Genomic DNA, 72,089 nt, shown 5'->3' with positions numbered 1-72,089 from the left:
TAATTTCTCTTGAAGCCAGCCGTCATGTTGTGAGAAAGCCCAAGACTGATGGAGAGGCTATGTATAGATATTCCAACAAAAGCCTCAGCTAGGCCCTTGGCTGACAGCCAGCATCAACTGCCAGACACTAGAGTGAGCAAGCCTTTGGATGATTCCAGCCCCAGCTTAGGCTTCAGACATTATGGAGCATAAATAATTCATCCCTGTTGTACTCTATCTGAATTCCTGGCCCTCAGAAACCAGAAGATGTAATAAGTGGTGATTGTTGCATTGAGCCACAGAGTTTTGGAGTGATTGGTTTCATCAATAGATAACTAATACTGACACTAATGAAATCCACAACACAAATGAAGGTAAAATAATGACTATGACAAGTTGTAAAATGAAGGTATCTGGAGTAGTGATGGTATATAATTAGGGGATGAATTTATTTCTCACAATAAATCCACAAAAATTCAGGGATTCTGGAATGGCTTATGGCTGTGATATGCTGAGTGAGTGGGCACTAACTAGAGTTCATAAATAAAATGACTTTGTTAGAGATTACGGAAAGGTAGCAATGAGTATGGACTTAGACAAATCTCCCATGTGGGTAGCCCCACTCTGCCACATTAGCTATGTGACCTGGGAAAAGTAACCTCTCTGATCCTTTTTTCTTACACGAAAAATAGATGTTTGGGAGGATTAAATGAGATGATACGTTGTTAAATACTTAGCATAGGGCCTGGCTCAATAACTATTAGTTATTGTTACTATCATGAAATACATGGGGTGATACCAATAACATGGCCCCAAATTATCTCTACCTCGAAATGTGCCACTTAACCCATAGACATTAGAGATGAAGATAGTAAGTCTTTTGAAGTCTTTCTTGTGAATATATCCATGAGGTTCAAGCATCTTCCTTTCACATTTTCTAATTCCTAATTAATTCTCGAAGTCACTTGTAGAAAGTAATCACAGAATCAAGAATTTCAGTGGCTACTAAACAGCTAACGGATGGGGTTTCCGTTTATTTATTTATTTCAAGTAATTCATGGGATTTGATGGTAGTAATTCAGAGGATGTCTTCATTGCTAGAGAGGCAGGATGGCCATGTCATTCTTTGCATGACTGTTTAACAGATGATAAATTTTTCTACATGCTGTTAGCTATTTTAAAAAACAAGTTAAGCAGGGTTCAAAGCAAAAATGATCTAAAATAAAGATGGAAAAAAAAAGACTCTTTTTCTTCCATTAAAGTTATTGCATGTTCGTGGTCTGAGAAGCTCCTCTGGAGCCAGCAGGTTAATAAACAGCTTCAAGCAACCATGGCTTGCTACTGATAGCCAGAGAGGACACTGTGAATCAGATTCATCCGATATGTACATCTTCAGTTGTACTTCATTGAATGACTTGAGATGTGCACAAAAAGTGAGGTTGACATCTACTAAGAAACAAGCATGCATTTGGAGCTTTGCATTCTCACTTGTCATTCCGCTCCTTCAAGGACGTTAGCAAAGAATTGTCATCAGAGGACACTTATAAAATAAAGAACACCTTTCTGAGCTTTAGTGTATAGTTTTATCTGTATCTTATCTGCCTCTCTGTCCCTAGCGTCTTACAAGAGGCACTCGATAAATGCATGTTGAATTGAATTGAACTACCGGGTCAGAAAGTAGATGCCAAACCTTCAGAAGAATCCCCTGCAGAGCCTTGAGCATAAAGAAGTGATGTTTCTCCTTTAAGCCCAATAAAAGCTACACCACACCGGTTGCTATACTTTTCTCACTCTCTCCAGGCATTTTGCCTCCTACTACTATACGGTAGGACATGTGAGATCAGTGCAAAATCTCTGCAGCACGATGGCTGATTTCAGACCTCAGTTTTGCCACTTTTCTAGCAACATTACCTTGGACAAGATCACTTACCGTCTCTCTGCCGTAGCACTTCATTTGCAAAGTGGAGTGTAGCAGTGCCTACCTGTCAGGATTACTGTGAGGAATCAATCTACAAGCATATGAAAAGTAAATAGAGTGAAGCTAGCACACAATAAGCAGTTAATAAATGTTAATGGTAATGACAGACATCCAACCTGGTATTGTCCGGGGCATGCAACTAGGGCCAGGTTCTAATTCCTCCCCTTTGCTAAACTGGTGAGGGAGCCACACTGACGCTGCAGTAGAGAATGCCCTTGGCACTCACATGCTCTGAGAAGGATGGCTGGAGAGCCATCAAGGCTCTAGAAGTTTTGGTGGGTGGAGAATCACCTAGATGATCCTTAGAAACTCTGCTGTGAACAAAAACACAGTTTTAGTTTCTTTCTTTCTTTCTTTCTTTCTTTCTTTCTTTCTTTCTTTCTTTCTTTCTTTCTTTCTTTCTTTCTTTCTTTCTTTCTTTCTTTCTTTTTTTTCTTTCTCTCTGATTTTCCTTCTTTATTTGACAGAGAGAGAGCCAGATACACGAGCAGGGTGAGAGGCGGAGGGAGAAGCAGACTCCCCATGAGGCAGGGAGCAGATGAGGGGCTCAATCCCAGAACCCTGGGATCATGACCTGAGCCGAAAGCAGTGCTTAACCTCCTTAAGCGACTGTGCCCCCCTAGGTGTCCCCAGTCTTATTTTATTTCATGGGCAGTTATTTTCCTGCCAGTTTGGTTTCAATTAACGTCAAACATGTACCAAAATATGAACAAGTCCTTGAGTTTTCTTAGCAAACTAGGCAGTTCCCCCAAATCATCACTAACCACCTCATTTTGTACATTTTAAAATATGCGCTATAAAGGTTTGAAATGCTGCCACCTAGAGACAGTTATTTCCTAAAGCTAACCAAGGCAGTGATCTTGAAAGGCCACTAAAATTGAACTTGGCCATGCATTCACAATGCCATTTTAAAATTCTATATTATATGTTGGCTAACTGAACATAATAAAAAAATTAAATTAAATTAAATTAAAAAATAAAATTCTATAATGTAAATTGTTTACTTACCTAATTTATATAAGACAAACAGGATCAAGTAAAAGGGGAAAGTAATTTAACGTAGAAATAAACAGCATCCTCTATAACTAATATTTTTAAACCAGTTGTCACTCACAGGCAATGTACTACTTTTGTTTTTATGACTGGAATAATCATTTAGAACAGAATGGGAATGTCTAGGAGTTCGAACTTCTTGCCTTCTGGCCCACCACCCATGCGTGGGGGTCAAAGTCCTACCTGCTGTGCCCTGATAAACCACACACTTCGGGGGAACAGAGAGCAGATGGTGTATACCTCGGCCATTTCCTAAAGCCTCATCTACAGGCTTTGTGTATCTCTCTGCAGGTCTCTCTGTGCACACACCTTTGGGTAAACCATTTTTAGTGTTCAAGGATTGAAATTACACAGCAGAGGACAGGATATAAGCAGCTAGTTAGGTTTTGTGGTTATAATTAGAAATTCCATGAGGATCAGAAGAAAATCGAGGAAAAGTATTTTCATCCCACAAGAAAGAATGTTTTGTTAATCCTATCCATTATGCACAGGGGGAAAGAAATCCAACCATAAATATATTGAAGTTTTCCATGACCAATGACCAAGGCTTCCTTTTCAGCCTTCAAATCTCTTTTGCTGACATGACATTTTCATAATTTGTTGCTCTTTGATTCTTATTAGGCAAACTTTATTATTATTTTTTTATACTGTTTTCATCAATAACCCCTCCCTACACTCTGGTCTACTTTGCATTCATCTACACACGTCAGGAGTAGAATCATTCCACAATCACCTGCAACTGTCCAGCCTACAATGAGAATGGAATGAGGCAAAGTCATGGTGATATCAGATATATATTTTAGGTCATTTGGTAGAAAGTTGTCACATTTAGGAAAAAATATAAAGAATTTTAACTCCCAAACAGTGTCCTAGCTACAATCCAACAGATACTTAGAAGTCTAAAATGAATAAAAGCTAGCATTCCTTTCCTTAGACATTGGGTCAAGTGGCAATCCAATTTCCCAATTATCCTCGAGAAGAGGCATGATCACTACAACCCCCTATTTATATATAACGTGTTCAGAGATGAGACATAAACTCGGGTCTCCATGTTCACAACAGGATAGGATTTTTTCAAGTTTTTATTTTCATTCCAGTTGGCTAACATACAGTGTTATATTAGTTTCAGGCATACGATAATAGTGATTCAATAATTTCATACATCACTTGGTGCTCATCACGACAAGGGCATTCTTTAATCCCCATCACCTATTTAACCCATCCCCCCACCCACCTCCCCTCTGATAACCTTATCAGTTACAGGATAGAATTTGATTGCATGTATCTAAATGCAACCACAATAAAATTATAGATTTCAATTAGGGACGGGCATGGTACTAATACTGTATCACATTTGTTCTGGAAGGCTAGACCAAGAACAAGAAAAATGTAAGAAAAAGAAGTTCCTCTAATTTTTTTCTCCCTATCTTATCATGATTTTGCTCTGCTACAGTCAAACTCAGGACTATTCCACTCTTTTGAAGAGAATACAAAACAGGTTCTGATTCCTCTGCCAGCTCCTTACTAAATTGAGTATTTGAGGCTATTTTATACTATCTGTTATAAGTAAGGCTTTTAAATGCCTTTTGTTAATATGCTACTTCAAATAAATAGACAAAATATATGAGAAAAGGATTTATAAGTCACATGAAATTGCAAAAAGAGAAAAAACAAAGAAGCACAGCAAAGCATTCCTGAGATCAGAAACCCAGACATACACTAACACAAATGCAAGTGAAAATAGCCAGAAATAGAGCCATGCCAAACTAAGACATCTCTACAAACTAAGACATCTCATCAAACAAAGCCACTGTGAGATGCAGATAAAAGTCAACATGTGAATAATTGCATATCCATCCCTCGTATTTATATGTGGGGTTCTTCCATTTCATGCAAACTAAAAATTTATTCGTGTGAAATCTCAGAACAGGAGGATGGAGGACAAAATAACCCTTTTCCATCTCTGCATGGCTACCCTCTCCACACTCCTTAAAGGTTAATGGAGAATAATTATCCTGGAATTTTCCCAAGGTGGAAATGGCCTGGCCAAGGTTTTGTCCAGATTCTAATGAGCAGGATACTTTTTTGCAAGAAAATTTTCCCTGATTTCTTTTAGTAGTTCGTCTAAAGTTAGGTGTTATGTGAGACCAGGAAAATAATTCAAAAGCTACATCTTAATAATTACTATACTTTGTTCTACATATAAAATTACTTTGAAGCATACAATAATTCATTCATTTAAAAAAGTCAGTAATTCTGACCATCTATAATGTACCCAAATTGCATCAAGCTTGTAGAATTCTGGATAACATTAAATGATCTCTGCATTCACCAAATCTTAATAACAGGTATGATTCAAAGCTATATATATATATATATATATATATATATATATATATATATGCCAAAATGAAAAGAAATCAGAATTAAATGGTTTCCTAACATCTTCCATACATCATCCATAATAGTACTATATAAATCATATCCAGGCCAATTATTACCAAATTTTCCCTGAAATGATCTAACAGGTAGTGTCATTGCATCATCAAATTGCAGAGTCTTCTGCCATACTCTTGCCAGGGCCCCCTTTGACATAGACAGCTTTCTTGATATACCGGGGTGACATAAGCAAAGCAGAGAATAATTCATAGGGAATGTCATCAACTGACACCCAGTAGCATCATGGGTGCAGATGATACAATACCACAAGAAAAGCCCAAAAGAATAAGTTTTTCTCTAAAGTTTTTTTCACATTAAAATATCTTCTCCAATTCCTTCCCAATTCAGCCTATGACCCAATCTCCAGCATTTCATAATAAATAAAGCTGTTATCAAGAAAAGTAGAAGAAAAGAGCTTTTGATATTTCTTTCTAAGAGTTCCATCTGATGTACTTATCTGGTAATGTACCATATTGCCAATTAGCACTCTAAAGTCTCCATATTCATTCAGGTGCTCTAAATATTTTGGTACTTGAGTTACAAAAATCTTCCACAGCAAATAAGTAAAGATAAAAATGTGCCTCCACTTTATCACAAAGAAGGTTGAAATAAGCCTGAAACCAAAATGAAATACAAAATGAAAACCTCTATGGAGGCATTATTAATTCATTTTTATTAATAAAAAATTGCATTTCTATAGAAAGCTTCTATGCCCTGCAAACAAAGAAGAGATAATACAGTCACAGCAGTGACAGACTTTTAAATTCTGAGCCCTTCTCCTTGGGACCGAGGGCAGTTCATCTAAATTGAGTTCTAGGCTATTAGAAGACATAACTGTATGATTACTAAAAGATCATAACTAAAGTCACATAAATTTCCTTGAGCTAAAATTCACAGATATTCAACAATGTGTAATGTTGTCATTGGAATGGTTCCACAATTAACAATATTAACATTTTCTTATCTGCTTTATAAAGGTGGACTAGAGTAAATGTACTTATTCTTTTCTCACATGTAACCCTGCTTTACTCAAATCTTCCTCTGACTATACTCAAGTCAAAATAAGAGGAATCTTCTTGCCTCTAACCCTAGGTTAATTTTCATACTCACTCCACCATATTATATTTCTTCTCAACCATAGCCCATGGCTTCCTGGTGATAGTCAAAATAACCAGCATCCACTGCTTCCCTGAGGAGTTTTGCCTAGACTGCCTTTCCTGTCTTAGGCCCTGGTGCATGGCCACTCAAATCCTCTGCTGTAGTTGGGCCAGTTCAAGCACAACCACCCACTAGCACACAGCATTGGTCCTCAATTTTCTTCACTTGGAACGAGCTTTCATCTTTTTCTCCCTCAGTCGGAACCCTACTCTTGACTTCAGGGTCAGGGACAGTCTCATGTTCTCTCTGAAGCTGTCCCTAACCAGCCAGTCTCACAGTCGTCTATAATTCTCAGGGAATCATATTGCATTTATTGTCTTTGCCAGTCAGTTAATATTTGTCATATTTCTTATATTTTTAATTAACTACTTGAATATTTATATAGCTCTCCCCACACATATATTTAAATTTAGTAAGAAATAGAGACATTTTTTTATTATTGTTTTTGCCTTTAATTGTCATCCCTCAGTGTACTGCACATAGCAGGTGTTCAACAAATTCTTAATTTACTCAAATAAACTCAAAGAGCAACATAAGGGATTCATGCTACATATAAAACATTCATTTTCAGAGAAAACTGCTAAGAATTGCTCTAAGTTGCCAAGAGGAATCTTATCCCCTGGGTGTCATTAAAAATAGGTACACACTAACACTACATTGTGCTGGATGGTATAAAGGAAAGTAATAACTCTGGAAAGGAATAACCAAGGGTGTATTGGCCCCAGTTCTCCTGTTTTATTATTCTTTAGGTATTTCAATGCCTTCCAGACGGTAAACATCCAAAAGAAAGAGATAATTTAGTACCTGGGTGGGTGCTTTAGTCTCCAGTGGATGCAGGGAAGGAAGTAAACCATTAGTGATAGTGAGCCCTATTTGTGGCTCTAAAGTTAGGCCTGATAAATCTGTGAAAGTTCTAACATATAAAATATAGCAATATCACTTCATATCAAGTAGTTTTGACAATACATACTTTCTACATTAGCCAGAATCTACTACCAACCCATGTCTCCATTTCATCCTTCAATTTCATCTCTCCTGTCATCAACTCTGCCTTTGGATTGGTCTGCTAGACCACTTACATTTAATGCAATTATGAATATATTGTTACTTGAGAATATATTGAATATATTGTTACTTGGTTTCTATTTGTCCCGTTTTTTGATTCTCAGTTCCTCCTTTCCTGACTTTCTTGGGGGATAGGAGGAGTTACCGAATAGTTTTCAGTATTTCATTTTAATGCATATATTGACTTTTTAGCTATATCTGTTTGTATCATTTTGGGTGGTTATCCTACAGATTAACACCACAGTCTATTTAGACTTAATGGTATATTAATTCATGTAAAATTAACAATCTTGTAAGAGTAAAATTCCACTTAACTAGTTCCTATTATTTTGCTATTGTTTTTATATATTTTACTTGTGTTATAAATGTCATGAACCTCAATCAGTTATCTTATGGAGAGAATAGGAGTAGAAAAAAAGAGTAATATTTTATATTTACCTACATATTTGCCATTTCTTGATCTTTTCTTCTTCCCAGTAGATCCAGTTTTCATCAGATGTTATTTCTGTCTGGCATGAAGACGAGCCTTGACTATTTCTTAAAAGTACAGGCCTAATGAGAACTAATTCTCTGAACTTTCGTTTATCTGAAAATATTTGTATTTTTGCCCTCATGTTTTGAGTATCTTCTTTGGATATAAACTCTAGCTCAACAATTATTTTATTTTTCTTTCAGTATTTTGGAGATGCCATTCTATTGTCTTCAGTCTTCCCATGTTTCTAATGAGAAGGCAGCTAACATTCATATCACCATTCCTGTGTACAACGTGACAGAAATCCGTGTTAGCTTCCCAACACTTTGACTATGATGTGCCCAAAGTGCAGCTCCTCTTTTTATATTTACCCTTTTTGGAAAATGCTGAGCTTCCTGGATCTGTCAGATGATGTTTTTCACTTAATTTGAGCCATTGTTTCTTCAAATATTTTTCTTCCCCATTCTGCGTTTCCTTTTTTTTCTGAAATTCAAACTAGTCATATGTTACATCACTCGATATCCCGTAGGCCACTGGAGCTATGTTAATTCTTTCTCCAATCTTGGTTTTCCTTCTCTTCTTCAGATGAGATCATCTTTATTGACCTATCTTTTAGTTACTGCCTCTCTTCTGCTTCCTTCAATCTTCTGTTAAGCCCATTCTGTGAATCTTTATCATTTCAGAAACTGTACTTTTCAGTTCTAAAATTTCTAGTTTTTTTATAGATTTTCATTCTTTAGTATTACAGGAGTTCCTCAAAAAAAAATAACCGCTAATTGACTCATGAGCTGGACCCAAGCAGTCAGAGGCTCCTCATTCCCTTCCCTGTCCTTGAAAGGTACATTCCAACCACTGTTCCCATTCTAGGAGCCATTGCAAGGACACAGACTTGCAAGAGGAATGTGTTGTTGAAACTATCTGGACTGAATATGATTGAACCCCACTGAGGCTTCTATATAAACTTTAGATTCTGGTGGGTGGGTATGGAGATCTACTCGTCTTGCAGATGCCCAAGACAAGCCTCATATGTAAGTTCCTTTGCTTATTAAAACTACCATCTACCAACCTGGAGTGGTTTATTTGGTCTCTGCTTGCCTTATGTGTATGGGGGCCAGTTTTGAATTTCACTCTGAGAACTCCCTGGGTTGTGAACCAACATTTACTGAGATTTCTCATCTGTTCACTCTTTATATCTGTTGTTCCCCTTAGGTCATTTAACATATTTACAAAATCAAGCTTAAAGTCTTTGTATGCTAATTTTCACATCTGAATCATTTGCTTTTTTGTCTTGATTATGGGCCATGTTCTTTTTTTTTTTTTTTTTTTGCATGTCTAAAAATCTGGGTTGTATTTTAGATACTGTGTTTCATTATAGAAACGCTGGAATCTATCATTTTCCCCAGAAAGTGTTGGTTTTTGTTCTGGAAGGAAGTTAAATTACTGGATGATTATTTAGAATCTGTGGAGGCTTAGTGTTATGCTTTGCAGGGGTGGGTGGGTGGAAAATTCATGAGGTTTACCAAGTTCCCTGATTTGAAAGGACTCAAACTCTGAACTCTGTCTTCTCTGCTTTGAGAAGTATCTAAAATTTCTATCCATTTACCATCCTTTCAGCTCTTACTTTCTGATGGACTTCTTGGCATCTCCCCCATGCATACGTGTGGTTCAGAAGTCAGCCAAGGACTTGAAGAGAGTTCATCTTCATATTTTTAGTCTTCCTCTCTATAAATTCCTCCTTTGCAGGAGGTTCTTCTAAATTTTCAGTCACTCTGGCATTCTCAAACTCCATCCTCTCATTTCTCAAACCAGTAGAATTCTGGCTTTCAGTTTAAGTGTATATATTCCATATCATGCAGATGGCATGTGACTTGTGTTTAAAAAACTTATATAAATGTGACTTTCTCCCAGCGTGTATGAGTGTTTTCTTTTAAGAGTTAAATTCTCTCTAAGTTCTGCCTGCTTCTGGCCATTTTTCAATGCCTTCAAGTTATATATACACAAACATGTATGCATACACGCATGTGTATGTATTATAATTGTTATCTGTGGAAGGGTCAGTCCAGTTCTCTGCAGTTACTGGGATTAGAATTCCAACCTTGGTCTTGATTTTCAAGTCATCACTCTGAACTACAGCAACAGCCTATAGTTCCCAAGGGCCTTTAACTCTTCTTTGACTCACAATTTTGCTCTGTTAAAATATATTCTCCCTGCAGCAGCCAGAGTTATTTTATTAGAAACCCAGTATTAACCACGCCACTCTCCTTAACATCTTCATATGGCATCTCATTACACCTAGAATCAATCCAGAATTCTAAATATTCTAAATATGGCCTCTAACAACTTACACAATCTGCCCCCTGTCAATCACTTCTGCTCCAACCTACCTCTATTTGCCCGTTGGGTTTTGGTAACACCTCAAGTCTTTAAACTTATCAAACAATATACCTGTTCAAGGACCCGACTTAACCTTCGGGTTCTCGTCTAAATGTCACTTCCACAAAGATGGTAGGGCTGATTCCACAGATTGTGTTAGTCAAGTACTACATTTTTTGTTTGTTTTTTTGCTTGGTTTTTTATTAACATATAATATATTATTTGTTTCAGGGGTACAGGCCTGTGACTCATCAGTCTTACACAATTCACAGTGCTCACCATAGTACATACCCTCCCCAATGTCCATCACCCAGCCACCCCATCCCTCCCACCCCCCAGCACTCCAGCAACCCTCAGTTTGTTTCCTGAGATTAAGAGTCTCTTATGGTTTGTCTCTCTCCGGTTTTGTCTTGTTTCATTTTTCCTTCCCTTCCCCTATGATCCTCTGCCTTGTTTCTCAAATTCCACATATGAGTGAGGTCATACGATAATTCTCTTTCTCTGGTGTTAGGAAAATTGGACAGCTACATGCAGAAGAATGAAACTGGACCATTTCCTTACACCACACACAAAGATGGACACAAAATGGATGAAAGACCTAAATGTGAGACAGGAATCCATCAAAATCCTTGAGGAGAACACAGGCAGCAACCTCTTCAACCTCAGCTGCAGCAACTTCTACCTAGACATATCGCCAAAAGCAAGGGAAGCAAGGGCAAAAACGAACTATTGGGACATCATCAAGATAAAAAGCTTTTGCATATCAAGTACTACATTATAAATGATGAAACCCTAATACGCCTCTACTTCTGGGCTTGGAGAAAACTGGCAATCCAGTTTCAATAATCCAAAACTCAAAAGCAGGAGACTGGGGGATTTCTCTCTTGAGGTGACATCCCTAGAGGAAAGCCCTAATGGATCCCTTATGACTAGTGCTCTGCAGTGAAACTACCTGGCTGGATTAGGCTACAGAGAAGCCCACCAGTTCATAGTCCAGTCCACATACATGCAGAGAGGGCTTCCTGTCACCTACTTGGGTCTCACTCTGAAATGTGAGCAGTCAGGGACCACCAGACTGTTGAGGGAAGGGCCTAGGATGAAGGACAGAAAACAACAACACATCCTGCAAAAAGGAACTTTAAGGAAACAGAAATTTTAGATTAAAAAAAAAACTTTTAAAAAAATCTATCATTAATGCCCTCACAGAACTAAGCTTTACTTCTATAAAAGGACAAAACAGGAAATTTTAACTGAGGCACCAGCTCCCTTACACTGAATTAAGGTAATAAGTTGCTTGTTAATTGATCAAAAATTTCTTAGTTGAGGCAATATTTAGGTTATATGCACCATAACTTAGAGTTAAGTTTGAGAAAGTGTATGTTTTAGACATGCAAGGCACATTAAAAATAAGCCTGGCTTAAGAAGCTAATAAAAGTATATCAATTTTCTACCTGGAGGTCACTATTTTGACGATAGTTCATTTCAATCTAAGCAGTTGCCAATATTCTCAGTTATAAATTTCACATTTTAGATCATTCAACACAAAACTAACAGACCTCAGGAAAAAAATGAAACGTTTTCCATTCCAATTATTTCTAAAAGGCAAGACTGTTAGCATCACAACTGAGATTTTTCAGGTATCTCAGGATATAGCACACATCTGTGTAATGGGAAAGATCTAGATTTCCTGATCACCCTAACTAATTTTCATTTATTCATTTATTCAACAAATATTTATTGTGCTGCTACTGTATGGTAGGCATATGATACACAGTAGAAATCCAAAATTGAATAAGATAAATAGGGTCTCTGTCCTCATGGAGTCTGCAGTGGAGTGGATTTCTCAGGATTATCTAGATCTACCTAGCCCATGTACCATTTGTAAATTTTTAAAAAAGTAGATAATTAGGTGGCCTCTGGATGAGGACCTAAGAGGATTTCCTATAAAATAAAGCATTAGGACTTTACGGTGTGAAGTTAAACACTGAGATTCTTGTTTTATTTTCTCTTTGGACTCTGTTTACTTTATAGCACTATTTTTTTTGTAAGAAGCCATTACCTTTATCACATTCATAAATAAAAAACTTACTTCCCTTAACCATATTTTCAATGAGCATGTTTCTGTTGATTTTCAATTCCCCCACTTTGGGCGCTTCGTTTTCCAAGGCAGAAACAGAAACAGGGCGTAGATGGGCTGAAGCAGCGTGCTATCAAGAGAGTAAGCATGTAACAGCTGGGTGGTTTGGAAACAGCAGCTTCCTTGAGCTTCCTAGGCTAAGTCAAAATAATGAGTCTATGAGGCCCTTGGCAAGAAGTTTCTTGGCCCTGATCTTATTTTAGTCAGGCCTAAAATATACCTCATTTTAATTCTGTCTTCCCAAACAAACAGTACAATGTTAAAATAACAAAGAGAAAATATTGGCAACTTATGAAATCTTTAGTAGCAAAATGGAATGTAGCAACTAAGTTAAACAAGGCTCTATGTTACCTAATGCTCTTCATAAACTCCCCCTGAGGGAGGGGTACTCAGCCGTTAGCAGCCTCCAGAGGAGACTCACTTGCCAAAGAACTGTATAAGAGGCCACAAGCCCTGGAATCAGACCAACTCCTGACTTCCTCTGACGATGGGGACTTCCCAGGCCTCACTCTGTCCCCAAACAAATACTGGGGATGCCCTTTCTTCTCAGCCTCTGAATTTCACAATTCTTAAAAATTATGTCTTACCTTTTCACTTTTTTACCTTATTTTACCTTTTATTGTTTCAGATCCCCTTCATTTCTCCTTATTTTTCTCTTGTTTCAGGATGTCCTGACCAAAGTTTTTTTTTTTTTTTTTTTTTTCAAGTGGAACCTGCTGGGAGTAAAATCAACAAGGATCTCTCATCTATACTTAATTTTCCTCACAGCAGGTGCTGTGATACAGCAAAAATTCTAGACAGAAATGTGGTAAGGCTTTTGTTGCTGCTGCCATGCTAGATACCAGAAAATCAATAAATGATTAGAACACCTAACAGAGTGGATGATTCCAGTAGCATTAAAATGATGATGGAGGAAATCACTTAAAATTCATACATGTACTTGTTCTTCGGCTGTCAAGATTTCAAGCTTAACATGCATAGTAGCTAACCAGTTTCTGAATATTGTTTAAAAGGGTTTTAAGGTTTTTTTGTTGTTGTTTTTGTTCCATGCTTTGCAAAGAGAAAAAACAATTTAGAATTTGTGGCACTCAATATAATCAGGTAAAAATAAAGAAATTCAGCAAGCGTTCATTTGTCCGGTATCTGTTCATGTAAATAAATGTTCTGGAGAGCTAATGTTTACTCTTTCTAGCATCAAAACTTTAAAATTTATAATCACTTCAACTTCAACAAAAGCTTTCAAAATTCCTATACACAATTCCTTCCTTCTTGAAATTTGAATATTCAACAGAATTTCATATTTTTCTTGATGCAAGAATTGCAGTTACTCATTTGCTCTTGCTCTAAGTATGCCCTCGGTTGTAACTGGTTTTTACAACTTCTCCATCTTTCCACACCTGGCAGAAAATGCCACAACCTCACAAAATGAATATGGCTCAAATTTTCATGTCCACATTCAGGCACTCAACACTGATCATCAGCTCTTCTCTTGTTCATCTTCCTGTCCTCCATGCAAAATCTAAACTTTTAGCCATGACCTCAAGCTTCCAATTCCACCACTCACTCTCACCTCCTTTAGTCTTCCTATTACGTTGAGAAAATTGAACCACACATCAGGCAAGGTCTTGACCCTGTTTACTTCATATTTCAACTTCAGCTTCCCTTCCTCAGGGCATGAATGGGCATGAATGGGCCCTCTTCCTTCAACCTCTGTTCTCTGTCTGGTGTGCTCAGGTTTTCTGTTAACTATTTCCCCTGACTCTTCCATTTAAATCTGTTTTTTGATATTGACTTAGAAATATACTTAAGTCTATCCCATCTTAACGAAGAATGAAATAAAGCAAAACAAAAACTCCCACTGATGCTGTACCAAATTTCAAATTATATTGTTTTTCATACTGATTCTCACTCATGATGGCTTGTTACTTAAGGTGTTTTATAATTCTGAATTTTGAGCTTAGGTAATCTAAATCTATGGAAATAATGATGGGATTGGAGTTAAATGTGGACTTTTCTGGAGAGCAATTTTATGTGCTTCTGCCAGATACCCATGGCCACATTATTCTAATTTCTAGGATTGGGATTATATAAATCTGAATAACAATTCCACAGGAGGTCAATATTATATTTAGGAATTCTTAAGAAATTCTTTCTTTTTGCCCTACCCAGAATCAGAACCAAGGATAAACAAGTGACCTTGTCATGTATCTTTGTTGATAGGAAGATTTTCTTTTCTAACTTAACTTTTTACTGAAAAAATATCCTTTTGAAGTAACTGACTATTGGAATCACTTTGCACAGGTACAAGGTATTAATGAGCCATGAAAACACAAGCCTCTTTGTATCAGAAAATACCTTCATGCAGCAACAAATTGGGTGTTGGGTTACCACATCAGATTTCTGCTTTTTCTTTATTTTTGGACAATGAGGAATTCCCTTATAAATTTTAAAAAGTTTTTGCATTATGTCCAGCACATTTTGTAGTAGGAGATCTAGCCTTCCATAGTGCTAGAAGCAAAAATTCTCAGGTTTCTCTAGCAGTAAGATTGAAGTCCTATCTATCAAGGTAATGTCAGGCTGAATCATTGTGATTACAGGGAGCTCCAAAATACAAAGTCTTCTAGACCTACAAAACAAAACATTTATTACTTATTTTGTTAGAGAAAAAAAAATTAGTCCAAATTTCCTCACCTTTATATTAACTAAACAGATAAAAACAAAAATAGACCTGCACAACCAACTATGGGAATTATATTTAACACGATTTCCATTTCAAAGAGATGAAGGAAATTTAGGCAAAATGCCTAAGGTCACACAACCATTAAGAAATAAATCTAGGGGTGTCTGGGTGGCTCAGTCAGGCATCTGACTCTTGGTTTCGGCTCAGGTCATTATCTCATGGGTTGTGGGATGGAGTCCTGGGTCAGGCTCCACACTCAGCAGGGAGTCTGCTTGAAGATTCTCTCCCTCTGTTCCTCCCCCACTCACATGTGTGTTCTCTCTCCCTTCCTCTTTAAAATAAATAAATAAATCTTAAAAAAAAAGAAATCTAGTGTGCAAACACAGAGCTCTCTTTTTTAAAAACCCACAATAAACAACAGATTATATCCTCCAAAACTTCTAACAATGTAGTTACTATAAAACAACTATATTTAAAATAAAATAAAGGATATATGAGAGGAATGTGAGACATACTAAGAGAAGACTATAGAAAGGGACAGGCAAATTTTAAAAGAATAAAATAGAACTTATATAAATGAAAAACCTAGTAATTGCTCCTGATTTTCATTTTCAGTAATTGTAGCAGAGTAAATCAGATCAACCCTAATGCCAAGAAAAACTATTAAAGCTGGCAAGATATTTTTTTAAATCTGCTTGAATCCATTTGAGGGTTAAAGAAGCAGGGATAAATAAAAAGACAAAGACCTAGGGGAAGAAAGAAAGAAGACAGAAGAGGTCTGCATCTAGGGCCACTTTTTCTTAATGTACATGCCTATACCAGAAGCATCTGAAAGAATTACATATACATGCTTATATCAGAGGCATCAGAGAATCAGGAACTTGGTAGGATTTTGAACAGATTCATGGTGCCAAGGGAACAAAAACTGGAGTCCACTGCCTGCCCAAGACAAGGGTTATGATAAACATCTTGGACTTGGGTTTGAAATCATTAAGAAATACACCCTAGGAATGAGGGTTTATCATTACAAGACAGATTTTTATAAGAACTGAAGCCCAGATAAGAATCATCTGAAACTCTGATTGAATTAAGATGATCTGAAATTTGTAGCCATCTACCAGAAGAAAATATAAATCCTCTCTGATGGGAAATAACATCATCATATCCCTAAATTAGTTATATTACTTTGCGTTAAATAGGCCATTCACATTTAAAAATAAACAAGATATAGGGAGACAAGACAACATGATCACAACCAAGGGAGAAACAGATAACAGAAACAGACAAACAGGAAATCCAAATAATAGAATTATTGGAAACAGATTTTAATATTTTTAAGAAATTAAAAGATAAAATTGTTAATACTGGCAGACAAGTATAAATTATAAAAAGGAATCAAATGAAAATTCTAAATATGAAGAAAATGTAATGACTGAATATTAATAACTCAATATATGGGCTTATAGTAAATTAGTCGCAGATAAAAAAAGAATAAGTCACCTGGAAAATAGGTTGGAAGAAAATGTACAGAATTAGGTAGAGAAATAAAAGAAAGGAAAAATAGACGAAATTACATAGGAGAGTCGTAGGGGATACAGTGAAAGTTTGAACAGATGTGTAATTCAAGTCTCGGAAGAAGAGGAGAGAAAAATGGGGCAGAAAATAGTTGAAGAGAGTATGGCTGTGGATCTTTCAAAACTTGCAAAAGAGATCAAGCCATAGATTCAGGTAGCATTAGAAAACGCAAAAACGAGGAGTACTTAAGTGGCTCAGTCTCTAAAGTGGAGACTCTTGATTTCGGCTCAGATCATGATCTCAGGGTCCTGGGATTGAGCTCCACATCCGGCTCCGCACTCAATGCAGAATCTGCTTGAGATTCTCTTTCCCTCTCCCTCTGCCGCTCCCCCTGCTTGCTCTTGTTCTCTCTTTCTCTAAAATAAATAAATAAAACCTTTTTTTAAAAAAGATTTTGTTTGTCAGAGAGAGAGAACAAGAGAGAGCACAAGCAGGGGGAGCGGCAGGCAGAGGGAGAAGCAGGCTCCCCACTGAGCAGGGAAGCCTATGCGGGACTTGATCCCAGGACTCTGGGATCATGACCTGAGCCAAAGGCAGACACTTAACTGACTGAGCCACCCAGGCACCCTGTAAATAAAATCTTTTTTTAAAAAATGAAAAAAATAAAGAAAACCCAAAAATGATAAATACAAAGAAAGCTACACGTAAGCACGTCATAGTGAAATCAATGAAAAATGAAGAAAAAATAACAAAATCATAAAATTGGTTCTAAGAAAGGCAAAGAGACTAGATTTATGGGATCCATAATATGACTTATTATTGACTTTTTGATAAAAATAATAGAAGACAGAAGACAATAAATTCTATTTTCAAAGTGCCAAAAGAAAATAACTGACAACCTAAAATTCTATAATCAATAAAAATGTCTTTGCGGAATTAGGGATATTCACAGACTAAAACAAGAGAATCAGTTGTCAGTAGACCCCCTGATGTTCTCAGTAAATTCCACTAACAGAAATATTAAAGGAATAACAGTCGCTTCTAGGTAGGAAGAAGGTCATAGTGATTGGGATGGGGACTTCTGGGTACCGACAAAATTCTGCTTATTGACCTAGGTGGTGGTTACAGAGTATGTTTGGTATGTTTATTTTGTAATGATTCACTGAGATTTATCCTTACAAGGTGTGCACTAAAGTGAAATAAAGACATTTGCATTCATTCATTCACACATTTTTTTTCCCAAGGATTGTTATTGGGCAGTTACATTATCTAAACATAGCATCATGGTATTAATGAAAATAAAGTTTCTGCTCTCACAGTTCTGAGTTCAGAAGTTTGAAATGAAGTGCATGGGATAAAAATAAGGATGTCAGCAGGTCTGCTTCCTTCTGGAGTCTCCAGGGGAATTCTATGCCTTGCCCCTTGGTCTTTCAGAGACTGCTGGCATTCACTGGCTTATAAGTGCATCACTCCACTTTTGCCTTCTCTCTGACTCCTCTTGCAACCCTTTTATAAGGACCCCTGCAATTACATCAGACCCACCCAGATAATCAAGGATAATCTCCCCATCTCAATAGCTTTAACTTAATCACAGCTGCCAAGTCTCTTTGTCATGTAAGGTAACACAGGTTCTGAGGATTAAGATGTGGACATTCTTAAGGGGGCATTACTCAGCCTACTACAATACATATGCCATTTCTATTGGATTTTACCTTGGAGTAAAACTATTACTGTACAAGATATTCATTATGTTCAGATAAGCGAGTAGATAAGCGAGTCAGTGTTTCTAAATTGTTGTGTCTACTTATATTTCCACCAGCTGTGTTTCACATACACATCAACACTTGGTACCATCAGTCTTAGTTTTAGCTATTCTGGTGGATGTATATTGTTTTATCATTACTTTAGTTTACATTTCATGTCATTAGCAATCTCCTAATAATTAATGAGTTTGAGCACATTAGTACATTTCATATGTTTAATTGTAATTTAGATACTCTCTTTTATGAAGTACCTATTAAGTCTTTTGCTCATTTTCTTATTGGGTTGTAGTATTTTTCTTGCTGATTTGTAGAAGTCCTTTATATTTCTTGCATATAAACTCTGTGTCAGATATATATGTTGAAACTATTTTCTACCACCCTGTGTCTTCAATATCTATTGTTATCCTTTGATGAAAGTTTTTAACTTTAATGTACTTCAATTTGTCATGTTTTTCCTTTTTGGTTAGTATTTTTGAGGGTAATGTATAAAGAATTTTTATCTACTCCAAAGATAAAAAAGAGTTTCTTTATGTTTTCTCTTACAAACCAACATTTTCCAATATATTTCCCTGGCTGCTATGTGGGCAGTAGTCTTAAATTGTATCAATTAGGAGATTGCTAATATAGACTCTATTGCTCAAAGATATCAGTACCAAAGTCTCAGTAATTCTCCTGGATTTACTTTTTAGACTTTGCTGAAATTCTTGCTACCACTGTCACATGATAGGCAGTAAAATGTAGGAAGAAGCAATACAAAAAGAGTGTTCTTCCCAGATTTAGCAACTCCTTCAAAGGAGAGCTTTCCCGAAAGCTTCACCCAGAGACAACTCTAACATCTCCTCAACCACTTATTTGCAAGAGAGGTAAGGAATTGTCATTTTTTTAGCTCACTACTACATCACTCCAATATAATAGGATACGATTTTTAACAAAAGAGGAGAGAATGGATCTTTGGGAGGTAATTAGCAATATTTATTGAGAGGACAAGAGTAGAAGCAGGATGATCAGGTAGCTAGATGTTCCCAACACCCATTTGAAGAGGGCTAGGATGATGGTGGGAAACGTTGTAAAAGTGGTCAGATTCTGCAGCCATTTTGAAGATAAATGGGATTTGCTGATGAACAAATAAAGACTGTGATAGTTTTACTACTGATGGCTATTTGCCCAGAGTATTATTAATGATCTATCTCATAATGAAGGAATTTGAACCAAGAAAGAAGGGGTAGTTGGAAGATGAAACTCAGAGGGAAAAAAATGTTATGCCTTTGACTAATTTGGAGAATAAAATAATGGAATAAAGTTTGAAAATTTTCTAATTGGAAAAAATTAAAGTTTTCTAAGGTCCTTCTATTGTTCAAGAGGAGAGCAGATAAAGGCTATTAGAGCACATGAGGGAGAAAATTACATGGCCAGGGATAAATAAGAGAGGAAAGGGCCTTTCAGAAAGACCAACTATTGGGCAAATATTCAGAGCTCTGAAGGAATCTTGTGGATTTTGAGAAGGACAACAATGTGGCATGTGGCTAGATCCAGCCTTCATTAAGGGTGCTGAGGAAGATTAGGATACACCTGGGGCAATAAATTAGGGACAGAATGTATAGGGTTATTTCAGGAGGTTTTTAGGAGTCTGTACTTCCTTGCTTTGTCCAATGTAAAGCCATTAAGTATTTTTAAAAGCATGTGTGGCATGAGCCATGTTTTTAATATAAATATGTTGTAGAAATGTAAACTGAAACTGACAAAACAGGTAAGTAACTACTGCAATAATCAATGTATAATGTGACAATTTAATATTTCACTTCGAGGCACTGTGCTATATAAATATGTGAGTAGAAAAATGAAAGACAATGTCCTTATACCAAGGTAACTTATAAGACAGGTTGCTGGTGTTTGAGAATTTCATATTTGTTTAAGATAGCAACATATCAAATTTCTGAAACCAAGCTAAACAAATAATTAGTAATACTTTAAGGACTTCTAAGCATGTTTCTTTTTTAAAAAAGATTTTATTTATTTATTTGAGAGAGAGAGAGAGAGATTGAGCACGAGCAGGGGAGGAGCAGATGGAAGGGGAGAAGCGGGCATGATCCCAGGACCCCGGGGTCATGACCGGAGCCGAAGGCAGATGCTTAATGACTGAGCCACCCAGGCGCCCCAACATGTTTCTTTTTCATGTTGTTTTCTCTATGAAATTACTCAAAAGAAAGCCATCGTAGACGGAAGCGAAATGTGTGAAGCCTCCATATGGTTATGTGGCTTTTCATGGTGTAGCTATAGGGTTGAATCTCAATTCTGTCTCTAGTGTTGGAATCAAGGTCTCAAGTAGAACTATGTACTGAATCTTTTTTCTCTTATATCCCAATCGATTCTAGTGTGTATCATTTGCTCGAAAGATGAATGTCTCATATTGCAAGGAGCACAGATGTGCCTCTTTCTCAGCCATAATGATGAAAAACTCCAGTAAGCAACTATTTTGTGAATGCATTTTATGGGATGCCAATTCATACTGCAAACTAATTCATCTCTCTGCTAACAAACATTCACCCAAATTTCCCCCACCCACCTGCCAGAATAAGTATGATAACACATACAAGATTTTAGATAAACAATGTATTTACCAGGTTCTGAAGCAGTGTTCAATCAAAGCAATTTTATAGATTTTCATAAGGAAAATCCATTAGACTTTGTTGTGTTGCAGTATATCACAATCTAGAACATTGTACTGTTAACAGCATTTCAAAGAAGCAAATTTGTTATGAATGTTGTTTTGACCTCAGGAAAAGCAATTGGAAATTTCTAACTTTACTTATAAAACATGCCTATCTTGGGGAGTTGGGTTTTCATTACTGACCCTTTGTTTACTGTCTGATTTTTTTTAAATTATAACTAAATACTTCATGAAGTAAAATAAGAAACTTTACTATTTGTTGATAAAAGGTTGTTGGCAAAAGATTTTTTAAAATCTCAATACTTTCTATTATATTTGGGGTTCAGACTAAACTCTGGGGTTTCTACCAAGTAAAAAAATTAGATAAGTTTGTGAGACATTAGTACTTGCAAAATGAATAGTCTTAATTACGTCAACTACTTCATCACCTCCAAGATAATTAGTGTATAAACAACTCTACTTTTGTATTTCACGTCTAAAAGGAAGAAATTTCCTTTGTGATATCCAAGCTTAGTCCATCTTTTATTAGTTTTCTGTGATTGCTGTAAGAAATTACCACAAATTTGGTGGCTTAAACCCCAGAAATATATTCTCTCCTTTCCTCATCCTGCTTCCGGTGGCTACAGGTGTTCTTCAGCTTGAGGTTACATCACATTACCTTCTCCCTTTTTGTGTGCCTCTCTCTTATAAGGACACACATGTTTATGGTTAGGGCCCACTCAAGTAATCCAAGATAAACTTTTCCTCTCAAGAGACCTAACTTTATCACATCTTTTGTCATATAAAGTAATATTCCTACAGGCGCCTGGGTGGCTCAATTGGTTGAGACTCTGACTCTTGGTTTCCACTCAGGTCATGATCTCAGGGTCATGGTCTGATCTCCGAGCTCAGTGGGGAGTCTGCTTGAGATTCTTTACCTCTACCCCTCCCCACACAGGTGGGCTTTCTCTCTCTCTCTCTCTCTCTCTCAAATAAATAAATAAACCTTTTTAAAAAATAAAGTAAAGTAATATTCATTAATTCCAGGAAATTGACATGGATATCTTTGGTGCTATTTTTCAAATGACCACACACCATCTATCTGTGATTTTATCTCATACTTTTCTGCCACACGGGATTTTCTCCCCCTGATTCCCACCCTTCTGCTTCCTCCTCCCTTTCTCTCATCTTTGATTACTTCCCCTTCAATGGTTCCTTCCCCTCATCATACACTCACACCGTTAGTTTGCTAGGGCTGATAGAACAAAGTACCACAGATTGGGTAGTTTAAAAAACAGAAATTTATTTTCCCACAATTCCAGAAGCTAGAAATCTGAGATCAAGGTGGGTGAAGGCTTGGTTTCTGAGGCCTCTCTCCTTGGCTTGTACATAGCTGTCTTCTCTCTCTCCTCACATGATTTTCCCTCCATACATTTCTGTGTCCTAATTTTCTTCCTCATGAGCACTTGTCATATTGGATAAAGGCCTACCCTAATGACCTCATTGTACCTTAATTACCTCTCTAAAGACCCTATCTCCAAAAACAGTCACATTCTGAGGTGCTGGGCTTAGGACTTCCACACATAAATTTGGGGGAAACACAATTCACTCTGTAACACATACCGTTCTTTCCCATTCTGGAAAAAACAAAAACAAAAAACCTTCCATCCAAAGAAATATTCCTTCAGTGTACCAGCTGTATCAAACATTTACTTCCCATCAAATAGCCTGTGTTTCTCGACATTTCTTGGCCCTCTTGCTGTAAGGTGGAACCTTGGGACTAATTTCTGGGAGGCAGTACTCCAGCTCTAATGAACCAGTAGAGGCTTGTATTATGAAAATGCAGATATAAAAAAGAAAAGTAATTTCATTTTAGAGTCATCGTCTTCTAAAATGGACAACAAATGGATGACAATGTTTGTTTCACAGAAAGAAGTTTCTGTGATACTCAGCTCCATTTTGTTCTCATGTCCTCAGCTTTCATCAATGAAGGCTGTAATAAAAAGCTTCACAAAGTCCATTGTGACATTTACTGTAGGAAAACTATTTACTATAGTACATCTTCAAAAATCTTTGCTTCCCCTGAGGGTCCCTCTTCACTTTTTGGCCAATGATAATCCTGTAATTGACATATGTGTTTATTTTGGTTTTGGTTTTGTTTTGCTTAAAAGCCATATTTGGGGTGCAAGTCAAACAACTAGAATGTAAGCTCAAATGAAGCTAACAACAAATGAAGGTCATTCATGCATCCCCTATGCCCAATATAGGTGTTCAATAAATATGTATCAAATAAATGAATGAGCCAACTTTAGAGCTATATGGCCTGAATGCTTGCATTGTTTTTCCCCAGATCTTGATTTGCTATGTTTACTTATATTGGGGGGTATATTTTCTCTAAATTATGAATGTAAGTATTGTAAAAGTCATGAAAATCTCTTTAATAAACATTTAGTTGAATGGATTATCTCAGTTGATTATGTTGTTTCCACAGGTCTGCTACTTTTAAATGATGAAATGCTAAGGAACAGCCCTAGCAAGAGACTTTATACATTCATTCTACATCAGGTCAGCAGTCATCACAGAAAGGGTTGAAGCATCAGTCCTGAAAGGATCAGTCAGGAATCTCTGGTGTCCCTAAAATCTTTCAGGGGGTCTGTGAGGTCAAAACTATTTTCAAAATGGTATTAAGTCAAATATTATTTGTCTTTTTCACACATATTTTTTCATGAGTATACAGTGAAGTTTTCCAGAGACTACATGATATGGGAAATCATAACAAATTGAATTAAGAAGTTTCTATTAAGCCTCAAAATGAAGGACATAGTCTGAATATGCCCAAACACCAAACATTTATAGTCATGTAACCAAAGTTTAAAATTGTCCTGATTTCCAGAAATGCTGATTCTGACCTTAAATAAAACTATGCTTTCTCCTATCAGCATGACTTAATAGCTTCCTAGCCAATCAAGTAAGCAGATAGGCAAACAAATCAGCATATACAGAGCGCTACTACCCTAAAAAGAATGTGAATTTCTAGTAACAAATCACAACAGAAAACAATGCACTTCCTCATTCATGCTTTATAAACTGAGCTGTATCCACTGAAAGCCACCCTTCCACCACATTTAGTTTTGAAGTCTCCCTGCTTATGAATCGTTTGTTTCTTGCTCAATAAAATATTCATATCAAATAAAGTTCTTTGACAAGCCAAATGTTAAAAAGACTTGGAAAAACGTAAAACAATGCCACTCCCTCACTAAATTTTTTGTTCTACAGATTAATTTTACAAAAAAAAAGTATTATTTCTGTTAACAGTCATTTTACTGTAGTCATTTTCAACAACTATTTTAGTTTATTTCAGTTTTAATTTTAACACAGTAAATGTTAATAGATAGAACCCATATACAAAAGCTGTTTGAGAGATCCTCAGAATGTTGAAGGCCACAAAATTTCCTGAGACCAAACATTGAGAACCATTAGGAAAAGAATGAACTCCCTCTTTGTAGAAGCTCCTTCCTCTATGCTGTGGTAAAACAAAACTAAAAACAAATGTGTCCCCTTTCACTACGTTGGATCAATAGTCCCAGAAACATCTATGATATCACAATTAAGCACCACTGTGAAATACAAAAAAAAAAACTGCTCAGGAATCTGAGTGAGGACCACACAGACTATTTATAGATTTATAGATACAGCCCCAAAGTACATTTTCTCTTTTTGTTTATATCCTACATTTACTCTAAGTCCAAACCAGAATTATCTTTTCTTCTGGCTCCTGAGAAACTGGTATCTGTATCTGATTCTCCTGGTGCGATTCCCCATTCAGAGAGGTATTGACATACTCCACGGGTGATCTTTATATTTCTGATGCCACTGCCCAGAGGTCTTTTTACACTGGGATATTTCTCAGAGGCATGGCCTTGCTCTAGAATGGGGAATATATTTCATAGCACATGCCAACTCTGATATATGTTAGCAGTTGGCTGGAACACTGTTTGAGAAGGATTCTCAGGCATTTCCAGGCTTAGCAAGACAAATGCCATAATTGACTAGTGGCCTACCGTGGGTACTAAAAGGAAGACTGCGAGCTTATGTGCCATGTATTTGTGACCAAATGAAATCAGTTGGAATTGCTATGGTCAGACAGATGTAAGCAAGACATTAAGTGTTTAATCCATGTAAAAATTACACGGGAATGTAATTACTATGATGAATAACAGGTATCAGCAATAATATCTCTCTCATAAACAAACGCAATCTGCTTAAAATATGAACACAGATTTTAAGATTCAAAGAAATAAATTAATCTAAGAGAACATAAGAATTGCCTTAAAGATTTGTAATAACATAGACCGTGCGCATCTGTGCATCTGAAGACATTTTTACCTTGCACATGAACTAGGATAGATACCAACTACCCTTGATCTTGGCACTTTCTGGAGCTTGACCAGAACTTACTTTCAAAAACAATCTCCTCAGAATGGAATTTTGAAAGGTGGAGATGAGGGATGCCAGCTGTGTCTCTTAACAACTTCCAGATGTTACACATCTTTCAGGGGGTCTATGCAACCGCTATAATGTGGCATCTGCTACAAGTCCTCAATTTCTTAATAGCGTATCATCTTGTTGGTGCAATTAATGACTAACACATGGAGGAAGAAGAGGAAGAGGAGAAAATCAAGAGAGGAGAAGGAGCAAGAGACAAAGAAGAAAGACACCAGACAGAGAAAGACAAATCCTCTATGATTTCACTTAAATGTGGAATCTAAAATAAAACAAACTCAGATACAGAGAACAAATTAGTCAGTTGCCAGAGGTGAGGTGTTAGAGGTGGGCAAAGTGGGCAAAAGTGGTCAACGTACCAAGAAGAAGAAGAAGAAAGACACAAGTCATTCATGAAGATTTGAACCAGTGTGATTTTTCCTTGTTTGGCAGGAAACATGGATACTATATATTTCTTTAGAAAGTGTCCCTGTGACGATTAACTCTATGTTCCATTCTACACACCACTGCCTTAGCAGTGACACAAACTGCCAATAATTCCTTAACATCATATTTTGTTGATAAAATAGAAGAATTTCAGCTCCTTTGAGAATAATGCCTGAGCACTGACAAGAATACTAACTTGTTTCTTTGCAAGTTTGCCTTTTTGTCATTTTGCGTGGCAGTTATACTCTGGAAAAGTGTACACAGGAAAGCAAGTGATGCCTGGAGCTAATAAGTCTGGCTCTAAATACAACACTGTGAAGAAATTGGTTGGGGGGGGTTACAAAACTAATATAGAATTTGTTCCCTTGGAAACAAAAGAATACTTCGTGTTTTGGGAAAAAATATATATATTTGCAGAACAATTTTCACAAAAAATATGGCTCTAAAATGAAATCCTGACAATATAGTCACAACAGTAGTGAGGAGTAATGGGGGGCATAAATATATAGATAATCTTATAGCTTATAAAGTATTTACATGCATTTGATTCCACAGGTCAAGCTGCAAAAATTATGTACCAACGATAAAGTGATGTGAACCAGAAGGGACTCTTGTTATTGCTTTACTGATAAAGATGAAAAGTCACAATGAGCAGCAATTTGCTCTCTCATCCCCCAACGAAACCTACAAATATCAAAAAAGAATTTTAAACCTCATCTTGGAATGAGAAGAAAAAGAAAAATATAGTAAAGCAAAAAATATTCTAAAATAAGTTTGTGAATAGATGGCTTTTTGTAGGATTTTGATAAAGAAAACAGTGATTATTATGAAACAGCATGAGTTCTTTAAGAGTAAGTCTTGAAAAATTTACTCCCTCTAAGACTGATAAATCTGAATTCTGGAATTCCATAAAATTTTTATTTTTTATTCCATAAAAGCTGTCATTCCATGACTTTCCCCTTAAACAAAAGGAGAAATATGGTATTTAAGACAATCACACGCAAAGGTACATGTTAACTCTATAAAATAAATGAATCAGACTTTTAGATGTCCCTAAAGTCCCCTCTAGCTCTCAAATTTTTTGAATCTAGGATCCTAGCATACCAGTGTCATCAGGTTATCACAGTATATATCCTGGTTTCTCTCTAAATCAATTTCATTATTAACTTAAATAAAAATTTAATTATATTTTAAAAATTTATAGATGACAAGTGATGGTGGAAGAACAATGTTGAATGATATTTAATTTCTGAAATAATCTTGATAGGTTAGAACAGTTTATTCTTCTTGGCATCCTCAAGGCACCTCAAATACTATTTGTTGAAATAATGAATGAATCAATCAATCAATGAATCAATGCTAACAAGGTGAAATTAATTTTTTCAGGTACAGAGTTGACTAAACCTAGTTCGATAGCAATTTAGTCAGATACAGTGCCTTACCAGCTCTAAGCCGAGTCCAATTAATAGAATTCTAACATCTAGGGAAATTAATCTCACTGTTATCTGCTCTAGTCAGACTATGTGCAAAATACTAAATTCCTCTGGGCATCACTTTCTAAAGCGGATATTGGCAAATTAGAGTTCAATAAGAGAGGGGGGCCAGGATATCTAGAGGTCTGAAAATTCTGTCAGGAGATATAATCGAAGGATCTGAGATGCTTAACTTGGAGAATGAAAACAGGAGGGACATGTTGAATATCTGGAGGGTTGTCATGGGAAAGATACATTAGAGTCATTCTGTGGACCCAAGGAAAGAATATGGAAGTTGCAAAGAAACAGATCTTGCTTTAGGATAAGGAAGGAATTTCTAACTGTTAGATCTGTCCCAAAATGGATTAACGTACTTTGCAAAAAAGGGAATACTTCATCACTTTAAGCAGCCAAGCAAAAAGTATATAATCTGCCAGGGCCTTGCAGAGAAATTATTACTGTGGGTGGATATTAGCATGAATGATCTGAAGAGTCTGTCCTGCCCTAAAATGCTGTGATTCTGTGATTCCTGAGTGATTGCTGCCTACCTCTTCAACATCATCATAATCTCTCTTTTCACTGACTTATCTTCTTTTCATTCAACATCTGATCAGCTCTCTCTTTGTTCTTGCTCCAATTATTCACATTTGCTCATGAGGTATCCTACAATCTGACTTCCATTGCTATCATAGCAGGAAAAAAATTCTTCTCTTAAAAGTGATAACCTCTTTGCTCTACTAGCTAATGGGCTTGCATTTATTTTCATTATTTTTGACTCTGTAGAGGTATTAACTATTCCATCCCCTATACCTTCTTGCTTCCTTTATTCCTAGTTCTTCAATTTCATCTTTTTTCTGACCGTTTTGCTTTTCTTCCACCCATAAATCATTGTGGTTTCCTAAGGCATTGATGCTTTTTATGTATAGGATTTTATTGCCATTTTTGGTGGTGGTATTAAGGTAATTGTTAAGTCCCTAACTACAATAAGGTAATATCAGTGATGTAATTAACACAATGTCTTTGTAATTTCTCTGCAATGACTTGTTTGACAATACACATTTTGCAGTTGTTTAGGTTTATTTTCCTAGGTGAGTTGGAGAAATTACTTCAAATTTTATTATTTTCTAATGAACAGGTGGAAATGCTTCAAATTTAATAAAAGAAAAGCTTATCTTGGAAGGACTTTACAGTATCACATCTTATATCATCAAAGAAACCGTCAATCCACATTACCAATGTTAAAATATTTTATTAGCCTTTGGATTTAAAATTAATCCGAGAATGGTGTCACAATCATGTACCTAGCATAGCTGAAAAGACCATGAGCCCTTCCCATGTCAAAATTTGACTTACATTTGTAGACACAAGCTGTTAGAAAGGTTTTTTTTAGAGAACTGAAGCTCTGTTTTCCAAGTCTACATAAAGCTTGTTATTAAAAGGAATCTCTCATCTCTTATTCAGTGGCCACTTGTACTGTTTACCATTATCCTATTCATACATTAGATTAATTAAAGCTCCCCTACTCTGTATCACAATGTTAGCCAACTTTGAAATGGTCCCCATTCAAATTCTTATTCCCCCTTCAAAATAACCAATACTGCAGTTAAGATACATGGTTGTTTTTCATTTTAGTGCCAAATAATATTCCATTGTCTGGATGTATCACAGTTCAGTTACCCATTCACCTACTGAAGGAAATCTTAGCTGCTTCCAAGTTTTGGCAATTATGAATAAAAATGCCTTAAATATCTGTGTGTAGGTTTTGGTGTGGACATAAATTTTCAACTCCTTTGGGTAAATACTAAAGAGTGCAATTGCTGGATTACAGAGTAAGACTATTTTTAGTTTTGTAAGAAAGCACCAAACTGCCTCTCAAAGTGGCTATACCTTTTTGCATTCCCACCAGCAACAAATGAGAGTTCCTGTTGCTTCACATTCCTCGTCAGCATTTGGCATTTTCAGTATTCTGGATTTTGGTCATTCTGGTAGTTGTGTACTGGTATCTCATTTCAGTTTGCATTTCTTTGATGACATGATGCAGAGCATCTTTTTATATGTTGTTTTGCCATCTGTATACTTTTGGTGAGGTGTCTGTTAAGGTCTTTGGCCCATTTTTTAATTGGGTTCCTTGCCTTCTTACTGTTGAGTTTTAAGACTTCATATATTTTGATAACAGTCCTTTATCAGATATATCTTTTGCAAATATTTTCTCCCAGTTTTTGTCTTGTCTTCTGTTCTCTTGACTTTGACTTTTGAAGAGCAGTTTTTAATTTTAATCAAGTCCAGCTTATCAATTCTTGCTTTCATGTGTTATACCTTTGGTATTGTATCTAAAAAGTCATTGATATACCCAAAGTCATCTAAATTTTCTCTAGTTATCTTCTAGGGGCTTTATAGTTGCATTTTACATTTAGATCTGTGATCCAAATGTAATTGTTATAAAGGCTGTAAGTTGTGCATCTAGATTCATTTGTGTGTGTGTGAATGTCCAATTATTCTAGCAATATTTGTTGAAAAATTATATTTTCTCCATTGTATCGCCTTTGTTCCTTTGTCAAATATTAGTCAACTATATTTATGTGGGTCTATTTCTGGTCCCTCTATTCTGTTCCATTGATGTATTTGTCTATTCTCTCATCAATACCACATTGTCTTGATTAGGGTAGCTTCATAGTAAGTCTTAAAGTCAGGTAGTGTCAGTCCTCCAACTTTGCTCTCCTTCAATACTGTATTGGCTATTCTGGTTATTTTGCCTCTTTATATAAACTTTACAATAAGTCTGTTGATATCCACCAAATAATTTTTTGGGATTGCATTGAATCATAGATCAAGTTGAGCACTCACATCTTGACAATATGAGATTTTTTTCCCCTTGGTTTTCCTATCCATGAACATGGAATACCTCCCCATTTATTTAGTTCTTCTTTGATTTCATCCATCTAAGTTTGTAGTTTTCCTCATATGATCTTGTAGATATTTTGCTAAATTTATGCCTAAGTATTTCATTTTGGAGGGTGCTAATGTAAACTACATTGTGTTTTCAATTTCAAATTCTACTTGTTCATTGTTGGTATCATTTTATTTAATTTTAATTAAAATTTAAATAGCTTCATCTTGCTTGTGGCTACCATTTTAGTCTAGTCTCTAGAAAATACAGTCATGAATTATTCCTTTTTTAGGAATTATTGTCTTTTAAGAATAAATGTAAATGGGGATGCCTAGGTGACTCAGTCAGTTAAGTGTCTGCTTTCGGCTTAGGTCATGATCCTGGAATCCTGGGATGGAGCCCCACATCAAGCTCCCTGCTCAGCAGAGTCTGCTTCTCCCTCTTCCTCTGCCCCTCCCCTTGCTCCTGCTCTCTCTTGCCCACTCTCTCTCTCTCTCTCTCTCAGATAAATAAAATCTGAAAAAAAAAAGAATAAATGTAACGTTATTATTATACCAAAGTAAAATGCTGCACCAAAACATATACACTGACTTACTTATTTAATATATATGAAATATATCAGGCACTATATACCAGTTGTCATACTCATGCTATGGAGCATTGAGGAGCTCAGACTATTTAGAGATGTAGTAAATAAAAACTGCAATACAGTTTTGCTTGCTATTATAGACACCTGAATAAAGAATTGTGGGGACACTCCATACAGAATAATGGTAGGAACTTTTTTTTTTTTTAAGATTTTATTTATTTATTTAACAGAGACAGACATAGCAAGAGAGGGATCACAAGCAGGGGGAGTGGGAGAGGGAGAAGCAGGCTTCCCGCTGAGCAGGGAGCCCGATGTGGGGCTTGATCCCAGGATCCCGGGATCATGACCTGAGTGGAAGGCAGACACTTAACTACTGAGCCACCCAGGCACCCCTAACGGTAGGAATTTAAAAAGGTTGAAGAGTTTTATTTAATCTGGGACATCATGGAAGAATAAGTTACAAAATAAATAAGAGTGTGGTGCTGTGAGGAATAGGACGGGCATCCCAGAAAGATATGGAGTCCTGCAAAGGCTTGGTGTGTCTAGGCCACTACTTCACAGGTGGTGTGCAGTAGTTGATGCTGCCAAAAAGTAGAATCCGGGCTCATAGAGGCTTATTTGGTAAGGAAGAAGTTTGAATGCCAAGTGGTCACATGGTACACTATACTTTCCCTACTGCATTTATAATTTATACTAAGTACCTTTTTAAAAAAATCTGCTTTATTAGATTTATAAGTTGTTTATGGCAAGATCATGCCTGCCTTACCAACCAATGTACTCCATGGTATCGGATAGAGAATCAATAAGTCTTTGTTATATGAATGAATGTTTCGGGTTGTTCTGAAGCTTGATACCCTTTGGAACCACACCACCTACCCTCTTCCAAGCTACCTTCTTGACTTCTGCTGGTCCACCTCTTGGTTGGCAATCACTTTGCCAAACAGTGTGGCTGTTTGGTGGCAGTACTTAGTAACAGGTTTTGGGACTGTGTTCTCTGCATTTTAAATAAAGTTGGGAACTTTACTGGACAAGTACCTTTGTGGCATTGGATTTGAGTCACCCCAAATAAGAGACTGAGATTGGAAAAGAACTGGAACAATTCCCCTTCACCAACTCTATAGCGCAGGCAGTTAAAAGGAATGAAATTTTTTCTTTTAAAGTGAAAAGTTAGGTATAAAAGTAAAAGGGGACAAGAAACTTACTCCAGAGTAAATACCTAACTTTTACTGATATCAATGCAGGGGAAAGCAAAATAAACGTGTCTTTTTCCTCCTCCATTTCATACGTAGCCATTTATATGTATTATCGTATGTTTCTATTTCTTTGTTGCTTGATGGAGCCAATCTTCCCCAGAGGAGAAATAGGAAAGAACAGTCTAAATCTAGAACGACATGAAAGCAATGCCCAGCCTTTTTGGTACCCCAATTAGTCATCTTTGTGCAAAAAAATAGAGTACCTACCTTCAGTACTGTCTCCCACTTGTCCCCCAAAAGGTACTCTGTGCCCTGTGCCCACGTAAAAATTAGCATGATACCCAATGGACTGCTCCTTGTAAATAACTAGGCAAGAAGAGATACTACTAATTGCAGGCACAGGCACATCTCCTCCCCGCTCTCTCCCCAAAAAACAAATGAAGGGCAGAAGAAAAAGAAAATTCGTTAATCAGATTATCAGTGCCCTGAAACATTAGTTACAATACAAACAAAGACCGAAAGTGGCACTTTCTAACTTTCACAACAGGAAGGACGCCCTGCCCCTGCGAGGTGGGCGGGGCTACGGCTCTTCCGGCACGCCCCTGCCGGCGCGGGGCGCGTGCGTTCGGTATCTGCGTCGGGGGAGGAGTCTCTTGTCCCTCCGCGCGGCCCGTTCCGCCTCGGCTCCCGCTGCATTTAGGCTGACGTGTCTGCAGTTCTTCAGCGGCTTGGCGAGTAGGGCCGTGATGGCGGATGCCTGGGAGGAGATCAGGCGGTTGGCGGCTGACTTCCAGCGGGCGCAGTTCGCCGAGGCCACACAGAGGTGCCGACCCTTCCTCTCCGTTGCGGAGTCCAAAATAGCCCCAGGGCAGCCACGCAGTGATCTGAGGCCGGGGATTCCTGGCTCTGGACCCCGCACCTTCCCACTCTGTGTCACCGTTTCTGCCTTCTCCTTCCTCCCATAGCCTGGATTGCAGTTCCAAGTACAGTTCTCGGCGGTGAAGCCCGAAAGCTACTGTGGCCCGGAACCCCGCCAGCCATGCACCGCCAAGAGCTGGCGCGCCCCGCCCTCTTTGATGGCCGAGGCTGTTGACTTCTAGCGGTGTTGAGAGGGTCCCTCTGATCCTTATTTACCCAAGTCCCTATGGCATCATTAACTATTATACATTTCCTGACCTAGAATAAGCTGGAAAGGAGAGGCTAACGCCAAAATACAGTACTTAGAAAATGCTATGTTGACTCTTAAAACATTTTGCCTTTTTGTGCACCGGAAGAGTTGTGCTAGGCCAGACCCATGGTCCCATCTGTCATTTTTAAGGACTCCTGGACACTAGCATTTCTTGCAAACCCAGAAACCTCGGGGGGATGTTCCCTGGGCATCCTAGTTCTGCTTTTAAATGTTACAGAACACATATACAATGTTAATCGAATCCTTTTTTATTCGTTGACTATTACTTTCAATGTTTTTGTGCCTTCTGGGGCTTGAAGACCTTAATTCCTTAATACTGTATTTTGTAGCATAGAGAGAGCAAACTAGGGCAAATGCTTAAGTGCTTGGATGACAGTTGCAGTCATGGTTTTCCTAGGCCATATCTCCAGCCTACCGACCAATAATAGTGAAGCAATCACACACTTAATTTAAAAGAAAATTCTGGTTTGTTTGGTTTTTTAGTGAACTTAAACTAGAAATTGAAGTAAAAGGGCAGGGTTTTTTCCTACCTAAATTATATGTCCCCACTTTTCTATTCAGATTTGAAGAGTAGAAATAGGCCCAGAGGAGAGAGCAGACTTGAAATTCTGTAATAGAATGATTTGTACGAATTAGGTACATGATTTAAGCTTATGTAAACCTGCTTGCTCCCAAGAGTTGTTTTTTTTTTTAACTTACTGAATCAGTATGGTTATACTAATAAGAGATACAGATTTTGTAATATAGAACCTAGTGACTCTTCGCCCAAACTTTTTAAAAAGCCCATTTTCATACGTTGTTAATTTTGTTAAGCACAAATGTATCAAGTTCATTTTTAAAACTTCTTGTGTCTCTCAGGTTGTCAGAGCGGAACTGCATTGAGATTGTGAATAAATTGATTGCTCAAAAACAGCTAGAAGTAGTTCACACACTTGATGGGAAGGAATATATTACACCCGCTCAAATTAGTAAAGAAATGAGAGATGAGCTACATGTCCGAGGTGGTAAGTAATTCCTTATTTTTTTCCTCTGGTTATTTGGAAGGGAAAAAACAGCTTAAAACATAAATAGTAAATTATTTGGAGGGTATAGGACACCCTTCTCAACTGTTAATATAAAAATCAGCCTTAATATTTTTTTTTAAAGATTTTATTTATTTATTTGAGAGAGAGAGAATGAGAGATAGCACGAGAGGGAAGAGGGTCAGAGGGTCAGGGGGAGAAGCAGACTCCCCGCCGAGCAGGGAGCCCGATGTGGGACTCGATCCCAGGACTCCGGATCATGACCTGAGCCGAAGGCAGTCGCTTAACCAACTGAGCCACCCAGGCGCCCCCTTAATATTTTTAATAGCTTCAGGTAAAGGTGATCATATAATTTAAAAGAAGTCGAATATTGTCACCTTACAAAACAGCATCTTTTATTATTATGAGTTATGTGTTCTATATGTGAATTAATCAACTGTTTCTTTTCTTAAATTCAAAAGATTTAATTCATAAGCAGAATTAAATGTATAGAACTCTCTTTTTTTTAGTTTTATTATGTTATGTTAATCACCATACATTACATCATTAGTTCTTGATGTAGTGTTCCATGATTCATTGTTTGCGTATAACACCCAGTGCTCCATTCAATACATGCCCTCTTTAATACCCATCACCAGGCTAACGCATCCCCCCACCCCCTCCCTTCGAGAACCCTCAGTTTGTTTCTCAGAGTTCAGTCTCTTCATGGTTCGTCTCCCCCTCCGATTCCCCCCCCTTCATTTTTCCCTTTGTACTATCTTCTTTTTTTAACATGTATTATTTGTTTCAGAGGTACAGGTCTGTGATTCATCAGTCTTACACAATTCACAGCGCTCACCATAGCACATACCCTCCCCAATGTCTATCACCCAGCCACCCCATCCCTCCCACCCCCCCCCACCACTCCAGCAACCTTCAGTTTGTTTCCTGAGATTGAGAATTCCTCATATCAGTGAGGTCATATGATACATGTCTTTCTCTGACTTATTTCGCTCAGCATAATACCCTCCAGTTCCATCTATGTCGTTGCAAACGGCGAGATTTCATTCCTTTTGATGGCTGCAATGTAATCAACTGTTTCTATTCACAGTCCATGAATTTATTGCATGACTCAGGGGAGGGTACCTAACTATCATCAGGTGGTAATTATGAAAGGAGAACAGAGATTTTAAAGGATTATAGATTGTTGAAACACAGGGCTATACTACCACACTCTAAAAACTTACCTTTAAGTATTTGCAAATTAGGAAACAATATGGTGCTACACCTATTATAGTGTAGGAAATGCTATTACAAGCACATGAAGTTTTTGTTTTTGTCTTTTTAAAATTTGAACAAACTACTGAGCAAATTTGAACACTGTTTGATTAACATAGAAGCAACTATGAAAATAACTCTTCATTAGATGTTATCAGATATACCCTTGGTGTTGGTTCATCTTCCTGCATAATGCTAATAAAATATTAGGTACAATTTGGAATACTTGGCAGATTTTCTTTTGCCAATAGGTGGAAATCTTCTCATTCCAAAAATTTAAAAAGTTCATCTGAATTTAGTTGTATCTCTTTGGTCACAGTAGGTAAATTGTGAAGGGAGGTAAATCTTAAGTCAATAGGTCTGGCCAACTTGTGAATCAGCTGATGTTCATTATTGGCCTGATGTGACCTAATGAAACTTCAAAAGTAAATTATTGCCTGCGCCTTCAGCCATAAAGAATTATTCTGCTAATGGTTTGTATTTGAAAACATTAATTATTGTGGCTTTATGTCCTTTTTTAGAAGGAGGACTTCGACTGCCCAAAATGTAAATCTGTCGATATTTACAGTTTTTGGCTTGTGTGTACTTACATGTAAATATGAAATCAATAAATGTCTTTTTTTTAAAGGTCGGGTAAACATTGTTGATCTGCAACAGGTAAATTTTAAATTTATAAAACTTTTCCTTTCTCATTTTTTTAGTATTATGACTTAAGTATTCACTAATACTGGTATCTTATTTTGTATAATGTTTGTGAAGAAATAGTTTTGTAGTCCTCACTAATACATTTAATCAATTTAATAAGTTCTGATATATTGAATTGATTTAATAAGCTCTTCTTTCTCAGTTATTTACTTATTCTTTACCAAATAAACTCATAGTTGTCATTTTATGTAATTACAGGGTTTATGTAATTTGGAGAGAAAAGTAACTATATGCTTTTAGTATATGGAAGGAATAGGGAAATTTTTTAAAGTAGAAGATATTTTTAGAACATATAAGTGTGTATGTCATTAGCAAGGTACACTATATTACAAGAAGTTGGAAAATCTTCTGTAAATTGTGCCTATTGTATGAAAATGTAGCTTCTTAATGCAAACTTTCCTAGCAAGTGAAAATGTCGTTGTTCAGAAATGAAAGTTAATAAGCAATAAGCTTCTAATTTTTTATTTGACTGAGACTTTTCACAATATTTCAAATTAATTTGAAATTCATCTAAGAGAAAGTAAGTTTTTAAAAAGGTAGTTCTAATATGTAACTTCAAACTCAAGAAACAGTATGAATTTATCACTAATAGAAATTCATTTATTTTCCAGGTAATTAATGTGGATCTGACTCATATTGAAAGTAGAATTGGTGACATTGTAAAATCAGAAAAACATGTTCAGCTAGTGTTGGGACAACTGATAGATGAGTAAGTACAGTATTGAAGAACATTTTTTGTGTTTCCTTTTTTTTAATAGTGTTTAAATTTAGAACAGTTGTGACCAGTTTGGCATTCTGTTTAGAACTCTCATATGCTGATTTTCATCATTGAGATCATTGTACTTAAAAAGTAAGTGCTTAATTAGATGGAGTACTTGGAAATAATAAAAACTTTGATTTTTTTTTTTGCCTATTATTTTAAAGCAGCACAAAACATAATTTTTACAATCTTTCCTATATGATCTTAACTCTGAGAGCAAATCGCTTCCAAAACTGTTAATGAAAAACGACTGCGGGAATTTACATTGTTAAAAAAAAATCTGAGCATTTATCATTTGGTTGACCTTATATTTAGTTGCATTGATAGGAAAAAAAATTTTCAGAATATGAGTCATGAATTGTGTTTACCTAAACATACCCTATTCATTATTTTGTTGGCATTTATTATTGCACAGAAATTAAACATAAAAGAGGAAAATCATTACTCCTAATTTTTTTTTTTTTAAACTCTTAGGAACTATTTGGATCGGTTAGCAGAAGAGGTAAATGATAAATTGCAAGAAAGTGGTCAGGTCACCATATCAGAGCTGTGTAAAACCTATGATCTTCCTGGAAACTTTCTGACACAGGTATTTTTTCTTAATAGTATAACATCTTTTCAGATAAATAAAGAATTTTAATTGGAAGAAAAAAACTAGATTTTCTTACCATTAATTTTTTGTAAGTGTTTGACTATTGATGTTGTAGCAGTATATTTTGGGGATACTTCCTGTACATTGATGGCTCTGATTAGATCATTTAGAAGATTATTTCTTTGTTCTTAAAATAGTTTGACATTTTAAAATTATAGATATTTCTTTTGTACAATGGAAGGTGCACAGGCTTTGGAGTTAAACAGACTTTGATTTGAATTCATTTATGCCACTGTTTAGTTATTCAGTGTTAGGAAAATTATTTCAACTCTTTTGTGCTTCAATTTACGTATCTTTGAAATGGGAATAATTATCTTTTTCATAGACTTTAATGAGGTTATATATATGGTGTATCTAGTGAGATGTCTGGCACAGCGGAGGTACTCAGTAAATGATGATTTTGTTTTGTATTTATTGGAATAAATAAGAGAAAAGCCAAATCTCTTTTTAGGTGTATATCACCTTAAGAAAATTCAGCTTACAAAAATTTACCAAACCATAATTGCGTGAGATTAATTTATAATACAAACAGATTTACTCACCCATTTTGAGAGAGTGATTTCCTATTATTACATCTAAAATACCATTTGAATATAGACCTATTTTATGTAGCATTTCAGGAGCCTTAGTTCTATTTTAAGTGAGCAAATGTATTTTAATCACAGAAGATCAAAAAACGTACTTTTAAACATTTTTAAAGGTATCAGAACAGACCCAAATGATTTCTTATAAAATTGTGCTGTTGATACACTTTGTAAATATGTGTGTTTTCTTAACATTTTTCAGTTCTAGTTTTTCTGAATATCATAGGCAGTATTCTAAAAGCTCATTAAGAAGTTTTTGGAAATACGTTTTTCTATATCAGGAAAGTATCAGCCAGGCTGCCTTGAGTTTTAACTCATCTTGGGGTGTGAAATATGTCCAGACTCATTTCAGATGTACCTAACCCAGTCATAATATAGCTATGGAGAAATACTCTTGGGATTTCCAGGAAATCATGCTGTCTGCCAGTAGAGATCTCTGGACACCAATAAACTTATTAATATTTGCATCAGAGAAGAGAACTTTTTAGGTCATATGTTTCCCTAGGTTTCAGAATCTTGGAATAACATTTATTTTACTCAGTGTTTGAAGCTCCAGATAGGGTCTTCTTCAAGACGCGTATATGTCTCGGCTGCCTGTCTGTTTCAGGCTGCCTCTATCTAGAAAATTGGTTAATCAGTCACTTTTATTTTATATTAGAAGTAGCCCTTCTTAGCAAGTAGCAAAGCCTTTTAACATATCAGCTATATACTCACTCAATTCTTGATTCTGCTCTGAGATTATGAAGTTTCCTAGATCCTAAATCTTCATTTTAGTTTATATATCCCATGAATTTGTGCTTGTTGAAATTTCTCAATCATATGGATAATACAGCATCAGCGAGCAGCATGATTTTATTAAGACTATACAATTATATACGTATGATTTTGTTCTTTCAAATTAATAAAAATTTGCATCTTTACCCCCAGGCACTAACTCAGCGACTAGGTAGAATTATTAATGGACACATTGATCTTGATAACAGAGGAGTCATATTTACTAAAGCTTTTGTAGCTCGACATAAAGCACGCATCCGTGGACTGTTCAGTGCTATTACCCGGTAAGCCTGTTTCATTTTTTTTAAAGCCTGTTTTAAAATATGTATATTTTTACATATCTTTGATCATGGTTTGCTTTTTGTTTTTCTATCAGCTTTTTTTCTTTTCTTTCTTTTTTTTTAATTAAAATCTCATGCAGGGCCCTAATTTTTTAGACATATAGAGGGTTGGTAGCTTCTGTGAAACGGGAATGGGCATCCCAGAGCCCTAGAATGTAGCTAGACTCTCTCCGACCCACATCTCCTCCCACTCCCCATGTTAATCACCCTCATGACTCCAGATGCGGGTCTACAGAACACTGAGTCAGTATAGAAAGTCATCCTGGGATCATGGAAGGAGCGTGCAATTTAAAGTCAGAAGTTCTCAGGCCCTAGCTCTGTCACACAATAACCACGTGAGCTGCAGCAGATAAGTCAGTCACCTAACTCCTTTGAGCCTCAGATGGGACTAGGTAATTTTAGAACCCTTTTTACCAAATGACATTCTACAATTCTAATGACTAACAATATTCATTTTAAAATCACTTGAACTTTTTCTAAAGTAAGAATTTCTGAAGTGTTTGGAGCCTGAGTGACACTCCAATATGGAATTAAGAAAACCTACATTCTTAATTATCTCCTCTCTCCTGTGTCATTAACTTTATCTCAGTGGTTTTTGGGTCCAGATTTCTCCCATTTTAAAACATCAAACCTGTCTCAACCCCATATTCCACTCTATCTACCACCTTGTTCGTCCCTTTGCTTAAAGTAAACCATCTCAAGAGTTGATGTCTGCGTTTACTGTCTTAGTTTTCCTACCTTCTGTCATTTCTCAACTCTCCCATCTGGCTTCTACCAGCTTACAAAGTAATGATGTCAGTATCGTGAACTCTCATGGATCCTTTCTGACCTTGTTTTATTTGACTTGGCAGCAGCAGTATTTAACTCCAGTTCCGTCTTCCTTCTTGAAATGTTCTCGTTCCTTTTTTTTTTTTTTGAAACATCACATTTTACTGCTTTCTTCTTCCCTCCTTTGGCTGTACCTTCTCAGTCACCTTTTCCGGCTCTTCCTCCTTTCCCTAGCCTTTACGGTTTCCTTTCAGGCCATCTTTTCTTCTTAGTCTGGCACTGTCTTCCTAGGTGACTTTACCTTTCTTTTTAATTTCAGAATCCTATTGCCCACACAGCATCTCTACTGAAATGTTTTACAAGTCCCTCTAATTCAACATATTTAAAATAACTCACTGTCCCTAAGCTACCCCACCCTACCCCACCTGAATTTATTCTTCCACTTGTGTTTCCACTTTACTAGTCAATGTTATAAATCCGGTAGGTTTTGCCAGAGTCCTTGGAGTCATCCTTCACACCATCCTTTCTTTCACTACCCCCTTTTTCAGAACCCAAAAGCTTTTGAATTCTGTATTCTAAATATTTATGTAATCTTTATTTGTGTGGCGTGACCGTTCACCCCACTTCAGTCCATTTTTTAACTAGACTATTTTAGTAGCTTTCTAACCAGTCTCCCTTCTTTTACTCTTATTACCTTCTGGAACATGGTTTTACACGGTAGCCACAGCAGTTTCTTTTTGTCATTCAGCAAATCAAAAGCATTTATTGAGCACCTAATACATGCAAGGCTCGGGTACAAAAGACTAGGTTAGAGGAGAAAGCTTGCCAAGTTAGTGCAACCATTTTCTTTTTTCCTTTCTTTTTTTTAAATCATCTCACAATTACAGAAAAATTGCAAGAGAACCTTTTTCTTCTGTCCATTTGAGAGGAAGTTCCTAACATAGTATCCCGTCACCACAGATACATTAGTCTGTGTCCTACAAACAAGGGCATTGTCCTGTATAATCACATAACTATAATACAGACGTCAAAATACTGACATTGATATATTCCTGCCACCTAGTCCTCAGATCTCATTCACGTTTTACGAGTTTTCCAGTAATGTCCTTTACTGTAAGAGGACCCAGTTCAGAATCACATATTGCATTTAATTGTCATGTCTCCTTAGTCACCTTCAATCTGGAACACTCACTTGGTCTTTTTTTACTTTCATGACCTTGACACTTTTGAATACCACAGGCCAGTTATTTTGTAAAATGTTCAATTTTGCTCGTCTGCTGTTTTTTCATGCTGATGTTCAGGTTATGCATCTTTGACAGGAATGTAACCGAAGTGATTCTGTGTTCTTGTCATTGAATCCTAGCAGGGGTACAGTTTAGATTTTCTAGTTACTGATGGTGTGCACTATAACTTCTTAATGAGGAGGTATCTGTTAGGCTTGTCATAAAGCTACTTTTTTTTCCTTTATAATTAAGTATCTGTGGGGAAGGCAAGTTGAAATCTTGTAAGTTACCCTGTTTTTTATCAAACTTTCAGTTTATTCATTTATTTAAATCAGTATGGACTCATGGCTCCCTGTTTTATCCATTGGATTAAAATCTATTATCGTTATTTAGATATTTTTAAATTGGCTCTCATTTAGCCATTGGCCCACCCTTCAGGCTGGTTTCTGTGTCCTTTTAATATGACCCCATCACTCTTGGAGCACTTCTTTCTGGTACAACAAGAAGTTGTAAGCTCAGTTCATACTTCTCTTCTCCCAAACCTGGAATCGGCCGTTTCCCCAAGGAACCCTGCCTGGTTCTTTTTTAGTAGAGTATACTATTTAGAAACCAAGATCTGGACACTGAATTGCTTATTGCTTATCACTGCTCCCAAGCCTCTCAGCAGACAAGTTAGGGGATACACAGACACATGTGTATCCACCCTCTTTGTATCTATATTTTTGTATTTTTATGTTTATCAAAAACCATGAGTTCACACTGATACTCCGCAGTTCCCGTCCAAGCGCCCAGGTAGTTTTGCCCTAGTTCTCTCCTTTTCCATATTTGCAGCTTCCTTCTCTGACCCTGAGAAACCTAGTTCCCATTTTCCTTAATATACTGTTGACCCTTGAACAACACAGAGGTTAGGGGCACCAACCCCCACACCGCAGTTGAAAATCTGAGAATAACTTTTGACTCCTGCAAAACTTAACCACTCACAGCCTGCTGTTTACCAGAGGCCTTACCAGTGTCAAATAGTCGAGTAACATGCATCTTGTGCATGTTATATGAATTATATACCATATCCTTAAAATAAAGGAAGCTAGAGAAAAGAAAATATTAAGACTATCATAAGAAAGATGGGCCGCCTGGGTGGCTCAGTCAACTAAGCGTCTGTTCAGGTCATGATCCTGGGGTCCTGGGATCCAGCCCCGCACTGGGCTCCCTCCCAGCAGGGAGTCAGTCTGCTTCTCCCTCTCCCTCTGCGCCCACCCCCCCCCCACTTGTGCTCACTCTCTCTCTGTCTCTCAAATAAGTAAATCTTTAAAAAAAAAACCCAAGATTATCATAAGAAAGAGAAAATACATTTACAGTGCTGTACTATATATATTTTTTAAAAATCTACATACAGGGGGGCCCAAGTGGCGCAGTTGGTTAAGCGTCCCGACTCTTGGTTTCAGCTCAGGTCGTGACCTCAGGGTCGTGAGATCGAGCCCCATGTCAGGCTCCACGCTCAGCACGAGTCAGCTTGGACTTTCTCTCCCTCTCCCTCTGCCCCTCTAGCCTCTGCTCATGTGCTCTCTCACTCTTTTTCTCAAATGAATAAATAAATCTTTAAAAAAAACTACATGTAAAGTGGACCCATGCAGTTCAAATCCACGTTGTTCGAGGGTCAGCTAAATTTACTTGTTTGAGTGATTCCCCTTTATGTACCTGATTTCCCGTTGCTGCTGCAGCTCTCTTTCCCATGTGGATGCCCTCCTTTCTCCACATCGGCTCTGACAGCCTGCGCCCTCCTAACACAAGAAACTGCTTAGCAGTAGTTATTTCTGGGAGAACTGGGTAGCTGAGTGATAAGAATGAAGGGGGATTCAGTTTTGTACCTTTCTGGTGCTGTGTATTTTTATTACTTGGTCAAAAAATAAAAACAAAATATGTTTTTCTATTGACAGTTTTTTTTCTTTGACTATTGCGGTGAGTGTGGTTACCATCAGGTTCGGCAAATAATATTTTTTCTGACTCACAGTAGCCCTGAGTTTCTCTGTGTAGAGGTATTATGCATATGCTCAGCACCTAATTTAGCGTAAAATAACAATACTGTAAAAAAAAAAAAAAAAAAGCATGAGGGCAAAACAAATTCTGAGCCTCAAAAGATGTTGCTAGGCTATGTGACTTCCAGATAGTTTCATTTAATGTACCATATCATCATATTTGTCTCTTAAATATAAGGGACCCCCCCGGCCCCCACTTTTCTGGTCTAACTTCAGAGAAAACACCTGCATCTCTGATTTTAAAAGGGTTTATATTGTTGTTATAGGTAGCCAGAAAGAAGATCAGGAAATAAAACAGTGAGATATATAGGTATACTAAACTACATTGTATTCCAAATTGAAATAAAAATTCAACAGCTAAGTTTTATTGTACAAAAAAAGCTAGAAGTTTTGTGCAGTTCAATTAAATATTTACTGAAAACCTAAATTAAGTTATGCACGCAGAAATTTTAAGATAAAGTCCTTCAAAAATGTGTTCAGGTAGAAGGGAACAGAAAACAAAAAATAGAACTTGAGAAGATTGTAATAATAAGATAAACAGAGAGCAAACTTCACCAAGCACTTAAATGGACCTGATTGATTTGGGGGTTCTAGATAATTTAGCTGAAACACTAGGATAAATTAATTTAATAAAAAAAAACAAAAAATCTACATTAGAATTTGATAAAAATAATAATTTGCGCAGTGGCAGTATCGTAGCCAATGAGGTTTACCCGAGGTGCGATTATTGCTAATTGAAAATAATAATTTAGCCAAAATTCCCAAACACAGGGGTTTTAAATATCAATTCATATTCAGACAAATGTTTCTGCTCTCCCAAGTTTGTCATAGAGAAAATTCATAACATCTTAAATAATCACCAGAGAATTGAGTACTTGGAATAACTTAAAAGTCTCTTAGGTATATGCATAAAAATAAAAACATAGACTAAACCCCAACCAGAAAACAGGCATAGTTGCCTTAAGATGAATAGGGAAAAATATATAGTCATAAAAAGAAAGTCTGTGTTGTTTTCTTTATAATTTCCCTTACTTAAAAAAAAAAGATAATTATAAAAGAAAAGCATTCACAGGGATCTACCCAAAAGAAATAAAGAGATATGTCCACACAAAGACATGTACACAAATGTTCATGCAGCATTATTCATAATAGCCCCAAACTGGAAACAGTCCAAATGGTCAACTGATAAATGAATAAACAAAATGTGGTATCTCCATACAGTGAAATGCTATTCAGCAATAGAAAAGAGTAAATACCGATTCATGCTTCATCATGCACGAACCTCAAAATGATGCTAAGTGAAAAAACCCAGACATAAGAGACATATATTGATTCTATTTTTATGAAATTTCTAGAAGGGCAAATTTATAGAGGCAGAAAGCAGATCAGTGGTTCTCTAGGACAAGGGGTGGAAGCAGGAATTAACTACGAACATCTCTGAAGGAATTTTTTGGGTGATGGAAACATTCTAGACTTGAGAGCTATAGTGATGGTTCCTCAATTTTATAAATTTATTAAGATGCTTGAATTGTATGTAAATTATACCTCATTAGAACTTTTTTTTGTTTTTTTAAGAAACACTTTCATTACAGAAAATAGTGCTAAACAAAAAGGAGCATTTTAAGTGGATCCCTCCCAGTCATCTACCTAATCTGGGAGTATATCATTCCAGATTCCTTTCACTACATGTATGATTTCACTTTTCTTCAAAAACAGATTCAGAGAACATTCACTTGGCTCTTCCTAGGTGGAGAAAGAGCCTCCCAGAGGGAAAGAATAGAATGAAGAAAAACGAACATAAAATAAAAGCAGATCGGGTATCATTAAATCTGAGGTGGTAATTGGTGAGAAAGTGAATTGTTCCTGGATTGTCGATAAAAATCAATTCCCCTGGGATTTCAGTAGTGTAATTCTGATTAAGGATGTAAAATCTGGTATTATTTTTGCCTTCATTTTTTTTTCTTTTAAATGGGTTTTTCATAAACTAGTTATCCTAGTGATTTTTATAATTCATAAATATGTGTAACTCTAGAATGAATAAGGTCTTTTTATTTCTTTCCATAAAGGCCTACAGCAGTAAATTCTCTCATTTCAAAATATGGATTTCAAGAGCAGCTGCTTTACTGTGAGTTTGCTTTAAATTATGTGTCACTTAATTAGCTGCTGAATAGACTATTAATGTGAAACTTACTAATTTTTCATGTTTTGACTTCTTTTAACCTTAAAACTTACATAACTAAAATATTTCTAGTTGAAAGGTTTTGCTATACCAATTTTCATGTATATATCTATCTGTTATATCCACCAGACATTTAGTGTTGGCTACCCCCAAAGGAGTAGAATGAAAAACAAATTGTGTGTGTGTGTGTGTGTGTGTGTGTGTGTGTGTGTGTGTGTAAAATACTGCTATATTTATATATATATACTGCCATATTTATATATATTTATAGAGAGAGATTTAAAATTGTAGGATTAAAGAATAATTTTCACTTTGTTTCTTACAGATTCTTGCTACATTTTCTAACATGAAAGTAAACAGTGTTTGTCTAAAAAATTTTTAGAGGTACCAGCCTGGCTCAGTCAGTGGAGCATGCAACTCTTGATTTCAGGGTCATGAGTTCAAGCCCCACATTAAGCATAGAGCTTACTTACTTAATAAATAAATAAATAAAATATTTTAAGAAATAAAAAGTAAAAAAATTTTACAAAGAGGATAATACCAGGAAAAATATGTTTTTAGCATTCAAACCGCATTGTAATATCTCCAAAATAATCTTGGTTCATAACCTATGTTATGTGTATGTTTGTGAAGTTCTTATCAGGTTTTGAGGGGTTTTTTAAAGTCTTGCTGGAATAATTCTTAAAAACAATGACTTAGGGCACCTTGGTGGCTCAGTTGGTTAAGCGACTGCCTTCAGCTCAGGTCATGATCCCGGAGTCCTGGGATTGAGTCGCGCATCGGGCTCTCTGCTCAGCAGGGAATCTGCTTCTCCCTGTGACCCTACCCCCTCTTGTGCTCTCTCTCTCTCTCTCTCTCAAATAAATAAAAAAAAAATTAAAAAATAAGTAAATAAAAACAATGACAGTCTCTTGGCTCAGATATCTGTGCAAATAGAAGAATTAAAATGAAGGCTGGAAAAGAAATTCATGTATAAAACCAAAAGTTAGTTTTAATTCACTGTATTTTTCAAAATATGCAGTTAAATTTGGGTTTTTTGTTTAATAAATTTAAAATTATAGATGTAACATATATTGGAATCTACTAATTGGAGATTGGTGGGATTTCATGTAAAGTTCTTCAAGTAATAATTGATAACTTGATACTTAGCATGGATTTATTTGTACAGTCACAAAATTTAAAATTATGTGTTGCAGTCTGTTGAAAAATCTAGACTTTTCTAATGTATCCTAATTTACTCAGCACCGAAATCTTGCAAGCTAATTTTTATTTCTGATAAAGACTAATTTTCATAAACGTTTTTTTGCCAGTCATCTTTTGACTGTCCTTTCTGATTTGCTTAGAAATAACTCCTTCCTATCTGCTTTGTCTTTTTCAGGGGATTTTGATATTTAAACAATAAAATGTTTAGTTAAATGTTATGATTTAAATAAAAAGCATATATTTTATGTTAATGGCAGTACCATCCAGTTCTCAGACTGGCATCAGTCTTTTGATGATGATGATAGTGATTAATGCTGCTGCTGGTGGTGGTGGTATTTAGTTAACATTTGCTGAGTGCTTATTATATGCCAGCTACTGTTCTGAGCAGTTTACTTGAATACCTCAATTCTTGAGGACACTTACCATTAGCCCTATTTTGTAGCTGAGAAAGTGGAAGCATAAGTAAAATGACTTGCCCGGTTTTTGTCAGCGAGTAGGTGACAGAGTTGAGATTTGGATGTAAAGGGTGTCTAGCTAGATCCAGATCCATCCTCTTAACCACAGCATTATACTTCTCTTTCAGGTGCTGCAATTTAAACAGTAGAAATGTAAAAACATAAAAAAACAGTAGAAGTATAATAACTTTTAAAAATTTTCATGGCTTTATTTCACACAATTGATTCTAATGTGATCCAGGGGTCTTAAGTTTTCTAAATATGAGAAAATTGAACTTGGAAACACTTAGGGATTGCATATTATCTATTCTCCAAGTGTTTAGTCATCCACTTTCAAAAAACGTATCATAAAATAAATAAATGGCATGGTTTTTTTCCCCAAAATTAACTAAAATATTAAATGTTAATGTTATCCAGTTATAAGTTCAGCACTTTTAGCTAGTTGCCAGAATTTCCTAAATTTGTGACCTGAATATTCTCATAAATGGCAGGAAAGTTTTGTCTAAAATACAACGTCTTGGGACGTGGCTCAGTGGGTTAAGTGGCTGCCTTCAGCCTGGGTCATGATCCCAGCGTCCTGGGATCGAGTCCCACATCGGGCTCCTTGCTCAGCAGGGAACCTGCTTCTCCCTCTCTCTCCCTCTGCTTGTGCCCTCTCTGTCAAATAAGCAACATCTTTAAAAAATAAAATAAAATACAACGTCTTCATTTATGCAATTTAAACTTTAAATTGCTTTTTTAAAGGGTAAGAATAACTAAATTGTGAAATAGTATTTTACTTTTGGACATTTATACCTGCTCTGATTTATTTGTATTTGTTTGGCTTTGTTTTAAGCTGTGCTTGAGGAACTCGTTAATAGTGGACGTTTACGAGGCACTGTGGTTGGTGGGAGACAGGATAAGGCGGTGTTTGTCCCTGACATTTACTCCAGAACACAGAGTACTTGGGTGGATTCCTTTTTCAGACAGAATGGCTATCTAGGTAACTATTTCTTTTTGTCTTTGAAACTAAAACTTCTTTCTAATACTGCACACATTCTTATAAAGTATTGTATTAGTGCTGGGAGTACACACATGCTCTGCTATTGACAGCAGCTTATAATGGTTCTCTTTGAGTGTAAAAGTAGCCAAATTACAGATTTTTGTTGGTTTTGCAAATGAGTTTAATTTCATAGTTATTGAACAGCTGTAATGTGGAAGGGCCAAAATCTGGTATTGATTGTTACCAGTCTTCCAGTGATATGATACTATTACAACTTCAGGTATATTTGAAGTCATGAAAAGTAATTTTATTTATTATATCTTATATTTTATGAAGTTGCCCAGTTATTCAGATACATAATCTTGGAAATACTTTATTTTGGCTTTCAGCTTTACAATGTGCATTTTTATTAGTCATCCACTTCAGAAAACCTGAAGCTATTCTAACTTCTGTTTCTGAGGTTCTGTCATTTGGATAAAGTAGATTGACTGAATTTAATCATTAAAACAATTAGCAAATATATATGCACATATGTAACATATATATTATGTGTGTACATGAGCTTACTTAGTTTGATCAGTTTCATAACCCAGGTCAGATCATGTAAGAGATCAGTTGTTTTCTCAGTAATAAACCCCTAAGATACTAATGTTCAAACAGTTTAAATCTATGCTAGAATACTGCTGGGTTTTGCTTAATGTTTTCTTGGCTTTCTGTAACGTACTTTTCAGTTTCTTCAGCCATGGACTTGGATCAGAACTTTGTTATAATTAATTTTCTTAAATATGATTATTTGGGGGCAGAGCGTACAATAGATCTCTCCAATAACTTTAATGGCTATAAATTTAAGTCTTTTTTTTTTTTTACTTTTGTTTATATGCTAAATCTAGTTTATATGCCAAATCTAGTTTAAATTAGACTAGGGAATTACTTTGTCCTAAGTTGTCTGATACCTTTAGTTAACTGTAATAAGCAAAATAAATTCCAGTTTTTGCTTCTTTATTAATAAATTATTACATTCTCCTTAACTCCTGTTTCTACTTTTTTGATCTATAGTTCTCATGTTTCCCTTTGACCCCTCAATTGAGGGTGTGACATAGCTGGGACTGAGGAAGCATTTGAACTAATTTTTCTACAGCTATGTTTAGTAATAAAAATTTGGGAAGGTAGCCAGCCGCCTAACAGGAAATAGGCTGTGGTACATTTCTATGCTTTATTCTTTAAAACAAACAAAACAGAAAAAGTGCGTTCACAAAGAATAGGTGTTGGTAGAACTTAATTTTTCTAAGACTTCTAAAAGATATGAATGATTGACAATTCTGTTCCAATGTATTCTATTCCGTTTCTATTTGTGATATATTTCTAGAATTTGATGCTTTATCCAGACTTGGAATCCCAGATGCTGTGAGCTACATAAAGAAAAGATACAAGACTACACAGCTCTTGTTTTTGAAAGCCGCTTGTGTTGGTCAAGGACTTGTGGATCAGGTGGAAGCATCAGTAGAGGAAGCCATCAGCTCTGGAACATGGGTTGATATCGCAGTATGTTTTATCTTCTTCTTGTTAATTTTTCTTTAAACCAGTGACCACTGATATTCGCTAGTATGTGGTCATTTTAAGTATTGGGATACAGAAAAGTAGTCTTGGCTTTGTAGCCAAATTCTAGCAGTCACTGTTACAGCAAAAACAGTTTTAATTATGCTTAGAGACTTTATAGCTTTTGAGGTAGAATGACCTTTTATATATGGATAGTCAACATCCAGAATTCCGTTAGTCTCCAGACAAATAAGCAAACAATGTAACACTTTTTTCAGGCCTGCCATTGAAATTGATGAGATTTCTCACAATCTTATCCAAGCATTCACAACTTTACTGGCATCAGGCATTATATAGTATTTGTGTATCCCTTATCCATTCGTTAACCTCTGCTCATGTATTAACATGAGCTGCTTTAGCCCTGGTAGTATTTACTTCAGTGTTCAGTATTGACCTGCCTTTATTATGCCAAAGAGATAAGTGTAGGTGAAGAGAAAGAAACAAGAGGCCATTCCATTATTTACTAGTCAGGGCAAAGTAGAAAATTACTTGTTTTGGATACACAAGTTTCCAGAGGTTCCAGATTTCGGTGTTCATTTATTCATTCAACAAATTTTAAGTACCATCTGTGTGCCAGGAACCATTTTACTTGCTGGGAATGTGGTGCCCACACAAGTTTCCTAGGTGGAGATAGTTAATGAAAATGGTAATTTCAGATAGTCCAAAGAGCTAAGAAATCTGTTTTGGAGGTAAAGTTGTCAGGACTTGATGGTGGATTGTTCGTGGGTTTATGAGAGGAATTGAGTATGACATGTAGGTTTGGGGCCTGATCAACTGCATGGAGAACAGTACCATTAATTGAGATGGGGGAACAATGGAGAAGGGTGGGTGGGACCTAGGTGTTGGGGGTAGGCGGCTGCAATCAGTGTTGTTCTGGACATGTGGAATTTGAGATGCCTATTAGGCATAAGAGCAGAGATGTTAGGGAGGCAGTGGGCATATAACTCCAGAGCTCAGAGTGATGATGAAAGCAGAAATATAATTTGGGAGGTTATCAGCATAGAGATAGTTCTGAAGGCCACTGGACTTAATGAGATCACCTAGGGAGGGCATATATGTGTAACAAATGGTTTGTCTCTCTGATTCTGTATTTATACTTGTTATCATTTTGTTTCTGATTCTAGCCTCTGTTACCCAGTTCTTTATCAGTTGAAGATGCTGCCATGTTGCTTCAACAGGTGATGAGAGCATTCAGCAAGCAAGCTTCAGCTGTAGTCTTTAGCGACACTGTTGTCGTCAGCGAAAAATTCATAAATAACTGCACAGAACTCTTCAGTGAACTGATGCACCAGAAAGCTGAAAAGGTATGCCAGATTTCCTTTCCCTTACTAATCTTAACAGGATTTTCACATTAGAATCATCAGACATCTTTTTGAAAAATGGAGTATGCAGCATATACCCAAAAGTGAACACTGTGTTTCATGCATCATTTTCCTTTAATGCATCATTCCTTTCTTTTTCTTCTTGATTTGTTTTTCCCCTTCTTCACTCCCATCAGGACATATAAGTTAGAACGTAGGGAGCTGATTTTATAAATTGAAATTATATAAATGAAATTATACACTTCACAGTTAAGTCACCTAAAGGTCTTAGTCCAACATTAAAGTCCACAAAAATGTTATCTTTGGATTATATGCATAAATATACAGTATATCAATCAATCACTACACTATATATTTATATATATAAATATACATATATACATAAAACAGTTTACATGATTTAAGTGTGCCAACTCATCCTACATGGTCATTCTGTTAGGGTGAGGGATGGAGATTTTGTTAATCTCAGGTAGCCAAGTGGTGCTGGACTTGGGAGCCTCAAAAAGAAGAGCAAGGTCACCTAGTAAGCAGTGGTTAAAAGAAGCCAGATCAGCTGAAGAGGTTGCATCTGATGTGTGATCAGTTTTTCAGGGACCAGATAGGATTTTTCATTATTTGATCACAGAATCAAAAAGTTAAGAACAGCAAGGGAAGAGACTGATCTTTGGCAAGGAGAAATAGTTTCAGAGTGGCAACTGTTGGACCAGGCTCTATAGTTCTTCTTAGCAATGAGATCGAACAAGAATAATTAGGATGAGTAATAATAATTGAGTATGTAAATAACTTCTATGTTTTCTATAATGCCATATATTTTTGCTTACCAAAAACATGTTTTATTTCAGGAAATGAAAAATAATCCTGTTCATTTAATCACTGAAGATGATCTGAAACAGGTCTCCATTTTAGAAAGCATTAATACAAGTAAAAAGGATAAAAAAGATGAACGAAGGAGAAAAGCAACAGGTAATAAATTATTATTAACCAAGAAGATTCAAAGATGAGTTTTATTTGTTGCAGTGAACTCTACATTTATTAGGCCCTTTGAAGGGGATTTATCTTTAACTGTTAATATTAGCCAAATCTTTTCTTAATGAATTAAATTTCAATTATGAAAATGGAAATATTAGTGATTGCTTTCTCTTTTTTTATTTTGTGAGAACTAAGTTAATTTCATGACCTGGCCCATGTCCCATTGTTTGCCCCCTCACCATCTGTGTTCCAGCCCAGTAGCCTTTTTTTTTTATTCTCAGATTTGGCAAGTTTGTGTTTACGTGAAAGCCTTTGCATTAACTATTCCCTCCCCCTGAATGTTCTCTCTCGAACTTCAGGTAACAGATTTCTTCTTCTCATTCAGAGCTCAAGTTTAAGTGTCAGTTCCTCAGAGAGGCCTCCCTCACCACCTGGAATGGTAGACATGGTCACTCTCCATCATATTATCTTCCAGTCTTTTTTGTATTGCTTTTAGCACTGTCTTGCGTTTTATTGTTTGGAAACCTTGTCCATCTTGTTTATTGTTTCCCTAGTCCTTAGAGCACTTGTTGGTGTATTTTAGATGTTCTATAAATTATTTATTGAATGAATGAATTTCCCAAGGAGATCTCATCATTTCTTTCTTTCTTTTTTTTTTTTTTAATTAAGAATCACTGGAAATTATTCTAGGTAGCACTGGTATACTAGTAACTTGCATTTGGAAATTAACATGTGTTTTCCATACTTTTTATAGTAGGAATGATTTTATTAGTCCTATATCAGAGTTAAAGAAACTAGATACTCAACATGTTTCATTAATACAGCTATATTGAAGACGTGTTATAAAAACTTCATTTTTGTTGTGGGAATTCACTCTGTTTTCTTTGAGATTGTTTCTTTCCTCTTCAAAAACCTTTTTCTAAAAAATCTTTCAATGTTGATACTTTGAAATTTCTCTGTATTTTTCTGGGAAAACCATACTCTAATAAATCATGGTAGTATTCACAGCCATGCATATTTTATCATATTATTTGAAGATGTGCTTATAAATTCACCTTAATCAGTTGGTTGCACTTATGTCAGAATAGCTAGTTTGTTTTATTTCCTTCTAAAAATTCAGAGTCATCTGGTCATCATCTCAAGGATAGTACTATCATATCATAATAGTTTAGATATAGTGCATGGAATAATGTCAAATTTAAATGTCTTCCCTCTAAGAAATTTATTGCCAAATTACGATTTTGAGAGAATTGTGTTTTTTTTTAATTTCCAAGGTTATCTTTTTTATTATGTTAATCACCATATATTACATCATTAGTTTTTGATGTAGTGTTCCATGATTCATTGTTTGCGTGTAACACCCAGTGCTCCACGCAGTATGTGCCCTCTTTAGTACCCATCACCAGGCTGACCCATCCCCCCACCCCCTCCCCTCTAGAACCCTCAGTTTGTTTCTCAGAGTCCATAGTCTCTCATGGTTCGTCTCCCCCTCCGATTTTTTTTCCTTCATTCTTCCCTTCCCGCTATCTTCTTTTTTTTTTTTTTTAAACATATAATGTATTATTTGTTTCAGAGGTACAGGTCTGTGATTCAACAGTCTTACACAATTCACAGCGCTCACCATAGCACATACCCTCCCCAGTGTTTGTCACCCAGAGAATTGTATTTTTCTATCATAAAAGCAAGGGAAAATAAATTAATAGAACTTACAATTATAGGACATGATGAAATTTAAAGGAATTGTACTTAGAACTTAGAAAAAATCTGTAGTTTGTATGTCATTTTACTTTATGGAAAATTAATCTTTTATGAAGAAATATAGTTTCAATATTTTTCGGTGTGTCAATCCCATTATTAGATCAGTATTCTATTTTGTTGAATTGATACTTTAAATGTAAATATGTAAAGCAGAGAAACATCTCAACATTACTTTTATTTACAGTGTCTTAGTTTGTCTCATAATTTGTATTTTTTTAGTCTTTCTTTAGCCAATAGGTGATTGATAACTATATTTTTCTACTCATCCAACTTAATATTCATGGTCAGCATTTATCGAGCTCCTTTTGATGTGTCAAGCATCGCTTTAACCCCAAGGATACAAACATTAGTGAGCCATGCTCCCTGTTCTCAAGAAGTTCATTGTCTCTTTGGTTGGTGGGAGACTCAGGATGTCTCCTCTAAACATGAATAATAATCTTTCAACCAAAAAGACAAAACCAGGGGTAATTAAACTTGTGAAGTCCTGTAATAGGGGATATTAATGAGGCTGTAGTAACAGAGATGAGCAAATGAGGGCACATTTCTTCTGGAGAAGGTGGAAGAAGCAGTAAAGGAATGGGTTTGGCCCAGACAAAGCCAGACAAAGCTATAGAAAAGAGGTATCCTTAGTGAAGGAAAAAGAGACTGTGGAAGAGCCTGCCTTTAGAGCAGGTAAGCTATCTACGTGAGTTGCTCAAATTCAAGAGATTTCACATTTTATTAAGTTTTTATTGACTGAATTACAAAACTTGTGTTGTAATAAAAAAAAAAACTCCCACCTTAAATAGCCACTAAAAGTTTAATTATTTGGCTTCTATTGTTCTGCTGTAAAGTTAAATATGACAATATAGTGTCATCATTTCCTGAAAATCTCCAGTTAGCTAATACTAACTATGTCATTTCCCACCAGAGGGCAGTGGAAGTGTGAGAGGAGGCGGCGGCGGCAATGCCAGGGAGTACAAAGTTAAAAAAATCAAGAAGAAAGGAAGAAAAGAAGAGGATAGTGATGATGAGTCATCTCATACTGGTGTGTAGCTTTATTTTACTTTTCCTTTGAAAGTGTCTCATTTGCAAACATTTTCTTAAGATGTAGACCATTAGACGTGTTATGCTTCTGCAAGAAGTCCTTGCCTTGCACAGTTTTGCGCACGAATTTCAGTTACCACGGCTTAGTTGATGACACCAGCCCCCCATCAACACGGTTCATATTCTAGTTACCAGGGTGTATTAACAGTGAGTACTTGTATAAAGTACAGGCATTGCTGCTGGCTCCTCGGGCCATTGATCAGCACATGAAATAATACATGTGCATCATGAGCTATGACAATCACATCACTTGTTTCAAAGTCTGTCAGCGATTGATCCCTGTGCGTCTCTTCTTCACTTATGCCCAGACAACAAACCATGTAGTTATGTTGCCTCCTTGTCTCCCAGTGATGAATCCCTATGACATTTTGCGAAATGGATAATCAAAAGGGAACTGGCTAACAAAGATGAAAATGCAGCCAAGAAATGAAAAGTGGTAACACTGGAAGTAAAATATGAATCAAGAATAAATGGTATTCGGGAAGAACTAGCTGACTGTGGGAATGTTGGCATTGCCACTGTTCAGGAGACTAGGTATGCGGCCACAGGAGCTTGGCAGAGGCACACTTACTGACCAAATGGGGAAAGTGGTTGTGACAGAGAGGATGAAAATGTCCTAGAGGATGTGTAGTTGGCAGAAAACTTCATGTTAAAGGAATTCCCAGAGATGTTTCGCAACATTGAAAGGGCAAAGGATAAAATGCTGTGAGCTGATCCAGAGTTAAAAAAGGAGAATGACAACTTGCCAAGGCATAGAAAAGATGCTTGCTCTGTATTGTAAGTTACAGCCTGAGAAGGCAAGCACTGTTCAGACTATTTTTGGTAAGTTTTTTACAAAGAAAATACTTTGTTGCCCACTATTTCTGATGAGCTAAATTATGGTATACTAAATTATGAGTATTAGTTTTCTTTTGCATTTCTCTTTACATTTATAACCAACAGTAAGAGCTCTTAATGTTTTCAGACATTTTTAAAAAAATCACAGAACAATCGTAAGTTCTCCCATTGTTTGTTAAGAACACCTTGCACAGTTTCAACTTGCATAGTCATTTTTATGGTTTCCCACTGCCCTACAAAACAAATTATAATATTTTATTAAAAGTGGATTTCTGCATATTCAAGTAGGAAACATTGAGTTTATGCATATTTAAGTTTTATGGTAACATCTAACTGGTTGGTTGCTTCTATCTAAGGGGGAGAATTAAGCATACGCATCTTCCTTTTTGGAGACTTGTTTGCATTTGGTACTGTTAAGTCAGCAAGAGACATGTTAGTTTTTCTAGGTAAAATTATGATTCTTTTATATTGTGTTTTAAATAAATTTACTTAATGAATCTATGATACCTCCGTTTTCTTTTTCCCCGGTAAAAAGAGAAGAAAACTTGAAATGATGATAATTTGAAATTTTTATTTTACCTCTTCCACAGAGCTCATTGTGTATGGGCTAGAGCTGGGAGGTGTAGGTATCAAGTGACACGGCTTTAGCCATTAATGTGCTAGTACTAGTGATAGCATCATTGCTTAAGATCTATGTTTAAAGTATTCTTTACTTTACGTAAAGAATAAAAATAAAGACAGGTAAAAATAGCTACTGTTCTCAACATGCATAAAACAATATTAATTAAAATGATCTTCATAGAAACTACTAGCCCTGTTCTTATTTTAAATAGTATTAAGACTGTCCTATGTGGCTTTTTAATTTTCATTGATAAATGAATTTCTCTATTCCCCAGATGTACTAGGGGTGGGAGAGAAGGGGCATTTCACAAAATATTTCTCTAATATCTGTAGCTTTAAGTAATTGTTAAATGAGGCATGTGATACTCCTTTTGTGCATAGATTATGGAGAAGGGCTATAAAGGTAGTAAAACCATTCTACCTAAAAAGATATAATTTCAGTGCCTTTGAAAGGGGGTTGTGTTATAATCTCTGAAATGGGGGATGTAATTAGGTTCTCAGCTAAAATACAGCATCAACTCAGTGTGAAAGATTACTAGATGGAAATATAATTTAATAACTTATAAAATGCATGCAGGAAGCAAACAGAGAAAGCAGACACTATGTGATGTGAAAGTTCAGGAATAGATAGCAGATCTCAAAAAGAAAGGATATTGGATCTGTTCTAACGTGTCCATCTGTTCTAAAGCCGTGATGTCAACTTACTTACTGATTTTTGAGCTATTTTTTAATTTCTTTATTTTACTATTTTTTTATTTTTATGTCTAAGGTTTTACAATGATCAAATCTAGCTGCAAATAATCACTTTTATATTTTTACAATATTAATAATGGAAATATTGTTAGTTTTTTTTGTCTGCAACCCGTGCTTATCCAAGTCGGTGAGAAAGCATGACATTTCCACACTTAACAATTATTTCCATTACAGTAGCTGCGTACAAATTTTTCCTGGCATAGAATTATTTTTGTAAGAAGAAAAATAAATGATCAGTGTAAAATTATGAGGTTTTTTTTCATCTTTGCCTTTCCCAAAAGATAATTTTTAGCTTAATTCTACTGGAGTTGTAGTTCACATGATTATAAAGGCTTTTCCTGAAGATCTTCTGTAAATTATAAGGATGATTTGATTTTTAGTAACTATTCATTTTTATAAAGAAGGAAATTCTGAGTATACATTGTTCAAAAAAGAGAAGTTATCTTTTTCTTAAAAGATTTTTTTTTCCATCCAGTTGATTATTTTGATTTGCCACTATTTGCCTCATCCAAGTTAGATCAGGGGGAAAATCATCTTTATTATTTTCTGATTGACATTAGAACAGTCATTAAATAAAGTTAGAAAATTATTACTCAAAAGAAATGCCACTCTGTGTCCTATTTTTAAAATTGTTTTCATTGGTTATTGCTGTCTGACACTGGCAATGTCCGTGAATGAATTACCATCTTAATGGTAATTTAATTACCATTCAATATGTTAATGAACCTTGTTTGCTTTTAGGTTGCTGTATGTTTTTGTTGTTTTTCCTATTGTGCGTTTCTGCTATAGGAAAGAAGAAGCCAGAGATCACTTTTATGTTCCAGGATGAGATTGAAGATGTTTTAAGAAAACACGTACAAGATGCCCCTGAGGAATTTATTTCTGAACTTGCTGAGCACTTAATAAAGTAAGTATAAAAACATATTTTTTCTGTTTTATGATAGAAATTCAATGAGTTATTAAATAAAATTTTCACCAACATCATGGAAAGCATAGCTTTTAAGTCTTTTCTTTTCAAAGCTTAGAATTTAAGCTAGCCACCAAATTCCAGATTTTGTTTGCTGTATGCTGTTCCATTCAACAGACGTGTAAGTGCTTTGGGCGAGGCAGTGTGGGAAATAAAAGGTGAGAGTGTGGAGGCATCCTCGGAGGTCATTGATGTTTCAGTCCTAGTTGGGAGAAAAACACCAACACCAGTCACTGGCTGTTCTCTGACATAGCATAAAAGGTAGTATCTAAAATTTTCTATCTAGATTTGACAGAGGATAAACAGTGCACTTTTAGGGAGAAATAAAGTAACAAACTGTGTTCAGAGAACAAATTTAGACAGCACTAGCTTGTAATTGAGCCAAGCTAAATTTATTTTTATACAGAAGTAAAAGAAATTGTGTATAACTTGACCATTACTGATATGATTTTCCCTCAAGTTAGTTCCATTGTGTAAGCGTCTATAAATGCAGTTCAGGAGCCCAGTGCATCTAGCTTTGAATTTAGAAATATAGTTTTTGTAGTGAGATTTTTTTTCATTTCACTGAATATTTTTTGTGCATGAATACAGTACATAATCACATTTTTCATATGTAAGAAGGTAGTTACTACTAACCATTTGCCATTACTTAAAATAATCTGTTCTGAAGTTGTTGAGCATAAAAAGTTTTAAAATCGTTTATAGAACTTTAGAAATTGAGAATTTATTATTCCTATGAATAGGGAACAGATTTATGTCCTATTCTCCAAATTAACTTTTAAAAATTACTTTGGACCGAATTTGAATTAAAGCTTTTGTTACTGCTATCCTTACTGTCATTAGTGCAATAATTTTGAGTACTTTAAAACTGAGAAAAATAATGCATTTAAGTTATAAGTCCTAGGATTAGAGGACAGATTCTTGTGAACTATTCCCCAAATTAATCTTTAAAAAATATAGAGGTATTTTCTTAAGGCTTACTTCCATAGAAGCAAAATTTCTTATATGCATAAATCCAGTGCGTGTTAATAAACTAAATATACTTATCTTGTGCACAGACCTCTTAATAAAACTTACCTCGAGGTGGTACGATCAGTGTTCATGTCTTCAACTTCTTCTGCCTCTGGAACTGATAGAAAGCGCACAATCAAGGACTTGCAAGAAGAGGTTTCAAACCTATACAATAATATCCGGCTGTTTGAAAAGGGGGTGAAGTTCTTTACAGGTATACTTAAGACTGTTTTTTCATTGATTTTCATAATTGTTCCTGGACATTCATTTTAATAAAGCACCTTTATTTTCCAGATGATACACAGGCTGCTCTTACAAAGCACTTGCTGAAGACAATATGTACTGATATCACTAACCTCATTTTCAACTTCTTAGCTTCGGATTTGATGATGGCAGTAGACGATCCTGCAGTCATTACAAGTGAAGTATGATAGTGATTTTCTTGCCTTCTTGATGTATTATGTTTTAAAATAAAAGCATATTTTATTTTCTCACATCAGAAGTAGTCTGAAGGAAAGTAAAATAAAAGGGTTTTTAAGCGAAAAAATCCATCAGATTTTTAGTTTAAAATTGGTGATATAACCAGTCTGTTAAAAGTAATAATGCTTAATTACTTTGGAATCAACACTTTATTTTTTCCTAACTATTGTTAATGTCACATCCCCTTTTCCTGCTGCGTTGCCAATCCCTCGACTGTTTTCTGGCCAGATTCCATAACTTCGCAGTCATTTTCATGTTAGTGACACCGTCTCATTTCAATGTTTAGATGAATTGCAGTTTATTTGTTAAAATGCTAATCTCAAGCTAAAGTCAAAGGTAATTTCTTCCTGTCTCAAAAATGGAAGGTAGAGCTGCGGCTCCCAGTCACTTCAAGAAGGAAAGGTGTGATGTGTCCCTGACACTCCTCCTCCTCTTCTTCTCTATCCCTGTACATCTGCTTAACGTTGGAGATTTAGGAAAAATGAAGGAGGCAAAAGGGTTTCGTAGGAGTGACTACATATCACTGGTTATGATCTAGGTCCCATGCTGTGACCTCCTGATGTGTCTCTTGCCCCATCGGTGGTGTAGGTTGTTTGGGGGCCTATTTTTTAGCAAGTGACAACCCCCGTAGCAAGGACCTCCTCCTGTACCTCCAAACAGAGATACATTTATTTCTCCCTCCTACCCCGGCAAAGTACTACCCCCCTTCCCTTCTTCAGCTCGAGCAGTGAATCTCCAGCTGCCTGGACAGTTCCATGGATCCTGCCTCTGTGCTAACCTCTGCTGTGGGAAACACATGGGGTCCCGTCCCGTGCCCTTCAGGGGCTACAGAAGAACTGGTGTGGCATGTGACAGGGAGTCGGTAGGTTTCCGTGGTCTTCCAAGACTCACTGTAACTTGCAGGACCTGCCAGCCAAACCATTCCACTAGGCGTCCACCAGAAATTTCACACTCGGTAAGGCCATCAGGCTCTGGTCAAGAATGCCATCATATTTCACGAGACACCTCTGTGTGGAGAGGGGTGCCGAAAAGATTCCACCCACCATATAGTGTAACAAGCAGCCATCCATGGAGCAAGTTCCCTAGTTTATAGGCATTCTGGAACTTATGAGTGGGAACCCTCTCATCTGGCATTAGGGAAGAACACTCTTCCTACCCCAGTGGAAGAGAGAGGGAGTAGCCTCTTACCCCAAATTCTCTTTTCCCCACAAGATGAATGGTTTTCTCTCCACCCCCCACCCCCCATCTTCCTCTTTGCTGCTGGGCCAGAAGGGAGGCGCAGGGCTATATCTAGCCTGATTGGCTGATGCTGTTGGCTACCTCTCCGATTTTAGAATGTTTTTAGCGTATTTTTGTCCCTAGTTTGAAAGCTAAAATTCAAAAACAAAGATCAGTTCCATTCAGTACTCTATTATAGTAGTAAATATACTTTGTTTTCTTTTGTTTGATCTTATATCTACCACATGTCAAAGTCACAATCCCAAAAGAGTTTTTCCCCCTTCCAGGTAAGAAAAAAAATTTTAAGTAAATTATCAGAAGAAACCAAAGTATCTCTCACAAAACTCCATAGCTCTCTGAATGAAAAGGTAAGTAAAGTTTGATTCTGTTTAGATAAATGGGGCTAGAATTTGTGATCTTTGAGTAGATTTTTATCAGCATAAGTGTAAATTAAATCTCTTTGGGAGGTGAAGGGGGGGAACAGACTGGGAACATTTTATCCTAAATCACAATTTCAAGTTTAATAACAAAATGACCTTTTTAAAAATTATATTTCGGTTGTAAAATTATAAAACTATTGAGTGACTCTATTTCTTTAGGCAACCTGTTAATAAAAGTAAATAGTGGCATTAAATACCATTTCAGAGCATAGAAGACTTTCTTTCTTGTCTGGATTCTGCAGCAGAAGCTTGCGATATTATGGTGAAAAGGGGAGACAAAAAAAGGGAAAGGTAACATTGAATTAATCTGTATTATTAATAAATTCATAGGTGTGTGATATTTCATATCCGAGGTTGGAATTTGACTACCTGAATCTTGCAGAGAGAACACTTGTATCCACATGGCTGCCTACCTTTGAGCATATTCAGTATATAGGTGGCCCTCTCCGACTGGTATCGATAAGGTAGCGAGGTTCCCTCAGCCCATAGTTGAGCAAGCCTGGGAACTTCATACTGGCTCTGAGGCCTGCTTTACGGGAAATCTGACCTGTATCAGCACACTTCTGTTTGATTCCCAACAATTCAAAATAAAAAGTACACTTTGAGGATCCGTGCTATGTAGTCTTCTCTATCATTTTCTAGCATATTAGTTTATCCACAGTATTTAGGGTTAAGTGTGTCTATATTTTGTATTTAAAATGTCCCTTAAGATGTTTATGGAGCTAGATAATTAAACTAGAGAAGCTAAAAATGAATACCGACGGGAAGAACTAAAATTGGTGAGAGCTTGTTAAAATATGAGAATGTGTTTTTGTGATTTTATTTTTGTGTAGGCAGATACTGTTCCAGCATCGACAAGCACTGGCTGAACAGCTAAAAGTCACAGAAGACCCTGCTCTTATTCTGCACCTCACAGCAGTCCTTCTGTTTCAGTTCTCAACCCACAGTATGCTCCATGCACCTGGAAGATGTGTCCCACAGATCATTGCTTTTCTTAATAGTAGAATTCCAGAGGTATTACATTTTCCATGCACTTGAAACTTTTAAAGCTTTTAGATTCTGCATATTTTGAATGGATAGATGTGAATCATCATGAACAATAAGACACAAAACATATTAATATGACTTCCTGTTCCGAGAATGTGAACAGTGAATCTGAAGATTGATTTTTAAAAACTCAGCATAGCTCAAGAATCTTTTGGGATTCTAGAAGATCTATTGGTAAAAAGAAGTCTTCTGTTTCAGTTTAGGCAAATTTAACCTGTCCTTCAAGGACCAGTTCCAAAAGTCTTACCCTGCACAAATTCTTCTGAGAAATTTCTCAGCTAAAAGGAATCTGGCTTCTTTGAACTCCCATATCACTTTGATTTAATCTCTGGTGATAGAACTTAGCTAAGTCAGTTTACATTAAAATGATCTGTATTTGTGTTTTATCACCCCTCATCTGTAAACTCCTTGCCAGCAAGGACCTTGCTGAATTCAGCTTTCTACTTACATGGCCAGTGACTTGTAAAGATGAAGACCTTCACTGTGTATTGGTTGAACAAATTCGGCTTGTTCTACAGAAAATTAAATCCTGTTTGTTAACTTTTCTTCTCTGTTCTCTTTTCACAGGATCAGCATACTCTTTTGATAAAGTATCAAGGTTTAGTTGTAAAGCATTTAGTTAGTCAAAATAAGAAGACTGGACAGGGAGATGATCCCTCGAGTGATGAATTAGACAAAGAACAAGAAGATATCACCAATACTACTCGTAAAGAGCTTCAAGAACTTTCTTCATCCATTAAAGACCTTGTTCTCAAGTCCAGGAAATCATCTGTGACAGAAGAGTAATGATCTTATTTACTTTTGTCATATAGAAATATTTTTCCCAAAGTTTAAAGTGAGTGGTTAGCAAAAAATATTCACTTCACAATCCTCGGTTTCCCCCAATTACACACACACATACCCCCCCCCACACACACACACAATTCAGTTTAAACAGTAGTGTTGTATTCAGTGTAAATCTTAGAAAAATGTGAAATTTTTGTAAAGTGGGTTCAACCATGGAAGACTTCTTTTTCACATTATAATTCTAAAAATTACCATTTCAGGTTTATTTTCAGATGCTGAATGAAGAATAAATTTTATGAATCTTTCATCTCTAGAAAAGGACTCATTTGTTGTGTTGTTAGATTTCAAGTGACATTCTTACAGTTATATACATATTAGGCAGAACTTTAAAATGTCATGTGTTTTTAAAAAGGGAAAAAAAACCCTTTGGTGTCAGAAATAAAAATCGTGGATTTTAAAATTAATAGAGAATGCTTCAAACCTAAAATACAGAAATTTGCAATTTTTTTTTTTTTTATTATTATTACTAAGCCCTTGCTCTTATTTCTGGCAGATAGAGGGCCTCCCATATCCCCCACAAGAGTGAACTTTTATGTGGTTGGGTCTTTCAGGGAATGCCTTTACAGGTACAGAAGAATACCGGAGGGGCCCATACACCGCTGTAGTCTATTCTAACACAGGATGCTAACAAGTAAGAGAAAAAATAAAAGTTACTTCTTAAGAGGTATAAGTCACATTTTAACATTAGAATAACTAAAAATGTAATACAAGTATTTTTCTTTAACTAGTTTGCATTTCTCAGTGTTACATTTTTTATATCGGTAGTCACTCTCGCACCTAATTCTTTGTTATGGGAGGATCCTTAAGTGCATTGAAGTCATTGGAACTTTATTTTTTTCCAAAAATGAACATCCTTATAAGAAAATAGGTATACTTGTTTTCTAAAGACTATTGGTAGTTAAAAGTAACAAATAGTTCCTTAGGGTAATAATTTCAAGCAAATGAGTTTTAAGCAACAATTTATTATATATCAAAAAGAAATTTATTTTGAATATAATAGTTAAATCTCAAGTATCAAAAAAGTACTATTTTATATAATTCCTTATATGGCACTTAAAACTCTGTGGTTCAAAATGTTTGAATACAAATATCAGTCTACCTCTAATTCCAGACAAAGTATTCATACTGAGTGAAAGAAATTGATATAATTGCTAACTGAGCTAATGCTTATTAAAGTTGATAGGAATGTAACATAAATTTAAAAGTGTTTTTCCATTGGTAATTTTCTATTAATGTATTTTCATATGGGCAAAGGAAGAAAAATGAAAAATCCTCTGTGACCACAAACTCCAGTTAGTTTTGTTTATTCAGTTTCCAAAATATTGAACACCCAGCCTAATGTTTTATTCAGTCTTTAAGAACCTTCTCATTTATGTTTCAGCAGATACCAAAGTAATCCACATTTGTGTCAAACTAGACCATAGACAATGAAAGAAATAAAATCGTTCTGACTTTCTTAATTTGTAGGAATAAAAATAGGAGAGACCACCAAGCAAATAAAAAGAAAACCATTCTATCTTGTTCACATTAATTTTTTTCATTTATCAAAATGGTTATTTTTCCACAGTAAATAAGAACAGTTTTTATTGTTTTTGAAAATAAAGTTATCTAGCTGATTTTGTATGTAAAATTCTAATTTCAATAAACTAAAAATTCTTAAATGGTTATCTACTATGATCTCGATGGGCAGATTTAAGAATGTTATTAAAAATAAATTTGCTTGTTTCTATTAAATTTTGTGGTACTTTGAAGCTTTCATTATTTCAATTACTAGAATGCATCGGGCAGGTGTTATATGTAATGTATTTACATTTTAAAATTCTTATTCTAAACATTTTTCAAAGGTTTTCTTAAATTTTTCTCACACAAAAATAATTCCGTAGTACTCAGTATCTCATTCCTTGAATGTTTGCCATTCGTGAACCATTTCACCTGAGTAAATCATTTTCAGTTAGCTGGATTTCAGCAGATGTGCAGCTGCACATCATATCTGCTACTTCCTGCTGTTGCAGATATAATGGAGATGTTTGAATAATGTGTTCGTGTGTTCCACCTTCAGACCATGTGTTTCTGAAGAGTCAAGGGAAACCCACTTCTGGCCATCAGAAGGATTCAGTGAACCATGGCATATCTTATCAAAATCACAGTGAATTTTCAGAGAAGACATTAATGCTGAATCAGAATAATAAGTGTAGAAGTTGCTTAACCTGAATATAGAACCATCTTCAACATTTTAGAAAATATATTTTAGTCAGACCATAAAGCACCAAGGATGAGGTCAAAGTACAACAGTGATAGTGCAGCCTATAGGTTGAGAAGGAACAGTTCATTCCTTCCCAGAAATGCTACTCAACCCAGGGCCAAATGGGACTTTTTTTCTATCAAGGACTAACACGTGAGATGGGTAGAGGGTGGGGTCGGTGGAAGGTTTGCTTTCTTTGATTAATACCTTTCCCCCAGTGTATATGGGAGACGAAAGAAACACACATAGATAAACTCCTCTGGGATGTACATTTTCCACAGAAATCTGGGACCACTATTGAAGTGGCCATTAAAATGGCCTAAGGATTCACACAAGTCATTTCACCCTGAAGACCGTACTAAACAAAAAAATAAATAGAACCCAAGAGAGACTTATTCCAAACCATCAAAAAAAGAAACCTTGAATTTCAGGCTTTCAGAAACACAGTGTTTATTCCATTTACATCACCAAACAAGAAGGAATTACTTTGAACATGTATTAAGTTTTTATAAGTTCCCAGTGTTGTTTTATTATTTGTTTTACCAGCCTTGCCTCTATTTCCCTTCAGTGATTAGTAGTAAGACTTAGCCTTGATGTGTGTTTAAAGAGCAGGAAGGAAGGGATTATGTTGTGTGATGAAGAAAAGGGGAGACAGGGTGAATTTAAATCCTTGGCTCAACAACCTGGATCCTGTATGACTGCTACGCACTAGAAGTACAAATGTAAATCTTTAAAATACCCCTTGTTTTCAAGGAGATGGCAAGAATCAACAACTATGGTTCAGAATAGCATTTTGAGAGAAGTTAGCAGAGGATGCGGTGGGGGAAGAAATGAAAGCTGTCTTGCGCAGCGGGAGGGAACTAACCGGGCTAGAGATGACCCCCTGAGCGGAGTCCTGAAAGAAAAGTAGGACTAGCCTCAGGGAAACGGGGGAAGGGAGAGCAGGCAGGCGTTTCTGGGAGAGGAGAGGAGATCTGGAAGTACTAAGACACGAACTAATACAAAATAATGAGACATTCGGGAAACCCTAAGTATGAGAAATAGGAGAAATGGTCTGGGGAAGTAGGGTAAGATGAAGCTGGAGAGACCAGGGGGAGATCCTGAAATTCCTTATATGTACGCCAAGTGAAAAAGTTTAGCCATTTTCCTGAAAACAAGGGAAGCCTTTCATGATTAACCAGGAAAATAAGGTAATTAGATTTGTCTTTTAGAAAGGCTACCCATTCTGAAAGACAGTTTGACAACTTACCAAAATCCTTTAAAATGAATTATTTGTGAAATCAATGTCTCTCCTATCTGAAAAGTAAAATGTGGACGTAATGTGTAGAAGTCTTTTTCCCAGCCCATAGGCAAAGAAGAGCATGGACAACCTGTCTTACACAGAAAGGAGACGGGTCTTCTTGGCTCTGAAATACTCTTGCTTATTCAGATAGTCCAACAAACAAACGAACAAAAACCCACCTTTCTCTGACTAGTCAAGCTAAGACAAAGGTCCCAAGGGTTTTCTCTTATGTTTCTTGTCATCCAATGTGAAGAAGAAAAAGCACTCCATTAAATTGCTTTCCTACTGAGCTTGTCTACTCGCCTAAAAGGTACCTTTAACTTAACTCTATTACGTAGACTTTTTCTCCTTCCTGCTTTCTTACTGAAATCTAAGTCCTTGTGATTCATACAATATAAACACTCAGGGTTTCTAAGTTCTGGTGTTGAAAAATCAGAGAGAGAAGAGCACTATTCCATAATATATTTCGTGTGTTTCATTATATTGCAGGCTTTATTCACAACCACTTTAAAAATGTTTGATTTGGAAGATCATTCACAGTGTATATTAAGTAGAAAAGGATGCAGAACTATATATAATGTGGTCTTGGTTTTCTAATTAAATATACTGTGCAAACATTTGCATAAGTACATTTACATAAACATTTCCTTGTATAGTTCTATGCATGCATACAAAATATTCTGAAGAGATTTGGGTTAAGATTTGGGTTGTGACTGTCTCTTAGATTGCCAGTCATTTTAAATTTTATTTTTTCAGTTCTTACTCCAGGTTTTCTGCAAGAAGCATGTATTTTATGATTTGATAAACTGATATTTTAAAATACTGTTTTACAGTGATGTAGAGAAATGACAGGAGGGGACCAGACTGAGGCCAAGATACCTATTGTTTGAAGACTGCTACAGTAATCCAAGTGAGAAATGTGAGGATGCACAGGGACGATGCAGGGACGATGACAAATTTGAGAGAGATTTAACAAAGTAGAACCATTAGAAGTTGGGGAAGGGGATGAATGATTGGGGCTGGTGGAGAATAAGGGAGGACAGTCTAAGATGATGGCTTGGATGATTGTGTCATCCCCTGAGAGAGGAACTCCAGCCGACTAAGCAGGTTTGGCGTGGGGAGATGAGGTGGTTTCGTAGGGACTTTTCAGTTTGAGGTGCCTGGGGACCTGTGGAAAAAGATGGCCAACAGACAACAGGAGACAGGTCTGGAACGGGAGACAGGTCTGGAACTTCTATGACACTGTTGGGAGTCATAGAATCGCTAGTGGTTTCCATAAGGAGCGCCATGGAGAGTGTACAGAGAAGCCTGCTGGACTGAGGAGGAAGCTCTAGGGAAGGGTGAGATGAACAAAGGGAGAGGAGGCTGAGGCTGGTAAGACGAGGAGGAAATCAGGAGCGTGTAACTTAGTGAAACCGACGGCAAATTTCAAAAAGAAATAAACATGGCCAGAAATGAGAAATCTCAGGTAAGGTTAAAGACAGTGCCCTTTAAAGTACTAATTAAGACCTTTTATGAACTTGAAGCTTTTTTTGGTGGAGTAGTTCAAAGGGAAGAAGACATTGCAACTGTCTGAGGAGGAAGCGGAAGGATCAGAAGTTTTACCAGTGAATGTAGAGTACCCTCTCCGGAAGCAGACAAGTAAACAAAGAAGGTGCTGGCCCCACACTTAGATGGGAACATACGCAATTTTGTATCTCCAAGACTCCACTTCCTCACCTAGAAAAGGATAAAAATAATGCCTGGCTAACAGTAGTATCATGAGGGTTAACATCTATTACTAGTTGAATGTGCTTGTGTCCTTTCACTGAATGGATTTGTTGTTGCTGCTCACCATGTTTTCATTTTCATATCTTAATCATCAAATCCAGGCAAGTAGCAATGCACACAGTTGACTGGATTTGCATTTCCCTAACTCACGTTTTTTTATTGTATCTGCCTGAGTTCGATCTCAGAAAATATTCGTATATAATTCCTTTAGCACTTAGAACAAGAACAGTTTTTGTCTGGGAATAAATGGGGTGAAGACAGAACATTTCTTCTCTCATCCTCACCTTATAAAATGAAGAAACAGCCTCAAATAGAAGATTCTAGGAGCAAACGTCATTTGCTTTATGGATCAAATTGACCCACGGAGAATTCCTATTGCGGATTAGTTCAGTATTCAAACATTTCTTTAAATGCAACTCTCAAAATCTCTATCCACTTTTCATTTTTTTTTTAAGGATTTATTTGTCAGAGAGAGAGCGGGGTGGGGGGGGTGGAGCGGCAGGCAGAGGGAGAAGCAGGCTCCTGATGCGGGACTCGATCCCAGGACCGCGGGATCAGGACCTGAGCCCAAGGCAGACGCTTAACCGACGGAGCCATCCAGGTGCCCCACTCCACTTTTCATTTTTTAACCACAGATTTCGAAAGACCAGACAAGTCTCTGTTTAAATGAAGTCACATAGCCATGCCGTGACATAACAATCGTTACCAGCTCATAGGGCAATAGGCAAAGGCAGGGAATGGTGAGTCCACAGTGAGGTTCAGGAAGCAGGTAAATACCTGGAGTTATTCCAGTCAAATCCATGGCTCAAAGTTCTCAAATTTCCCAAGAAGGCAGTGATAGAGGCCACAACCCAGGATTTATCTCTCAAGCAACCAAAAATTCTGCAGGTAAGAACATGGGGCCTCATCTCTTTCTAGATAGTTCAGCAGGAAAGCTCTGTAGGACAACCATTTCTAATCCTAAAAGATGGGTTCAGAGAGTCGTCAGAAAACAAGAAAACAACAACAACAAAAAATTTAAAAAAAAACAAGGAAAAAGAAAATACATCATCCTTTTGGGAATTTTTAAAAATTTAAATATGCCCTTCATTTCGCCTAAGCAGTGGAAATTTCTTGAGTATGTATGTGAGTTGTCTCTATATACACTTTGTATTTTAAACTTTTTGGAGCTTATCCAGGTATTCCAAATACTAATTTTGGCAGGATTTCCCTTTAAGGATATGCTGCAGAGAATTTGTTACAATTTGAAGTAAAAATTGACAGGGAGTGGTTTTTCAGGCCAGTAGGAGTCAGCTACGCGCACATCACAAGACTTGCAGGAAACCCACTCACCCTCCTATTTCCTTCTACAAAGCTGAAAAAGCTGCAATTGGGAGGGACCCTCAGATAGCTCTGGTGGTCCTTTCTGTTCCTTTTGGAGTTGACATTTGAATGTGTTGGAGGAGAAAAATAATCATCATATATTCTCCTTTCATACTCTTTAAATCACAGGAAAAAGCAGCTTTAAGAAAAAGTAAGTTTTGTTTTCTTTTCCGTAATGTTTCCTTTGTGTTGTTTTTTTTTAATGTGGTATTTCGGCTTTAATTTTTTTTTTTTTTTAAGGATGAGAGATTCTTATAAACTTTCTAGTGACTGCTTATGAGAAAATTTTTACTTGGTCTTGAAGTTTCCTAGAAACAGTTCAAAAGCCAGTTGAGCCAACAGTTGTCATATTTTATAAGCTGAGCTTTTCAGATTTCTCATTTCAATAATATGCGTGTGGAGGCTACATAGCGGTCAGATAACTCTTCAGAGTTGTCGGCTCTGTTGTGAAAATGGTCTTTATACATGGGGGTATAGCTTCGTTGCCATAAAAAGGGGGTGGCAGGATTCTGGGGATTTATTTGGCTTAATTTATTTGAATGACTAAGTTTATTACTGTGGTTATTTTATGGCTGGGTTTATATGTCCAGAGCACAATTCAAAGTCATTTACAGATTTTAAGTGAGTTAGTAAGATTCCTGCTATTTTTGAGAAAAAATCTGCCTACTTTCCAGACGCAGCCTTAACGACCATTCCTAATGTGAGGTTTTCGAAGACTGAGCTGAAATGCCTGTGTGTCTGGCCCACACAAATATATAATCTATTACAGAAATCGAAAGCATTGCTCCCTGATGCGAACAGCATTACTGCAGCAACAGTATACATCCCACGTGTTTACGCTGTCTCACCCGTTCAGTCAGACTCCCTTTGGTGTCTGTCAGCCCTTTGAAAACCAAATGCAAATCCTCAGCTGTCCCTTTGGGTTTCAAAAGTGTGGAAACTAAAAAGAATCATTAATAAAATGTGTAATCCTTACAAATAAAATGTAAGAAAATCCTCAAGAGATTTTGGCTGTCGTTTCACATCCACAGCATCGTCATGTATAAGTTCTAACGTTTTCATTAGCAAAAGCTATAGATTAATATTTAACACAAATACTGCAAACATGTATCATACAAGGTATTTCTTAACATATTTGTTATGATATATGCCTGAAGCCATAATCCAAGCCGTTTGATGGGGAAGGTAAACTCCGATGTCTGTTTTCCACACTTGTTCTATTTATTTCCACATGTTATCATTAGTTGCCAATTCTGAGCCTGCTCTACCCAACCGAGAGCAGCATTTTGGGTTTTAATGTCACATCACCTCACTGACAAGTTTACCTCTTATTTTTATCATACTTGCCAACAACATTTTGAATAAAGGTGGATTAATTTGGGTTCCTTAGGCAAACCTAGTAACTTTCTACTGTAATATTGAAAATAAATGTTCCTCTAGAACATGTTGGAAAAGCTTTGATTTGTTTTTTATGTTTTCAATCTAGGCAACATAATTTCTTCAGAATTAAAACCAAATCCTTGGGTTCACATGGGGAGGTCTGAGTCAGATATCGGTTAAACAAACATGTATTTCCGTGTTCTTGTAATTGTCTTTTTCTTCTCTGATTGCCATAATTTTTCTTGGTTACATTTTGATACCCTGGAAATGATCAGCTTGGGCATTTATCTGTCTCCATAGACTACAGATACCCTTAAGGATCTAACAGAATCCATGGACCCTCTTCTAAAAAAAAAAAAAAAAAAAAAAAGCCTGTTGCAAATAGATTTTCAATGACATTTCTGAGGTTGATGGATTCCTGAAATGTGTCCTTGAGTATTCTCTGGGATCCTGATGATGAACCACTGTTTTCTGTGAAGCCAGAAACCTCAACTTTAAGCATACCTTGGTGCCAGTGCGTTCCCCAAATCTTTAAAAGGCTTTGGGTGGGCGGACGCCTTAAACTGTCTCTCTAAACTGCCCTCACCTGAAGACAGGTAAGGCTAAGGAAAGGATTTTAGTTTAAGGCTTAATTTTTAAAGCAGGT

General features: G+C 36.3%; 1 protein-coding gene and 1 non-coding gene across 3 annotated transcripts; both read left to right on the top strand.

Moving 5' to 3' along the window:
* The first annotated feature begins 32,985 nt into the window (after positions 1 to 32,985).
* UFL1 (UFM1 specific ligase 1) lies at positions 32,986 to 65,089 on the top strand. 2 transcript variants are annotated; one of them, XM_028104216.2, is made up of 19 exons: positions 32,986 to 33,152; positions 34,377 to 34,522; positions 36,426 to 36,454; positions 37,114 to 37,211; positions 37,737 to 37,851; positions 39,426 to 39,556; positions 45,704 to 45,762; positions 48,310 to 48,456; positions 49,823 to 49,998; positions 51,177 to 51,356; positions 52,217 to 52,337; positions 55,012 to 55,128; positions 58,188 to 58,305; positions 59,424 to 59,590; positions 59,671 to 59,801; positions 61,362 to 61,442; positions 61,720 to 61,805; positions 62,348 to 62,528; positions 63,129 to 65,089. In XM_028104216.2, exons 1-19 carry the CDS (start codon positions 33,076 to 33,078, stop codon positions 63,345 to 63,347), a joined length of 2,379 nt encoding a protein of 792 aa, XP_027960017.1. In that variant the 5' UTR covers positions 32,986 to 33,075; the 3' UTR covers positions 63,348 to 65,089. The 2 variants fall into 2 exon arrangements, with proteins under 2 accessions (XP_027960017.1, XP_027960016.1); XM_028104215.2 differs by having other exon boundaries at positions 58,140 to 58,305.
* Positions 44,311 to 44,444, top strand: LOC114210052 (U4 spliceosomal RNA). Its single transcript, XR_015768445.1, has one exon. It is a non-coding gene; the product is annotated as a U4 spliceosomal RNA (small nuclear RNA).
* Positions 65,090 to 72,089: the final 7,000 nt, after the last annotated feature.

This window comes from Eumetopias jubatus, unplaced genomic scaffold (assembly GCF_037043125.1).
Source record: "Eumetopias jubatus isolate StellerSeaLion01/CBP00866 unplaced genomic scaffold, mEumJub1_p1.0 scaffold_6, whole genome shotgun sequence".
NCBI classification, from domain to species: domain Eukaryota; kingdom Metazoa; phylum Chordata; class Mammalia; order Carnivora; family Otariidae; genus Eumetopias; species Eumetopias jubatus.
The sequence above is the reverse complement of the archived record's forward strand: the minus strand, read 5'-3'. Positions and strand labels throughout refer to the sequence as shown.

Bases quoted from the DNA above. Each gene is read 5' to 3' on its own strand.
- UFL1 (XM_028104215.2), top strand. From the start codon at position 33,076: ATGGCGGATGCCTGGGAGGAGATCAGGCGGTTGGCGGCTGACTTCCAG. The intron at 36,455-37,113 runs GTAAATTTTAAA...TTTATTTTCCAG, and splicing joins ACATTGTTGATCTGCAACAG to GTAATTAATGTGGATCTGAC. The intron at 49,999-51,176 runs GTATGTTTTATC...TTCTGATTCTAG, and splicing joins GAACATGGGTTGATATCGCA to CCTCTGTTACCCAGTTCTTT.